Genomic DNA, 72,089 nt, shown 5'->3' with positions numbered 1-72,089 from the left:
TTCTGCATAGGCCTGAACCCCTCAGTGAGATCATTAACAAGACTGGCTACGGATACCGACTACGGAACGGAGCGGTTGTCAGCCACCTCCTGTACATGGATGACATCAAGCTGTATGCCAAGAGTGAGCGAGACATCGATTCACTGATACACACTACCAGGCTATACAGCAATGACATTGGAATGTCATTCGGGCTGGAGAAGTGTAGTCGGATGGTAACAAAGAGAGGGAAGGTAGTCAGAACTGAGGGGATTGAACTACCAGAAGGCAACATTGCAGACATAGAGGACAGTTACAAGTACCTGGGGATCCCACAGGCGAATGGGAACCATGAAGAGGCCGCTAGGAAAGCTGCAACCACCAAGTACCTGCAGAGGGTCAGGCAAGTCCTGAGGAGTCAGCTGAACGGTAAGAACAAGATCCGGGCCATCAACACACTACGCCCTGCCCGTGATCAGGTACCCTGCTGGGGTAATAGGCTGGCCAAAGGAGGAGATAGAAGCCACTGACATCAAGACAAGAAAGCTCCTTACCATGCATGGAGGGTTTCACCCCAAGTCCAGCACCCTGAGGTTGTACGCTAAGCGGAAGGAAGGGGGCCGGAGACTGGTGAGTGTAAGCACCACGGTCCAGGATGAGACAAGAAACATCCACGAATACATCACGAAGATGGCCCCAACTGACAGTGTGCTCAGTGAATACCTCAGGCAGCAGAAACCCAAGAAAGAGGAGGAAGGCGAGGAACCATCATGGAAGGACAGGCCCCTGCACGGTATGTACTACCGGCAGATAGAGGAGGTGGCTGATATACAGAAATCCTACCAGTGGCTCGACAAAGCTGGACTGAAAGACAGCACAGAGGCACTAATCATGGCAGCACAAGAACAAGCTCTGAGTACAAGATCCATAGAGGCTGGGGTCTATCACACCAGGCAAGACCCCAGGTGCAGGCTGTGTAAAGATGCCCCAGAGACAATCCAGCACATAACAGCAGGGTGCAAGATGCTAGCAGGCAAGGCATACATGGAACGCCATAACCAAGTGGCCGGCATAGTGTACAGGAACATCTGTGCCGAGTATAACCTGGAAGTCCCAAGGTCAAAATGGGAGATGCCCCAAGGGTGATGGAGAATGACCGAGCTAAGATCCTGTGGGACTTCCAGATGCAGACGGACAAAATGGTGGTGGCTAACCAACCGGACATAGTGGTGGTAGACAAACAGAAGAAGACGGCTGTAGTGATCGATGTAGCGGTTCGAATGACAGCAATATCAGGAAGAAGGAACACGAAGCTGGAGAAATACCAAGGGCTCAGAGAAGAGCTCGAGAGGATGTGGAGGGTGAAGGTAACGGTGGTCCCTGTGGTAATTGGAGCACTAGGTGCGGTGACTCCCAAGCTAGGCGAGTGGCTCCAGCAGATCCCGGGAACAACATCGGACATCTCTGTCCAGAAGAGCGCAGTCCTGGGAACAGCTAAGATACTGCACAGGACCCTCAAGCTCCCAGGCCTCTGGTAGAGGACCCGAGCTTGAAGGATAAACCGCCCGCAGGGGCGTGCTGGGTGTTTTTTTTTTTTTATATATACATATATATATATGTACACACATATATATATTCCACAAATACTATACTGGTATTACATTACATGACTTTTACATGCACATCCAGACTGAGCAATCAACTTCTTCTGTTATCTATCCCGATGAACAGCACAAGAATTTGAAGGCGAGGAAAATAGGGCTGTGTATTGGAAAAATTCAAAAACTGCATGGCTGCATCACCGATGACTAATCCTTGCACTCTTCTGAACAAACTTGTCCTGGACAACAAGTTGTTTATCTCCTGGCAATCCTTGGAATCAGTTCACCAATTGATTGTATCTATTGCTCCGCTTCTCAGTGTCCAGCTTTCACAGCATCCGTCCCCTCATCTTCCCAGAGGTGGAGTGGATCACCAAATCTTTGTCCTCTGGATCAATCATCCCAGCTGGCTAGCAACGCTGTGTTAGCTAGATTGGCACTGGTTGTATGTTAGATTGCTAGCAGATAAGACCTTTATTGAATGACTTCTTTACAACTCATCACTTGGATTTTCTTCTGGTGACAGAAACTTAGCTAAACTTGAGTGAGTTGATCCTGCTTTCTGAACTTGTCCCTCCAGACTGTAACTATTTCAACTTGCCTCAGACAACCGACCGGGGTGGAGGGTTGGCCACTGTTTATAAAAAACCCTTTCAACTATCAGCAGTTAGAGCCTAATGCTTACGCCAGCTTTGAACTGCAGTTGTTTGAAATCCAGCTGTCCACTGTGGTGCTGTGTGCGCTGGTATACCACCCACCAAAATATATCTTATCTCTTGGCTTGAACACTGTGTCAGAATCAGAGGGAATGCATTGGAATAGTTTAAATATTAACTGTCCAACAGAAGTTTTTCTGTTAGATTGGGGGATACATCATCCTCAAAAACTTCACTTTTTGTGGGGTCACCCAGGGGTCCATTCTTGGCCCAGTTCTTTTCTCAATTTACACACTCCCCATTATTTCAATTAAAAAAAACATTGCATTTCATTCCATTATTATGCAAATAAATATAGATCTACATAACAATGTCCCTTACCTATCCTTTACCTATTTACGTGCATAACATTTTTATGCAGATACATAGGTAAACCTGCATAACATTCAATTGTTATGCAGGTTTACCTACCACGGAAACATAAATCTGTGAGTTCTCTGAAGGGTTTGTTAGATTGTTTGGAGGATGTTATGGCACAGATGGATTTAAACCTTTTTAACTTAAATGGACAGAAAACAGAGGTCACTGTGTTTGGTCCCTGTCACCACTATGACTTTGGCCCTTTAAAAAGTTATAAAAATGTCATGTTCCTGGGTCTATTGACCCAGCGTTTTGAGTTTTAGTTTATTTGGATGTTTTAAGTTCTTTAGGGTATCTAAGTTCATTTGTTTATTAGTTTATCTTTGTGTTTTTCTACCCCTGTATTTAAGTTCCCTCACCCTTTGTGTTTCATGCTGCGTGTCTTATGTTATCAAGTTTGTATAATCATGTCTGTCTCATGTTTCCTGTTTTATTTTGAAGGAGTCGTGTGTTCTTTGTCCATTATATTTAGTTTCACTTCCCTTGTCCTGTCATTAGGCTCATGTCTGTCAGCTGTTCCTCCATGTGTTCCCACTTCCCCTAATCACTTCCTGTGTATTTAAGTCCTCTGTTTTCAGCATGTCATTGTCAGGTCGTCTGTTGTTCACGCCATGTTCTTTATACCAGGTTTCTAGGTTTCATGTCCAGGTTTTTTCATATTGTTTGTGTTAATTTTGCTTCAGTTTGCCTTTCCTTTTGTTTGTACCTTTTACTAGCCTCATTAAACGGTTCACTTTTTGTTAACATTCATGTTTTGTTCCCTGTTCCTTGGAGTCTGCATTTTGGGTCCTTCTCGTCAATTCATACAGTCTGCCCTCGCCAGACTGTGACAAAAAAAACCCATTGTCAAGAACCTAGGAGTGATTTTTAACAGTAATCAAACATTTCACTAGCAGGGACCACTCCCTTGGTAACGATGAGCAATGAGGGATGAGGAAGTGTGATTAGTGCTGCAGTTTGGGGAAGGTGTTGAAGGGGACTGGCGACAGCTCTCGGGCCGGGCAGAACCCCCCATACTAACGAGAAACGAAGAGAGGAGAGGACAGGAGAAGAGAAGAGAGAAAAAAGGGGGCAGGGGGGCATGAAAATGAGAACAGCGGGTAATGGAGAAGGGGGGCTTTTATAGGCTGAGGCCAGAGGGGGCGTGAAGGAAGAGTGGTCCCACTCCTGAAATTCAGATGGTATCTCCACTTGATAAACAGATTAATGCTGTTATTAAGACCAGTTTCTTTCATTTCAAACTACTTGCAAAAGTGAAGCCACTCCTCTGTTTTAGAGACTTTGAGAGACCTATCCATGCCTTCATTTCATCTCGCCTGGACTTTTGTAATAGCCTTTACTCAGGTGTCAGTCTGTCATCCGTTAGCCGACTGCAGCTGGTCCAAAACAGGCCAGGCAAGCAAGACCACACATCTCCCATACCAGCATCCTTACACTGGCTGCCAGTTAGTTTTCGAATTGATTTGAAGTTTGTATTTTTCGCTTTTAAGGCATTGCACAGGTTAGCACCCACATACCTTTCTGGTCTTTTAAATTGGTACACTCCTGCGAGATCACTGAGGTCTGCAGATCAAATGCTCCTAGCTGTCCTGAGGTCCAGATTAAAGCACAGAGGAGACCGGGCATTTGCTGTGTAACTGCTCCTAAATTATGGAACAAACTGCACCTTTACATTAGGACCTCCCAAACATTAGACACTTTCAAAACCCACTTTCATTCCTTGGCTTTTAAATCAGAATGAGTTTGTGCTACTTTTATTTGTCTTACTTCTTACTCAAATCTTCTTGTTTTATGTTTCTTTTTCTTAAATTTTTATGATGTCTTCCTATGTTTTTATTTCTTTTGATTACCTTAAATGTACAGCACCTTGGTCAACAGATGTTGTTTTAAATGTGCTATATAAATAAATTTGACTTTGAAGAATTCAGTTGTGTTATTTACTTTTCTTTTCAACTTCAAACTCTTTCCACAATAAATAAAGAGACATAAAAAGAAAGAAAGAAACCTGTGTGTTTCTGCCTGTAATGTAGTCCAGCCAGCAGCACAGCCACAGCCAAAATGAGAAAGATAGCTGGCAATAGGATGGAAAGCACCGTGGACATCAATAGAGAGCTCTCTTGTTCAGTTGCTTGACCATCTTGAGGTATTGTCTCTTGAGGTGTGGAAGCAATATATGTTTCTGATACATTAAATAGAAAATAAAGTATAGTATTTTGGTAATTTCTGTGAGTATTTCAAATAGACTGGATAACAATGTAATTTATAATACTTTGAGTGAGTGACTGCAGCGTTAGATTTCCTACGAGATCAACTAAATTAATAACTCTCAATTTATTTGCAATGACATTTTCTACAGTCATGGTCACCAGAAGATGAATCCTGATAATTCTGGAAATATATTGGACAGATTATTTTCGCACAGGCCTCCGTGGTATCCAGCAGTGAACTGTTGTAATTCATTTAGCACTAGTCTTGTGACTTCTAATAAAATAATAATAACATTATATTCTCACTAAGCATTAACTATGATGGTAAACATTATGCACTGTGTTTCTATGTGACATAGAAAAAGTCATTGTAAGCATGTTTGAAGGCTGACACTGATTTAGCTGAAAGTGTCAGTGTTTCTTACAAAAGGAGATCTTTAAAAATCCCCCAGTTTGACTTTATTCTTGAAGCTCAAACATTTCCTTAGTATCCTTGATATTTCAAATTCTGACAGGCAGAAAGAGATTATATTTGCTGAACATAAATCTGTTTTAAAACTTAGATTTTCTTCTGGCACCGCCGCACAAAGCTTTGAGTATTACAAAGAAACTAGTGCATGTCCATTTGTACATTACATTTGTATTTAAAAACATCATGCACTTATTGTGTTAAATGATTGTCATATACCTCTCACAGCCATCCAGCTCTCTGGTGATTTCCCTTGAGATTTAGAAAAGCTGCACTTGTACAGTCCTTCATTAGACTTGGAAACATTGTGCATCGTGATCTTTCCTCCATATCCAGTCTCCCTGTAGTGACCATCTTTATAAAAATCAGCTGGATGATTGGAAGGCATTCCTTTTTTTCTACATCCCAAAGTTATATTGCTTCCCTCCTTAACAGGAAAAGCAGGAATCTCAAGGACCACATCTCCAGCTCAAAAAAAAGAAAAACAAACAACAATTGAAACAACCACAGAAAAGCACAAATTTCACTCAAACGAGAATGACTGAAAGAGCCATATTAACCATATTTATAATTTCTCAGTGTTTTGTTTGTGCACTGATATGAGATTATCTCAAGCAACATTTTACATTTTCTCAAGCATGCTGAAATTTGTGAAACATACCAGTGATAGTGACATTCACCATTGTGCTTCTCCTTCCATCTTGGTTTTCACACCAGTATTCTCCACTGTGTGACTTAAAGGCAGGTTTAATGTACAAGGTTCTTGTTGATGTTTCCCACTGAGTAGAATTTAAACCAAGCTTTTTGATCACTCTCCATTCTGTTGGGCCATCAAACCCCGAGCAGTTTAATGAGATGGAGTCATATTCAAAGAACTGCAGTCTGTTTGGATGGACATGAAGAGAAGCGCCTCCCACACACAAAACAATAAGTAAATAGATAAAATTAGATGAAGAGATTGCTTCTGACATTTGATATCTACTCTTCAAAAACTGTAAACAGGGATCGTCCTCTTGCAGGTAAACCACAATGAAAGTACAAGACATTTAGTTTTAAATTATTTGCAGGAGAATGGAAAGGTAAGCCATGAAAGGAAATGTTTATACACACACATTTTGTCATATAGACAGCCTAAAGACAACTGACTAAATTTTTAATCATCCATCAGAATATGATCTATGAGACTTTAAATGTGTCACAGTGCCAGACGGGTTGGTCTGAGTCATAAACAAATTTAGATGGGTTTTTTTTAAAAGCACATCTTAATTTCATGTTAGCAACCCTAAAAATAACTATACAAATATTAGTAATAATATATTTTGGTATTATTTTCTGGCCTTGTTCTATAACATCATATAACATCTTAAAACATCATTTCCCAACTTGTCTAATGAAAACAATAAAGTCTGAAAACTGGTTTTAATGTCCAATGTCATGATGTTACAGAGCATCCATGCAGGGGTGTCACTGATTCACTGATTCAGCAACACGTTTGCCATTATATTTAACCTGTTACAAGCAAGGGGTACCTAATAAAGTGACCAGCAAGTGTATTCAATTAGCAAATGTCTGCTTTCATTTTTAGCATACATACAATATTTCTGGTCTTGACACATGAGCAGCAGCAGTACTTTCACCACTGTAGAGACAAAAAATGACAGATTGCAGATGGCTTTATGTGTAAGACAACTACATGTACCCAAAAATGTACAAACATAACCACATCTTACAGTATGTTTAAACAACTAATTTTAGTGATCTATTGGAAAATTATATTTATTTTTTAATGAAGAATAAACATTGGAAATATGAACTAAAAACAAAAAAAAATGTTTCTATCTATAACAGTTGTGCATTGATACTGATATACATGTATCAATACAGTTAATAACTGTACATTTATTACATATATGCTGTAAATGACATGTATGTAAAGGCACAGACAAGTGTCACTTTTTAAAATATTTAAGTAGATATCGGAAATACTAGTGTGGCTTTTATATTCATTTAGTTTAGAGTAATCTTTAGAAGCATTTTAAACTTTACCAATCTCTGTGCTACCCCTAAATGTGAGGTCACAGGAAACTAACTAAGTGTAGAGTCATATATACTTTATGAATAAATAAATCCGAGTTGTGAAAAGAGTACTTAATTGACACATATTTAATTTTCAAAAAAGGCTTAATAGACATACACATAAATGGATTTTATTTTAATGTTGATTTAGATGCAGGAGTAGAATCAGTACTCACTCAATTTGATGTAGAGCTCTGTAATTGCCATATTGTACCTTGCATGGGCCTCACTATTTGACTGAATAAAAGTAAGATACAATGAAAGGGACAGGGTACTACAGTACTTCCTTTTCCTGTGCAGCATAGACATCACAGCCACATGTGGGGGATTTTTTTTTTTCTTTAACTGTCACAAGAAAGAACCACTGTTACTGAGCACAAGATATACAGGGGAAAAATACAGGTGAAAACAATATAAATACGATATGGTTTATTTTATGTAGTTACTTAATTACGTTATATAAAAGTAAACATCATCCAAATTAATATGCGAGTTAATATTATGGCACTGCAATGCTAAAATAATATTGGTAAGTTTTTGTGGTGGCACAAATTTTGTGTTATGTAAACTTTGGCACTTTTTATTTAAATAATTAAATTCAATTTTATTTATACAGTGCCAAATCACAACAACAGTCACCTCAAGGCACTTTATATTGTAAGGTAGACCCTATAATAATACATGTAAAGAAAAACCGAACATTCACATCACCCCCAATGAGCAAGCACTTTGGCGACAGTGGGAAGGAAAAACTCCCTTTTAACAGGAAGAAACCTCCGGCAGAACCAGGCCCAGGGAGGGGCAGAGCCACCGGTTGGGGTGAGAGAAGGAAAACAGGATAAAGACATGCTGTGGAAGAGAGACAGAGATTAATAACAGATATGATTCAATGCAGAGAGGTCTATTAACATATAGTGAGTGAGAAAGGTGACTGAAAATGAAAAACTCAATGCATCATGGGAATCCCCGGCAGCCTACGTCTATTGCAGCATAACTAAGGGAGGATTCAGGGTCACCTGATCCAGCCCTAACTATATGCTTTATCGAAAGGAAAGTTTTAAGCCTAATCTTGAAAGTAGAGATAGTGTCTGTCTCCCGAATCCAAACTGGAAGCTGGTTCCACAGAAGAGGGGCCTGAAAACTGAAGGCTCTCCCTCCCATTCTACTTTTAAATACTCTAGGAACAACAAGTAGGCCTGCAGAGCGAGAGCGAAGTGCTCTAATAGGGTGATATGGTACTACAAGGTCATTAAGATAAGATGGGGCCTGATTATTTAAGACCTTGTATGTGAGGAACAGGATTTTGAATTCAATTCTGGATTTAACAGGAAGCCAATGAAGGGAAGCCAATACAGGAGAAATATGCTCTCTCTTTCTAGTCCCTGTCAGTACTCTTGCTGCAGTGTCACTCTGAGATAGGATATTTCTAATTTTAGAGATACTGCTCAAATGGAAGATAGCACTCCTACATATGTGTTCAATATGTGCATTGAAGGACATACCCTGATCATTACTCCAAGCTTCCTCATAGTGTTAGTGGAGGCCAAGGTAATGCCATCCAGAGTAAGAATCTGGTTAGATACCATATTTCTAAGATTTTCAGGTACAATAACCTCAGTTTTATCTGAATTACGAAGCAGAAAGTTAGCGGCCATCCAGGTCTTCCTGGTAATTCCTGCAGTTTAACTAATTGGTGTGTGTTATCTGGCTTCATGGATAGATAGAGTTGGGTTTTATCTGCACAGCAGTGAAAATTTATGCTATGTCTTCTTATGATGCTGCCTAAGGGAAGCATGTATAATGTAAATAGAATTGGTCCTAGCACTGAACCCTGTGGAACTCCATAATTAACCTCAGTGTGTGAAGAGGACTCTCCATTTACATGCACAAATTGGAGTCTATTAGATAGATATGATACAAACCACTGCAGCACAATGAGTCCACTGTCAGAGGCCATAAGAAGATCATTTGTAACCTTCACTAAAGCTGTTTCTGTGCTGTGATGAGCTCTGAAACCTGACTGAAACTCTTCAAATAAGCCATTCCTCTGCAGATGATCTGTTAGGTGTTTGACAACTACTCTATCAAGGATTTTTGATATAAAAGGAAGGTTAAAGATTGGACTATAATTAGCTAAGACTGCTGGGTCTAGAGGTTTAACTGCAGCCTGCTTCAAGGCCTGTGGCGCATAGCTGATTATTAGAGATTGAAGGATTAATTAATGGTATGATTTTTTTGAGCAGTCTTGTAGGAACTGGGTCTAAATATCATGTGTAAATGAACATTTATTTTTAGGAGGTTTGATATCTTAGCAGATATTTAGTCTGCAAGGACTCCAGTCGTTTTATTTTCCTCACTACAGTCAGACAAACAGACATAAAAAAGTACTGTTCTGCCCTCTGCTGTAAATCCCTCACTTATTACACATGCCATTCTTATAGTTTAGTTCACAGCATTATAGCAAAAAGGATAATGATGAAATTAAAAATAAATAAACAAAAATTAAAAACAAAAAAAAAAAGACTAAACTGCATTTGTCCATGTGTATGTGTTTGGGGTTATCTACCATCACCAAAATACATATTTTAAAAAACCCATGTAAACATAACTGTGTTCACTAAAAGTTTTGTTTGATTATGATGTTCGGTATTGCTTTTCAGTCTGCACACTTAAGGGATAAAAGCTTGGCTGATCTTATTTTCATTTTCAATTTAAAACAGCTTCCTGCTAATAGACCTCATTTTATCTATGGTGTGATGAAGCTTGAATGTTAGTAGAGCTACACAGATTTTTTTCATGATGGTTTTTATTCATAATCAGCAAAAATGCTGCCAGGTGTCCACCAAAAACTGCTGAAAGAAGTTTAACCAGAGTTATACATTAAAAGCCAGACTGTGTGACAGTTGTATAATCGATGCTGATGCAGCAGTATAAAAAAAGGAAGTGTGTGATCATCTATCCAATTTAGGAGCAGATGCTTGCAGCAACGAGCACAGAGCTGGTCAAAGTACATATTCAAAACAGCTGCAGATTCTGTGTACAGTGTTGAATTTAGGTAAAGACTCCTTATATACATTGGGACAGGTAACACTGACACAGACTTTGTCAGGTAATGTGAATAAATTGCACTTGAAATACAGTCACTGTCTGAACATACTTGACATTTTTTCCTGGGTAGACCACAATAATAAATATGTAAGTGAACAGTAGAAATATAGCCATAGAACTGCATTTACATGGCAGTTAATATTTATGTATTAATTTCATTTCTGCATTTCATTTGTTTTATTTTAAACCTTTAAGATATTTTAAGAAAACAAGTACATGGGATTTGATCAATGTGACTGCAAAAAATTTTCAGTCTCAGATATGTGCTTTATCTCAAACAACAATCACATGAGGATGTTATCTAACCATACCACCTCAATCCTACATCAGATGCTGTTTCAATAGCCCAAGTTTGTTCATGTGTAGTATGATTCTCAAAATGATTTAGTTACTCAAAACCGAATGTACAAAGGAAGGACAACGCTGTCCACTTACAAACTCAGGCAGGAAGACCAAACAACGTTGGCAAAGTCTGGAGAGGCTTTAGAACCATCTCGTGCCACAAAGGTCAGAACTCTGGGAGGGATTTGAGGTGAGCAAATGAACTGAATCATTTCTTTAACAGATTTGCTTCATCCATGAGGCAGTCTCCAACATCGGAGAGTAGAGGTATGGTATATGGCGTTATTTTTGTGCCACTATTCTGAGTGCACGTAAAATAAATTTGAGCGCACGTAAAAAAAAAAAAAAAAAATTGCAGGTGCAAGTGTTGCATTTTGAGGAGAAATTTATTTTGAGCAAAGAAAACCTAAATTTGAGTGAACAAAATTTATTGCTGTGTGCAAAAAATGTATTTCAGTGTTTGCTATTATACAAACATCAAATATCTGCTCGATTTATCAAGACATCACATATTTGCATAAGTGCTCTAACGTTTTCGGAGATGCCTGTTACCCACCAGCTGACCGCATAGCTGGACTGGCCATTGGGCATTGGGCATTTGCCCGGTATCCCCAATGGCCGTGAGAGTGACCTGGTGTAAGAACGAGACAGAGAGGCTTTCAGAGGTTTAGAGTTAGACAAGACAAGACAAGGACATAGAAGCCAAGCAGGGAAGATAAGGCAGGGAGAGGGAAAAAGATGCGACCGCCTCCGTCCATCATCAAAACTTTCTATTTTGATAAAACATATAGTTAGTCCCTGATCAGGTAAACCTGAACCCACTGCAATAGGCCTAGGAAGCCGTGGATTTTCTTATTACCTCACATCTTTTTTTGGTCTCTTTGAGTCTCTTTGTCCGGTCTTCCTCCCATAGTCGTAGTTTGTTTTGTTTGTTTGTTTGTTTATTCTCCATTGTATGTGTTTCTCCGGTCTTTATCTTACATACAATATGAAACAGCTTGAGGTTACTGTTGCTGTTATTTGGCACAAAAATAATGACCTGCAACATGGACAATGACTGTTCTAATGTCTGAGTTTTGTGTGTGTGTGGACATGAGCCATCATTGACCTTGGCAACTTTGTGCTGATCTATAAGAATGCAGAAACATAAGTACACTGTCTTCAACCCATCATACATATGAACCAGTCAACCAGAGAAATGGAATTAAATGATGGCTTTACTGAAGGTCAGTTATGCTCAGTTGCTTAATAATAATCAGATTATAATCCGGCATATAAAGTATGAATATTTTTAAATTAACCAGTGTAATGAAACAGAAAATACAGAAAATGATCTTGTTGTGGGTGTGTATGTGTGGGTGGTGCAGGACAGCGACACATGAGCACTGATCTTTGAATGTATGATGATTAAAATACATGATTTATTAAAAACATATTGTTTTGGGTAAATTTTGATTGACAAACACAGACTTTTAAGGAAAAATGTAAAATAAAGTATTCTATATAACTGGATTAAAGGAATTATGCTAAAATGAATGTTTGTACTAATAAAATCTAATTGTAGTAAGACTGCATGATCTAAATGAAACATGAAGTGTTTATAATCGTATGTGACTGACTGTTCAAATGTGATGGGATTTTCACTGTTACAGAAAAAAAGATAATGTAGTGAATTCATTTTAAAGTTTAAATTATATTTTAAATGCATGTATGTAGAAAAAAGTTAGAAAGAGGTCAGGTGTGGGGGGGACAGACTAAATGTCAACAACTTGATGTGATGGCAAAAATGTGAAGATGTGATGCTTAGTGGGAGAGGGAGGAGATACAGGATTCTTTACTTTAGTCTTCTGTGAGATGAGCAGTTTCAAATGTGAAGTTCATGTTAACACACAGGTTTTGTTTCTAGGAAGTTCCAAGAAAGCAGGCTCTGCGTGGAGCCAGGAGTTCAAAAAGATTTGACATGATGATTAAATTGATTTTATTCCTTAAACACAGGTTTGCAGGCCCGGAGCACATATACTCAAGAGGAGAATTGCTGAGGTGTCCTGAGAAATAATGTGATTACATTTTTCTTTTCTTTTAATTTCCTAATTGTGGTTTTGTTTGACACATGGAAATGTGTCAAAAGGGTGAGTTTGAGGCCTAATGTGGAACAATGGATTATATGATAATTTTATGACTTTTTGTGTGTTTGATAATTTAGGTACGGTAAGAAATCGTTATTTTCATGTTTAAGCCAAAGGATTAAAACAAACTGAATCCTGTTTAGAAGATAAAATGTCGGTGTTCATAAGAAGATACCATGTTGAAGGGGAAACTGTGAGGCAGCAGCTTGAATAAAACATATGCTTTGGTGAAAGGAGGGAAGATGTTAGGATTGAAAATGTTTGATTTTCATACACACATTGCAATTGTGCTGACAGGAGTTTCCACTAAGTCTTGTGAAGGTCATAACGTCATAAGGTTCAACGTGACTGTCTGGATTGGAATATCGTAGGAAAAGAATTTAGAGTGCTTAGGGGTGAATGCAAACATGCTTACACACATAAATAATAGGCTAATACTTTTGATTAGATAGTTCAAACTATCATGTTCTGGGCTAACTTTGAATAACTGAACAAACAGTTGATGAACACAGTAGAGTATTAAGGCGTAGCAGAGAGAGGTGTTTTTGTTTTCTGTCCTTTACAGAAGAAGGAACAGAACAACAGTAAAACTATAAAAGGGGTTGGGCCTAGGATGTTCATAATTCAAGGTTCAAGCAGAGACCCTGAAGGGATTGAATGCTGCTCAACCCATAAACCTGCAAATTGGTTATGTATTGTTTGGCTTTTTATTTGCTCAAGAATTAAGAAGAACTGGATTTCCACCTAGCACTATAAAATATGATTATACATTCATGTGGTTTCATGATAGTTGTGTAGCGGCACACAGCTTAGGATCAGATACTTGCACCAAAAAGCAATGTCAGATAAATCTGTTTTTTTTCTTGCAATGAAAACATGCTCTTACAATCTGAGAGGAAGCTTAGAGGCAGTCTTGTCACCTTATAATAATAATAATAATAATAATAATAATAAACTTTATTTATAAAGCACACTTAAAAACCAAGGGTATGCCAAGGTGCTTAACAAGTAACATAGAGAGTAGGAGGAAGATAATAGAAATAGGACCAAAGCAAGTACTAGGTATGCAAGCAGGTAGCTGTCACTGATACATAGGAAGGCAACAGGTACAGAGCAAACAAGAAATAAAATGAGCATAAAAGTGCATAATATAAAATCATAAAAGAAATATTAACTAGAGGGAAAGGCAAGATTGAATGAGTGGGTTTTTAGTCGTGATTTGAACAGTGCAGTGGAATCAGATGCATGGAGGTCGAGAGGAAGGGTATTCCACAGTACCGGGGCAGCCAGAGCAAACGCACAGTCACCCCAGGACTTCAGCCAAGATCTAGGTGGCATCATAAGTAGTTGAGTGGCAGATCTAAGTGTTCTAGTAGGAGTATGTGGCTTGAGAAGTTCACTAAGACAACTTGGCGCTAATTTATTAATAGTTTTGAATGTAAGGAGTAATATTTTAAATTGAATATGGTACTTTATGGGCAGCCAATGCAAGCTAGATAGAACAGGGGTAATAGGGGAAAATTTCCTGGTACCAGTCAGGAGGCGGGCTGCTGCATTTTGGACTGTTTGCAGTCTGAGAAGAAGAGAAGAGGGAAGACCGTAGAACAAGGAGTTACAATAATCCAACCTGGAGGTTCCATAAGCATGAATAAGCTTCTCCAGGTCCTCATGTGGAACATAATGCCTAGCCTTAGAGACAAGGCGCAGTTGGTGGAAGCTAGATCTCACTACAGCAGCCACTTGCTTATTGAGTTTGAGCGAGCTATCCAGCAGTACACCCAAGTTACTGACATAGTCACAGGAACCTTGTTATCCCTACTTTCTTCAATCCTTGATACTGTTGCCCCCATTAAAATGAAGCGCCCTAGAACCTATCCTCAGTGTTGGCTTAATGACACTACGCACGCTTTACGTCACGTGTGTCGGCGTGCTGAGAGAAGGTGGAAAAAGAGAAATTTGACACCACTTCAGCATTAATTACATGTAGCGGGCGAAGTAGAGCCGCAGGATGTAGTTCATTAGTGCATACGACAGTACCAAATATAACTGGGAAATGATCCGAGATCCCAGCGTCACTTATATCCTCGATACAAATGTCCAGACCATGTGAGAAAACCAAGTCCAAGCTATGTCCTTTAACATGGGTTGGGTCATTAACCCACTGAGCCAGGTTAAAAGAGTCCGTTAAAGCAAGGAAGTCTTTAGAAAATAGGTCATCCTTCCCTTCCCTTATTTATACCGTGGGTTTCCTAACATAGTTTCATACTACTTTCAGACACACAGCTAAGATACAAGGTCACATGGAGGTTTTCTTTCTTCACAGCATTCATATTTTATGCTGTGAGTTTGTTTTTTGTACTCTCCCACCTTCCAGTAAACTCTGTTCCTCTTCCTTGGCAGGGTGTGATAACTAAAACAGAGACACTTAAACAATAGTTTGAAAACACATGTTCAACACTGTACATAAAATCCTTGGCTGTGTTAAACATTAAAAATGTGGTCTAAATACACACATCTGTTAATGTTCAACACAGCCAAGAATTTTACAGTGTTGAACATAGGTGCAAATTTTCTCAAGAGGCATTTAACTGTGGTTCTATTTTAATTTTAATAATTTGGTGAACAGAAATTCAAAACTTGTTCTCTTGTCTTATACTCCTGTTCAACCTATGTGTGTTTGTTCGCTAAGCTTTCACGAAATGAAGAATAGTTTATTATAACGTTTTTCTTTTTCTCATGGTAAAAGCAGCTCTCAACCAGTACAGCTTTTGGTTTTTTGTTTGTTTTTTAATGAGAAGCAGTTTAGATCTTGTCCCGAATTCTAAATATGGAGGATAAGCACAAACCAACACTGGCCCAGAAGAGTGCAGTCAAACAATGATTTTATTGAACACAGTGTGTGTAACCACTGTGAGACTTCCTTCCTCACCATTCCTCATCATGTGATTTATCAAGCTCACCTGACTCAAAATGTTAGTGGTGGTTCAGGCACCTGGAAAGGGATCTCAAAAGGCATTTTAGATAACTGACAGTTGATGTCTGAGTCACCTCCTCTGCCCAAAGATGGTCATTCAAAGTGGATATAGATGGTTTCTTTCACTCCTTATTCAAACCGTCTCTCTCCGCTGACCAAATGTGAGCACTGGCATCCTTGAAAAAGTGGCCTTGATGCAGATGTACAGCTGAGTCTTGTCCTGTCGAGGTGGCTCCTCTATGTTGTGCAGAGCTTTTATGGAGTGATAGTGTCAATGTTAAATAAAAATGCTTACATAGAAATAAGTGGTTGTGTGAATGGGTTTTATTAGAAGAAAACCTTTAACCCCAATAATACAAATAATTAAGTCAGCATAATGAGTTATTATATCTGCTATTATATCTGAATTAAATATGTTTATGCAATTTTTTATTTCAATAAAAATTATTTCATCCCTTTTTTTATCTTCATGTATGGATTTTTGGAGAAACAGAAAAAATATACTCTTTCCTATTCATTTCTGGATCAAACTAGCATAGACATTGTGTGTTTAAGGTAAATATTTTTTAGTGGAAAGTGTCTATATGTGAGGAAATTTAAATGTTAGTGTTTCATCAAATTTGTCATGATGGTTCTTTTTCATAATGCTAAATGATGTCAGGTGTCCACCAACCACTGCTGTGTGATCTGTAACCCAAAGCTGTAATATACAGTTATACATTAAAAGACTGTATGATAGTTATATAGTAGATGCTGATGCAGCAGTGTAAAACAAATAGTAGTGTGATCATCTATCCAATTTAGGAGCCGATGCTACAACCAAAGAGCACACAGGAGTTTAAAGTCCTTTTTCACATTCAATACAGACGAGGATTTTGTGTATAGTGTTGAACAACGGTGAAAACTTACTCAGAGAACCAAATGGTACGTGCATAATGTTATTTAAAAAAAAAATATTTCTATCTTTACTTTCTTTTGTGTCGTTCTAAATTATTTAATGTAAATGACATAGTAGCTCTACTGTTTTGTACTAGTATTAGACTTACACATGTTTAAATGCAAGTTTTCTTCCTATATTTCTTCATAGCGAAGTACAATGTTTGCTGCAACCCCTGCTAATTTAAGGTTTAAAACAAAAGATGTCCTAGAATTTTGTCATTTTAACTACAATACTTTGCACATTAAAACACTTAAAATTTTAACCAGAATGGCAAAATGTAATTTGAAACATTATTTTGTGATTGAAATTTATGCGTCAGTACAGGCACTACAGTAGTATTATATATTAGTTGTTTTTTTTCCTACTTGATATAAAATGGCCATCATGATATAATTGTATCCTGAATCATAAGAGATATTTTTCAGACTTAAAATTATAAGTGCATTGAAAAATCACTGTTTAAATTTCTATTAGATTTTCTAATGCAGAGTTTGCATCATTATTTCATGTCACTGTAGAATACTGCAGTGAAACCTGATCAGTGTTACTTTGTTCAGCTGTCAGTATTGTCAGTGGATACGCTTGTATGTGCTTTTTACAGTAATTAAATAATAATCATACCCATATTTCTGGACTTAATTTTGCAGCAATCCAGGATGTTGCCCCAACTTTGCCGACTCATCTTTAAACCTCAGTTGTGTTCTTGTATTTTACACCACACTGTGATCCTACTCATTCTGACAGATAGTGCGACAGGTAACATTGTCTCATACTTTGTCAGCTAAGGTGAATAATTTATACTCATTATACAGTTACTGTAGGTCTGGAGATATTTTGCACTTTTTCATATTTTTTGTTGCGGTGTACCGAGGAAAGAGTTACAACTGGCTGTGTGCAGGCAGGAAAGGACCCAAAAACAAACTCACAGAAACGGGACTTAAACTCAAAATACAGCTTTATTTGCTGAAAGAGGGAAAAAATGCAATACAAAGCTAAATTGTAAAAACATAGTAATCTAAATACATGGGGAAACAGGGAGAGCCACGCAGCCATGAGGGAGATATATATGGGACTAAGGGAGAGACTGAGGAAATGAGCACACATGAGTAACACATATGACACGAATAACCATAATAAGACAGAGGAAGCAAACTAAACATAACACACGAGATGAGATACCTTCAAATAAGAGGAGCAACAGAACACATGGTGCACACAGACAGGAGACTGCCAAAGTAAAACAGGAAGTAACAGGAACACACACACACAGAGGCACAGACAGACACAGAGCCATGAGCCTCCACAGTAACATTTCAATAAAAACAAAAGAAAAAGTTGTTCTCCCAGCAAGAGGTAAACTATTGGCAGAAGTAAATTACTGTAAGAACACGACTGCTCTTAGACCATTTTGTGGTTGAGTTACCAAACATGTTAGAAAGTGAGGTATTGGACACAATAAATGAACAGTTGGAGTTTTTATCAAACTTGTCTCCATACTAATTGAAACATTTTATTGCTGAAATAATTGATTAAAAACACGATGCAGGAATGCATTAATACCTCTTCTTCATATATGAGCATCATTCCTAAAATCTCTGTAACAAAACCAAAACACTGACATGGTCAGAATCTCATAAACGTCACCCACTATAGGTATCACAGACCTTTACTGCTGTAAAAGTAGGATTTTTCGGCTTACTAAAGTAATCTCAGATTAAACCCTGGGTTTGATTCAACATAACAACTAACCTGCTCTGAAGGAGGTTGCGTTCAGGATGATATATCCATAAGTATAAAACCTATATCACCTAACCAGTCAGACCTCTGTAAGAATGTGCCACCTTTAATTTACTTTTTAAAGTTTAGTGTGTAGAAGTGTAGAAGTCTTCAGGTTTCAAATACTATATACAAACATTTATACTGATATCTTCATTTATTTTAAAAATGGTGCATGACAATGATAAGCGGATTAACTTGCAAAGTCAACTTTTTTTGCATTCTTTCTTCTCTTGTTTGGTTGCACATGTTGTGCTGATTTTAGCCTGTAAGAGTTAAATTATTAATATTTATATATACTAGCGCTAGTGTTTTGTACTACAAAATTTTGTACTATTAATATTTGATTGATCATCTGATGCCAACATCAGTGATTTTATGTGAGTTCATGGCAAAATTCAAAAAACAAAAAAATATTTGCATAGCTCTATGGACTTTGATTTTTAGTACTAGGTTTAGTGGAGGCAGGCCCATGATTCCAACAACAATAGAAGCAAGTATTCTTCGTTGTTTTTCAAATCTGGATGTCATCAAATTAATCAGAGATGCCAAAATTGTTTTAATAACAATTATGGTATTTTTTTCAGTCTGCATATTTTATGGATAAAACTTATTTTTCTTATATTTCTCTTCAAATTCAAGACTTCCTCCTGAAATACAGTGGTGCTGCTGATACAGCTGATTCTATCCAGTCAAGACAGCGCTTGAGTTTCCAGCACATGTATTGTAGTATGCTGCAAAAGCTTCCTAGAAGTGGCTCTCAACTCTGTTACAGAGAATAGCAACAGATTGATTTTTTTTTTCTTGTACTTTTTATGGAAAAAGGTGCACAAAGCATAGTAAAAGGCATATAGGGAGTGGGATATGGGTAAAACAGCAAAGAGAATTTGGTTCTTTTGAAATAGCTCAAGGATTACCTGCTAGCAGCAACAATCAAGCAGTAACAAATTCATTACACTTTTTGTGTCTTTTAAGCATTTTTACAGAAAGTATTAAGCATTTTAAGACATGTACTGCCAAATGCAAGATGTGTTTGTTTTCTAACATCTGAGAATTAGGGGTGATATATAAGGATGTCTTAAAAGGAAAACTATATAAAGTTATGACCATATTTAACATTATTTACACTGAACTCTCTCCCTTTTCAGTGACTAATGTCAAAAGTGGCATAGAGGATCCACCTGATGGAAGGAATGGTACATATTCTGTTTTGTCACAGACTTTTAGCATACATTATATATAATGCGTGATTTCATTCTTAATATACAATTTGTTTAGCCTGTTCTTTCATTCACTTCTTAATAGGAAGAGCTTAAATGCACACAAAGATAACGGTAGATTTTATGTTTAGTGCTGGTCTTTTTACTCATATTTTGATAGTCTGTCATCTTATGTGTTATTTTTCAAAAACATTATTTTATGTATTTTATCATTTCAGGTACAGACTTTGCTGAAAAATTTTACATCCTCAATGTGGCGGATGTTACTTTTAGTGGCTTTGTTGTTGTCGCTTTGTTTTCCGGAGGTATCGCTTTTTTCTGTAAATGCAAAAAGCCAAAACTCGGTAAGTATTAAATATTATGTTCAGTTTTCTTCAGCCACTTTGAGACTTTCCTCTATATTAACTGACATTTCCACATCCACTACATCATAATTTAAACAACTTCTATGTTATCAAGAGTTTCAATCTGTATTTATCTTTAATTAAATATTTCTTCTATCCTGACCTTTCATCTGTGTCATCTTTACGGCAATACATTTTCTCAGCTAAGCTGCAGGGACGAGCTCAGAAGAAACAGGAAGAGCTGAACGTATTGTCAGAGCTCAACACTCAACTGTTGGAACTGAAGAGGGGAAATCACCAAGTAAAGGAAGAATTCAGACTGTTAGACGAGACAATTAAAGAGCTGGCAGAGAACAAAGAGAAGCTTCAGCTGGTAGAGATCAAAATAGCACAGACAGAGAAAGAAAAAGAGACAGACAAAACAGAAAGATACTTAGAGGAAAAACAAAGTCTCCTGACTGCTCAGCGTAAACTGGAAAAGAGAAAGGAAGAACTGGAGAATCTACAACTGAATATGGAGAAACAGCTGCGGCAATTAGAGGATATAATAAGCACAATGAGAGAAAGGAAGACAAAAGCAGAATACGTTTTAGAGGTGATTGACTTGAAGCTGGAGGAGGTAGAATGTTAAAGTGATACAACTCGTCTTGTCCTAGAGCAGTGAGAAAGAAATAATTTACTGCTACTTTACTGTTTACTACTAATACCACTACAGTTGATTTTAAACCAAGCAACAAACATGTGATTAAAGTGCAGAATTTAACCTTGACTCAAATCTTTTAGCAAAACCTTTTCACTGTTATTCGTATATACAGTGTCTGATTTTCAGGTGCTCAAATGTGATTGGACTGTTGATAGTTGTAAATGCAGGATTGCTTCTAATAATTGGAAGAACTTCTTTTTATTAGAGCAATCTTTTAAAATTGTTTACAGGTTATCTAAACTATAAATAAACAGTACATAAAAAATAAAAACAAACAGTAAAGAATAAAGTAACAATAAAGTAAAGGTTGACAGTAAAGAAAAGACAAGAATTTGCTAAAAAAGGGAATTTTTTTTAGTGAAAGGCTTCCAATTTGATTGATGGTGTTTTTGTTTTTGGGTTATTCCTTAAAAATTATTATCCCAAGGATATTGTCATGAGAAGAATCATGCTTCTTTGAAGTTCATCTATTAACTGTCCGTGTAAACTCGAGAATCTACCACTGAACTTGGAGAAACAACAGCAGTAAACAGAGGATATAATGAGCATGATGACAGAAAGGAAGACAAAAGTAGCACCAAAAAAGTGATTAACTTGCAACTACAGGTGGTAGAAAGCCAAAGTGATATGATTCATCTTCACACAGACTATGGAGAAAGAAATAATACACAATCTGCACTGAACCTGTGTTACTTAATGATTAACTTTATTATGTGAACTATGTATCTTAAACAATGAGTTGAATATAAGTATCATCTACACAAAATTGATACATTTGATTCACTTTATTATAAATTGTATTCATTTTGTTTAGTAAGAAAGGAGAAAATGACTTATCGCAAATGTATTTACAGAGAGATTGACAGCAGGTTAAGGTAGATGGGAATGTACTAATGCATGAAAAGGCTGGGAGGCTGGGAGAAAATAACGGGTAATTTAAAAAGCCGAAGAATTAAAAAAATGAAAGTAAAAGATGGATGGAGGGAAGTTAATGAATCATGAAGTGCAGAGGATTAGTAAGGTGGACATGAGGGCAGACTGTTCCCTGAAGAGGATAGAGTAAAAGTTCAGTTATTCCAGATGACACACCCTGTGGAAAATTTATCAAATAAAAATTAGCCCATAGCAGTGACCCAATAATTATAAAATAAAAAGAAGAATGATGAAAACTATTTGGATGTAATTATGACGTCCATTTCTGTGTGCTGTCATTGTCACTGTGTCGAGTGACCCAGCGTTTTGTGTTGTCTTATTTTTTGATGGTTTATAATTTATGTTAAATTCATTTAGTTATCTTAAACACAGGCAGTGAAGACACAAGGAGTATCTAATAAACAATGAACTATAACAGAGCAAACTAGGCAAAACAGACTGAGCTTAAGTCTTCCTCGCCCTCCATTCTTTTCAGTAATGTCTCTAGCTGTGTCCCAATTTAGGGTCTGCCCCCTTGGAGGACCCGGCCTTCGTGATCTACGTTGGCCTCACCTCCAAAGACCGAGAAGGCCGGAAGTGCGAGGCTGTGAAATGGGACGGTCTAGCCTCTGTTGCATTGCTCAGGTTGCCTAACAACTATGAAACGTTTCATACAGCATTGTTTGACAGAAATGAAGGAGAGCATTTTTTTGTTCATCTGTTTGCTTTTATATGAGCTTTGTTTGATTTGATAAGTATCTGAGGCTGAGACCACAAGACTGTAAAAACATGAACAATAGATATTTATATTTCCTATCACCTTAAATCTTCACTCAAAGACAAGTATATTTTGTTCGTTTAATATGTTGGCATTACTAAATTTGGCTCAATGCTTACATATATGTGTAAAAAGCAAATGTACGAGCTGTGATAACTGTTTCTGATAGAATGAAGATCAGACTGATATATTAAATATTCCTTTATTGGGTGAGAAAATCAGAGCATGTCATAACTGCTTTAAGTCATACAGAATAGATATCAGAGCCTTAAACAGGCCGACTTCTGCTAAATGGGTCAAACTGGGCTGAAAGTATACAAACACATAACATCCTTATAGAATATGATGTAACACTATAGATCAACTTACCTCAGAATATATAAAGCATATAAACAATTACAGCAATATGATGCAACAAACACAGCAGTACTACTAATCCAAAATACTCAAAGCTTCATAGAACTGAAACAAACATTTATTTTTAGCTCCATTCTGCTGCTGATACATACTTTAGGTTTCTGAATATTAAACTTGTTGCTGCCTTTCATAGTGTGTAACTTGAAGGCCCTGAGTACTTTCTCCCACACTGAAAACACTGGAATGATCAAATTATCTGAACATTACCTAATAAGACTGATTCAGGACAGACAATTAGTTATTCTAAACTTTCCTAGCAGTCCTTCACAAACAGGGAACAGTCTGTCTATTCTCTCCATCTGTCAGCTGCTGCTGGCTCTTCCTCCTCCTCTTCCTCACACACTGCTGAGTTTGTCCTGGTGGATCATCAGGGGTGCAAAGCCTCACAGATGATGTGCAGCAGTGGGTCCCTCAGTCTGTCCTCACTCTGGACACTTGCAGTTGTCACACATGGAATTCAAATGTGTGATAAGCTGCAGGATTCAAACACAAGTGTAACTTATAAATACATGTTCATACTTTTATTCCACAATCAGAGAGAAAGAAACAGAGAGAGAGTGCAGGACAGACAGACAGGTGACAGTCTCAGGTGTATACACTGCTACAAAACAACTGAGGTCTGAATCTGAGGGCAGTTCCTGCAATCACAGAGGTTCGTTCTCTGCTGAGAGCTCGGAACAAAGGTTTTAAATCTGGCGAGGCAGCAGTTTACAGTCTAGCAAGGACAAACCTGTCACAGAGGTTAAAAGAAGCAAAGAGGCTGTACGCACAAAAAATGGACCAAACTTTCTTGAATCTTGAAAGTAATATTGAGTATAACGTTGTCTTTATATCTAAAGAACACTGTGCTAGTAATACTCTGTCTGTATCCCAGGGCCTGGAATTCTGTCTAAACTGAACACAGCCTGGTTTAATTACCAGAGACTCAATAAATACCCCTTTTGTCAAACTGTAGCTCAAAGAATTTCTTTGTTTCATGTGATCATTCCTAACTTTTATTTTGTCAATGAGAAGGATTACTGTTGCAAAATGGACATGTTTGAGACCAAACCACTGTGGTTACTGAAACCTAACCAAAATATTTTTTTTTAAATCAAGAGTGAAAGTAAAAAGTGCATAAGGTGATTTTACAAATATCTGAAGTTTTATTGAAGAAGTTGTAAACAAATAAATGCTGCTATGTTCATTTACCCAGTTTTATTATGATTAAAGGTTAATCCTGATAAAGAGAGAGTGAAACTGCAAGGAGAATGCTTTTGCTGCTGTATACTTGTTTTATATAATTTTCAGATTAAATATTATCCCTGACAGTTTGATGTGTTGTCTGACAGCCTTACTGGTTTACTCTTTATTAAATGTTTTTTGTCTTTGTGTCTTTTATTTTATTTTATTACTTTTCTTTTAATCATTCTTATTCACTTCTGGTGGGGGGAAAAGGGCACTGATAGAGGGTACGGATCCTAAATATATAGTACAACATATAGCATGTACACACTGTGTAAGTAAAGCAGCTACTCAGACATTACATGACTATAGAAACAAATCATTTGACATTTCTTTCTCAAATAAGGGCATTGTGATGATCTCTGTATTATTACATGAATTGTACTATTTTTAGAACGCAAGTATTAGCAAATATATCTTTTTCTGTCTTTTTCTTTGTATCCTGTTATATTCAGATTGTATTTAAGAGATCTTTGAGGATATTTAAAAGAATTATCAAGGGCTAATCGTATTAAATGGCCTGCATTTGTATAGCGCTTTACTTAGTCCCTAATGACCCCAACATGCTTTACACGTTCAGTCATCCACCCATTCAAACACACACACATTCACACTGGTGATGGCAAGCTACATTGTAACCACAGCCACCCTGGGGCACACTGACAGAGGCGAGGCTGCTGGACACTGGCAGCACCGGGCCCTCTGACCACCACCAGTAGGCAAACATGGGGTTAGTGTCTTGCCCAAGGATATTTGGCATGCAGCCAGGAGGCAGCCAACGGACTTTCTGATTAGTGGCTGACCTGCTCTGCCACCTGAGCTACAGGGTTAGGGTTATTAAAAACTCAGTAACAATATTAGTAGTATATCATATACCAAGACCTATGTAAAACTTAAAAGATTTTACTTAAAATTTCTGGATTCAAATGGACTCACGTGCACATCCAAATCACACGACCACTTTAAGATGGCAATTCAGACATCAAACTATATCTCAGTTATTAATCATAGCAGTGGTGTGGATTTGATTGACAGTTTGATACAAATAAGTCCTACACCTTAAAAAAATAGCACATATGATGACAGACCTCAGACGGCTCACCATTTGATAACTATGTTACCTAATTATGTGTTTACATACATATTAGCTTCTGCAATCCTGAGATTTTCCCACTACTACTGTGTCTATATAAGGACATCCTTATATATGAGCATCATTTCTGAGACTCCTGTACCCAAAAGAAAAACACTGACAATCCACTGACCTCACCCTATGTCATCACATATAATCACATACCTGTGAGTTAGTTGGTTAGTATCCACTAACCAAACAGTACAATTAATTTAATCCTGAAAGTTTAGCGTGTTGAATGTAATAAATTAAAGTTTTAGACTCTGTCTACAAGCTTTGCTATTTCAAACTCAGTTTTTCCTATATTTTCTCTCAATCTCCCATAACCTTGATACTGCCTTGTCTCCTTTGATCTCCTTTGAGATGTGAGAGATTTGGAATGTTTAGCATATTTGGAGTGTGTAGTTACTGTTTTGTGTTTTTAGTGTGTAGTGTTGTCATTAGTTTTGTTTTGTGTGTCAGAACAATGAGGCAACTGCTAATTGTCACAGTTGCTACCAATAAGCCACCAAAGACAGACTGCAGTGTAAACGCTGTTATCAGGTGGAAAAGAGGAGGAGTGATACAACTGTTGTCAGGCCAGCAGGTGCAGGTATCAGCTTGTTGTGTGCTCCTCTTTCTAATGGTGGACACAATTTTTTGGGGAGTGGCACAAATAATTTGTGTGGCATATTATTTGATGCAGAACACCTGATTGTTCTGGCAATAGTTTGAAATGGTTATAGAAAAAACACATAGGCTGCATTTTTAGCTAAATAGCTGCATGTAATTTTGAGTTTTGCAAAACTTGTGCATATATTTTTAAAATGCACAATTTATTTTAGCATTTCAAGTTATAGTTAAAATGATTCATTAAACATGTTTGTGGTTGTTACAGTAAGAAATATGACTTTAACTCGAACTTTTCTGTCTCATTTTAAGTCAGGTCTTTTAATACAGTATATCAAAATCAAAAAATAACTGTAAATTCAGACATGTGAGGTTCCAGTTTAGATTAGGGAGACAGACACTATATAGAGTAGACTTTAAATGTTTCTTTTTGCTAAAGCATATAGTTAGGTCTAGTGGTGCAACGGATCACGGTTGATCCGAAATCCGAACCAATCCCACTCCACGGTTCGGTACGCACGTGATCCGAAGATTCGAAAAAGAAAAAAAAAGTATTTGTATGGTGCGCGTGGTCAGTCTGTCAAGCGGTAGTTATGATCAGCGCTAGCGGTCCAAGTAGCGGAGCAGAGGAGTTTGCGGCATTTAAACAGCCCTTTGCTGCCCAGTCCGACCGGGCTAAAGCTATTACAAAAGCTAATGTGGTGTTTAGCTGCAGACGGGAGGCGTCGTCTGTTGTGCAAAACAAGGGGTTTAAACTGTGATGAACGTGCTTGAGCCACGCTATGATATCTCGTTGCGCGTCCACTTCAGTGACAAGATCGTTCCAAGCATGTATGAGCAGGAGAAGTTTAAAGTTATGGCTGAACTGTCCCAGGCATCTTCTGTTGCTCTAACTACAAATGGGTGGAGCTCCAGGGCAACGGAAAGCCACGTGACCGTGACCGCTCGTTATATCACAGCGGAGTGGTAGATACAAAGCCCTGCACTGCCCTATAGATTACATTAGATTAGATGAAACTTTATTTATCCCTCGGGTGGGTTCAAACTGAAATTCAGTTTCCAGTAGCACAGCACCGACAGAAGTTGCAGAATGTGAGCAGAAATGTACAAATACAGAATATACAAAATGGATAAATAGAATAAATACGAATAAGAATACAAGGGAACGGCACATTTTAAGTATTGTGAGTCTATTACACCGTTGGATATTAACAAAAACTACTGCACAGTGTAAAGGCACTACAGCTACTTGTTCCCCCATTCCCTCTGTCCCCGTTTCCCCTCCAGCGAGGAGTTAAACAGTTTGTTGGTGTGTGGGACAAAGGACTTTTTAAGTCTGCTGGTCCTTGACTTTGGGAGAAGCAACCTGTCACTGAACAGACTCCTCTGGTTGTTTATGGCCGTGTGCAGAGGATGCAGAGGCTGCCCAGCATGGTCCATAATGTCCATATTGCACCTTAATTTGTTTTTATATAAGTGCGTGGAATGAGTCTTCAGTTGAATGTTTTTTAATAGGCAAAAAATACTTAAATAAGTAAACGGCGAGTAGAATTTTTGTCTTTTTTTTCTATTTTTGCTGATCCGAAAATTGATCCGATCCGTGACTTTAAAACCGTGATCCGATCCGAACCGTGAGATTTTTGATCCGTTGCACCACTAGTTAGGTCTGTATCAAATGACTCTTAATGCAGCTGAAGACATCACGCAGCGAGTGTTTCTTCATCATTTACTATGCATTTATACATTACTCGTCATTTAATTGTTAGTTAATATTCATGTCTGTGTAAATGTGTTGTTGAACAACCGTTGTCAAATACAATTATACACGATAGCCTGTGATTTTATGATAGTTGGAGCAGATCCTTCCACTAAATGGTACGCAGGCGGTCAAAGTACACACTTGCCTTATTCACGTTCAGCACAGCCGAAGATTCTGTGCAGCGTGTTGAACGCAGGTTTCAAACTCACTCAGAAAATCAACCAGTAAGTGTGTGATGTTACTTAATTACAGTTTTATTTTAGTTTTAATGGTGGTTCTTTATTGTAGTTCTATTTTGATAAATTGCAAACTGGTTTTCTTGTTTTATAAACTGTGTTAACTCTATTTGTTAGCTAAGTTTTCATTATACATAGAATACTATACTTTAAGTTTTTCTTCTGTTAGCCATCATAAAAATAACGGCCAACCAGTAAAGCTTTCTTTTCTTAAACAGGAAGTAGTTTAATGTCAGAATCTAAACACTTTGTTCTTCCTTGTCTTAGTCTACCTTTATTTTTGGTGTTGGCTGTGCTGGACTTTGTGATCAAGCGTATAACTAACACAAAATGGCAGTCTTGGTAAGTTGTCTTTTGTTTTGTTTTTATGACTAACTTACCCTTTGTATCCAGTTTAAGGTATATTTGTTTTTGCTGATCAAAAACACAGATTGCCAAAGGAAGGTCTGTGGCAGAAAAAAAGGAAAACAAAATAAGCTTTGCAATAAAAGCATTTTTTATTGTATAGTTTACATCAGTATTCAAATTGGTATTTTGTTTCATGTCATTGGATAAATTTTACAAGATGATCAGTATTTTTTGTTCACCTGTTATTGGTGATCTCAGCTGATATTTTTACTTGTTTATGCTTTTTGCTGTCTTAAAGTCATGATATACTTTTAAGTAATTAAAATTTGGGGACTTTGTATTCTTTTTCCAGAACTCCAGGATAAATTCCCAATGTGGTCAGCTCGCTTTGAAACGTCATCTATGCACTTTGTTTTTTCACCACACTGTGATCCTACTCCTTCTGACAGATATAAGGACAGGTAACATCTAAACAAACGTTATCAGCTAAAGTAAATACTTTACACAAAATATATCCTTCTTGGAGGGCTGTGTATATTTTATAATTTGTTAGGTGTACAAAAATATAAATGAAACTGAGCAGTCAAGCTTAAGCTGCAGATAATCTAAGAACATAAACATAACTGTGAGATACAAACATTGTCCTGTCCTTTCAGGTCAGTCTGAGACAGTAACATCATCTCAAACAATAATCACAGTAGTTGGTGAGGATGTCATCTTACCATGCTACCTTGACTCTGCGTCAGACGCTGTTTCTAAGAGTCTGGAGTGGGGAAGACCTGACCTGGATCCCAGATTTGTCCATGTGTGGTTTGAGGGTCAAGACCATCTAGTTAATCAAAACCCATCTTACAGAGGAAGGACATCACTGTCCACTGAGAAACTAAAGCAGGGGGACCTTTCACTGAAACTCACTAGAGTCAAACACTCTGATAATGGCAGATACAGATGCTTTTTTCCCTCAGAGTCCAAAGAATCTACCGTTGAACTTCTTGTTGGTAAGTGGACATTTTTCATTACACTGTGAGATACAGATGGATGACAAATAATTATCCTGTAGTAAGGACATCCAGTGACTTTATTATGCTGTTACGAATGTTTGAATGCAAGGGTTTGAATCCAATTGTGCATTTACAGGGAAGCGTCACTGTTAATATAAAGCTGTTTTATATGTGATCACCTTTATTCAGTGACTACACATTTCTATCCTGAGACAAAAATGAACACCTATGGAAGATTTTTTTACCACTGAGTTAGACAGGGCTCCACAACCATCATCAAAACACCACATGACAGTATGTGTTATTTGGTGTAATAACTGAAGGTGTTTATTCCTCTAGCTTCGTCAGTGGAGTTCAGATGGTGCTTGGTGGCCGAACTCCTTGCTCATTTTTCTTTTATCACACCCCAGTATTGCTACCCTTTATCAACTACACTGGAACATGTTTTGTTTTCGTCTCCAGTAACAGCTGAAGTAACAAAGCCTGCTGGAGGTAAACTATTGGCAGGAGTAAATTATTGGAACCTCAAATGGCTGTTCTCACGTTGTGGTTGAGTTACCAAGTATGTTACAATTAGAGGAAGTGAAGTATTGGTCAGCACTGAAAAAAGCAGTCAAAGTTTTACCGGACTTTTTTCCGCACTGATTAAGACATGTTTTACTGCTGATATCATTAATCAAATACACTGTTCTGTGAATGCATTGACACTTCTTATCTTTGCCATCCTCAGGTTCACTTTCCTTACCTACAGTAGCAGAAGTCAACATAAACAGGAGTGCAGTCGCTTTACAGTGTAAGTCTGCAGGCTGGTATCCAGAGCCTGAGCTGTTGTGGATGGACAGTGATGGAAACAGCCACTCTGCTGGACCTACAGAGACCCTCAGAGGTCCTGATGACCTCTATACTGTCAGCAGCAGAGTGACTGTGGAGAAGAGACACAGAAATACTGTCAACTGTATAGTCCAACAAAGGGATATCAACCAGAGCAGAGAGACACAGATGCATGTTTCAGGTAATGTTTTCTTCTGAAATTTGATTCAGTCTTAAGATGTGTTATGTTACAACCTCTGATTAACAACTGATTAAAAAAATCTGAAGTGTAATATTTAAATGTTATAGTTAAATAAAGTCAGTTTTTCATAATTATTAAGACTTGCAAAGAAATTAAATGCAAATCTAAATTCATTTAAAATTTGATATAAGAAACATTTCTATTTTCTTAAACTGAAAGAACAATACTGGATAATTTATATAATGATAAATTCAAACTGTTATAAACTGACTTTGTCTGTATGGGGCATGAGAGGTGTAATACAAGGGCAATAGCACAAGCTGTTTATAAGCTCAGACTACAAACAATAAAGTGTGCGTCAAAATTTATTTAGCGGTTTTTTTAAATTCTTACAGTTTTACATGATTAAATTAAGTAGGAGTGGAAAAGGAAGCAAATTAATCTCCAGGGTCTCCAAGGCCAAAACAATGAACAAAAACTTCAAGGTTCACATAAAAAAGAAATGGCAGAGACCCTACCAAACTTCCACTAACTTCTAAATACCACGACTAAACCGTAAAATTGGCTTCCAAAGCACAAATCAAAGAAAGCAAAAACAGCACTAATGTTTCCCAGGACTCAGTAGCCAAAAGACAAAGAGAGTAACACACTTGCTGCTGGGGGGATTATGCTGCTCCACAAGTGATCTTGATGCTGCTCAGCTGTGTCAATCAGGTGTAGAAACCTGGAACAGAGAGCGAGGGAGAGAGCAACTCTCTTGCAGGAAGAGGCCTAAAGGTCAGTGGATGTAACACAAACCAATCCAACATCTGACAGTTGATGAAGTTACTTCATAATTCATGTTTGGTATTAAAGAAAACCACCCAGTGAGGCTGAGTCTTTCTGAACTGAAGAGGGATGAGTTTTCCAGTCTGTGAAACATTGACTGGCTGTGATCTTCAGACCATCTGGTGGCAGTGCCTTAAACACTGTCATGATTTTGAAGAGAAAATAATTTTTGTGGTCAGAAACAACTCTGAAAACCATTTTCAGTCAACACAGTTCATTTCTGCATCGAAATAACATCTGAGCTCATTAAACATAGATTGAAGAGAAGTGGGAAACTGTACTGCTGTTTTCAGCACACAGTCCAAAGTAATGTAAAGTGATGTATGTGGGGGCTTGGTAGCCTGGACATCTGTGAAAGCCAGCCAGTCGGTACATAATGATACATACTGGTTTTGGAGTAACATCGGCTGCCATCCAGAAGATGTCTCTGTCAGGGAAGGTCCTTCATGTTTCAACAGGTTGTCTTTGTGGTATTTCTTTTAAAGTATAGGCTCTAAGTGTCTCATAAAATGATTATCTGTTTTATTTACAATTTGAATGCATGTCTGAGCATTTTTGGAAGTTATTATGAATTAAATTATCTTGTCTTTTTAATTTCAGGTGACTGTGTTGCAGTTCCACCTTCTTCTGCCCTCCGTGTCAGTCTTATTTTGGCAGTTTTTCTCATTTGTACTTGTACAACAGTCATTGTTCTGTGGATATGGAGACAAAACAAAATCAAAGGTAATCATATTGGTCTATCTGCTAGGTGTCACCAAATCTGTACTAACTCGAGTTTTTAACAACTAAAATCACCTTGATTGACAACTTAATCAAGGTGTGTGTAACACCTTTTCATCAGACAACTTTTACATAACTAACTCTGTACTTATGCAGAGAAAAGGAGGCAAGCTAAGGATGAAGCTGAGGAGAAAGAGAAAGAGCAGCTGTTGGCAGAAAACAAGAAGTCTGAAGAACTACAGCGGAAAGAGGAAGAGCTGAAAGACCTGGAGGAGCTGGTTAATATACTGATTGAACAGGAAAACGAACTGAAGAAAGTAAAAAATGAACTCAAACAACAAAGGGATATGGTGGATGGTGAGGTGGAGGATATTGAAAACAAGCTTCGGTCAGTGGATAAGAACACAGAAAGTGACAGAGCAAAGGGATACATGGATCTGAAAGAAATAATAACAGAAAGCAAAAACAAATTACTAAAGAAAAAAGCAGCAAATTCAGTGCTGCAAACAAACATTGAAAACCGTCTGCTTAGAACACAGCACATACATGATAAAATGACCCAAAGAAAACCGGAAGTCGAGAAACAACTGGCAGAGTTACAGAAACAGACAGATGAGATTGAGAAGACACTTAATTTAGAGCAAAATCAGGAAACTTTAAACATTTAGAAAAAATCTCAAACCTCATGTAGAGAGGTTTGAAAAGTACTTCTTGTATCTGCTGATGGTACGTACCGCCAGCCTGTCCTTCCGTGATGGCTCATCTCATCCCCATCTTCCCTTCTTTCTCAGGTGTCTGCTACCTGAGGTATTCACTAAGCACATCATCTGTTGTGGCCATCTTCCTGATGTACTCATGGATGTTTGTTGTCCCATCCTGGACGGTGGTTCTGACACTCATTAATGCACGGTCACCTTTCTTTGGTTTAGCGCACAGACTCAGGGTGATGGATTTGGGGTGAATCAGAATTAGAATAAGAATAGTTTATTAAGCCTTAATTAAACTATGTGTGTACACCTTCTCCAAGATAATAAGAACAGTAACAGACTGAAATTAAATAATACAATATATAACAAAGTTACAAAATATAAGAAATAGCTCTAATATATGCAAATATACAGATTATAAATATCCAGAACATTACAGGGATTAAATATGTATGGTTTTACTCTAAACTGTAAAGTGTAACTGAAACCCCATGCATGGTAAAGAGCTTCCTTGTCTTGATGTCAGTGGCTTTTATCTCTGCCTTTGGCCAGCTTATTATCCCACCAGGGTGCCTGATCACGGGTCAGATACAGTGTGTTGATTGCCTGGATCTTGTTCTTCCTATTCAGCTGACTCTTCAGGTCTTACCTGACTCTCTGCAGGTATTTCACTGTTACAGCTTTCCTGGCAGCCTCTTTGAGGTTCCCATGTGTATGGGCTCAAATTGTGGTCATAAATATTTTGTACTTGTTAATCAGAATGTGTAGTTGTGAGTTTTGTAACCTTCAAATGAAAATATATGAAAATATGATGTTTTTGCATCTATAAATTAGAATTTGTGTGTGTGTGTGTGTGTGTGTAAAAACATTTGTGTTACAATATTTTTTTGGTAAGGTCTGCTTACAGATACAAAGCAAAAAAACTATGTGTAAAACTCACGTTTCCCGGCTGCGTGTGAATTTCAACTTACAAGTACGAATTTTTACCCGATTTTTCTTCTTTTCTTCAATTTAAACTCCAGTTTAAATTTATAAAGTCATTTCCACCTCATGTTCTGTCAAATATTTACATCGTCTCCAAGATCCAACTGTGATAAACATTTTTCAGTCAGTGTGATTGATAATAATAGGACAAATGATCACCGATCAGTGTGTAATATGCAGTCAATGGAACTGACAGTCTGACAGTTGTATTAATGCCCACAGACTGGCACAGTTAGAAACATGGAGACTAGATTTTACTCTGAGCTGACAATAAACCTGTGGTCCTGTGTAATATAAATATACACACACACACACACACACACACACACACATATCCCCAACTAGCCATCCTCTCTGAGACTGATTCAAGACTTATGTTATTATTGGGTGATAGCATCTCAAAATACGATCACCCTCAACATCTTCTCAGATCCATTTCATGCAAAAACGGAGCAAACTAAAAATCTGTGTCATTGTAACCCAGTGTTAAGTTAGTCTTTTGATATTATGTGACATTCAGTTACATCTATTGGTTGTTTTGTTAGAACATGCCCTACAGTAATTGCAAGTTTTACAATGTCACTGATTTATGCCTGTTTCACGACAGTCAACTGGGGAGTAAACTCTGGTGGGAGGGGCTGTGAACTCACATGGCCCGTGGCAGTTGCAGAATAAGCTTGTGTGAGCCAGCCATGATATCTGTACAAGCAGTAGCCTTAAGATATTCACTATTCATTCTCCTGCTAGTGGTGGAGGAGACTTTTCTTATGGGGAAGAGGCCGTGCGGTCCTGCCGTCTTACTGGTGCCACTGAGAGAGGCTACATATTCTTCTGGAACATCGAGTTTTGGACCCAAGTAATCACAGACACGTTTCACAATTTATTCAGGGTCTGACAGCAGTCCACCATCTCTTCCAATATGTAATACAAATTTCCGGATTGGAGCATGTATGTTCTTGAGAACTGACCGTGTCCTCCCCACACCAGGGGAAACCATAGGGTCCTGATGCATTGGAGATTTAAAAAAAAAAAAAAAACACTCCTGTGAGTTAGGCCAAATTCATCTGCCAAGACAGAAGCGTTTGCAAGAGACTCAACTTTTTGTTCATTTAAATAAAATACCACATGCTCTAGCGAAGATAGAAACGAAGATAGAAATGCCTTGAATCCGGATGCATGCATGTGTCCATGTCCGCTATCAGCAGTCCGTGATGGCATAGCTCCATCACACATAAGCTGCAACAAAACAAGCAGCAGTTGAATTCTTAAAAGTATGTTGATCTGATCAGCTTCCTGCAGCAGGTTCAAAATCGCTCTTTTCAATTCATCTCTGTTTGATAATTTCTCATCACTAGTATCAGAAATAAAGGTAAATCAACATGATCAGCAGCGAAAGCAAATGAATCTGTCCAAGCAAAATTAAACACTATTTTCCTAAAGTGTAAATTAATGTCAAGTGTTAACAAACCACTGGTGTATGATCTGTAATCAGAGCTGTGAAATGCAATTATACATGATAGCCTTTGACTTTATGATATTTGGAGCCAAAAAACTGTGAGGTGGCAGACCGTGGTTGAGTGGGACCCAAAATGCAAGACTCTTGCAATGAAAACATGTCTTTATTAACAGTGAAGGAAATAAAAGGCAAACAAAATTTCCCCTTGCGCTCCCGACTCCATCTTGTGTCTTCTTCCCGCATCCGTGCTCCGTGTCTCCGCTCCCTGTGTACTATTAGCTCGCTGCCTCCTCGTTTCCGCAATTCCTCCTGGGAAACACACACACAGGCAGACGTTAATACAATTCCAAAAACTGCGGCAGACTCACACTTACTAAGTTGCTGGGAAACTGATGGGTAGTCACACAATGATCCAGCGTCGGAGACAGCTCCACCACACTCCTAAGTAGCTCCTCCGACAAGGCTTAATCAGCTGCAGGTGTGAGTAATTTTCCTCTGCAGGTGTGGCCAGGCTCCTGGCTTACACACGCACGCACACCCACCTAGATACACAAACATTGAAACAGGAGACAGCAGCACCAAAAACACACATGTCCGTCACCCAGACCCAGGGCCCGTGACAAAAGGTTTAAATTAGTAAACGTGTCACACACAAACAAACAATACTCAATACTTCATCAATATGAACTTTACATGTAAATTAAATGACCACACACAGCATTATTATTGTGCCCTTAAAAGGAACGATGGTTTTAACATCACTGGAAAATGTGTATTTGTAAACAAGTTTTCACATTAGGAAGAGTTTCATGAAATTTTTCTCCTTGTTCTGAATTAGTGTAAACTGTCAGATGTCCATTAACTCCTACTGTATCATCTGTAATCAGAGAGCTGTAAAATACAATTGTATATCAAAGGCTGTGATTTTATGACAGTTGGAGCAGATCCTTGTACCAAAGATCACACAGACGGTCAAAGTACACACTCCCACTTTTCAAGTTCAGCACAGCCGAAGATCCTGTGCAGCATTTTGAACGTAGGTGCAAACTCACTCAGAGAAACAACTGGTAAGTGTATAAAGTTACGTAAATATGATTCTATTTTAATTTTAACTGTACTTCTTTTGTTGTAGTTCTAATTTGATGAAAGTAAATTTAAAACTAGTTCTCTTGATTTATACTGTTGTTCGAGTATTTGTTCACTAAACTTTCATTAAATATAGAATGATATATTGTGTTTCTTCTGTCAGCTATTGTAAAAACAACACTCTGAACCATTTTTTTCTTAATTGGGAAGCAGTTTGGATCTCTTTTTACTTGCTTGTCTTAATCTGCCTTTACCCTTTGCTGTTAATGTATCACCAGTGCTGGACTTTGTGATCAAGTGTATAATTATCACAAGACACCACACTCCCACACAGCAAGAAAAAAAGACCAAATGAAAAGGGGAAAAAAGATTGCACCAAGGGGAAGATCTGTGGTTGCAACATATTTTCCCACAAACCTCAAATAGGAATGGAAATAACACTGTTGGGAAATGTTGCAATTAAAATAATTAGTGTTTCCCTGCTGACTTTGAATTGCATTTGGCACTAACAACAGAATAAAAGGCCTAGACCTGTGACCCAAAAAAAAGCAATTAAAAGGGGAGCCGTAAGACAAGAAAAACCTGTGCATCTATGTGCCTTAGTTAGCACAATACCATGATAATATATTAGCTAGATACTGGATACTAAGGGTCTTATGATACAACATTTGCTGCCAACTGAGGATATTGCACAGAATATCACACATTGAGCAGTTTGCTTGTTTTTTTTTAGACTCTCTCCCGTTCGATCCTATCACTAAGTTATGTGGAATGATCTGTTTTATGTTGTAAATTGTTGCTGACTTGAGAGAAGTAATTACCAAATTCACATTTTTTTAAACAAGTGATCTCACAGACCTTATTTTAATTTTTATTGTTTTAATACTCTTTTCAATGCAGTACTTATTTATATTTACGCACTTACAGTAGTAACCAGAATAGCACAAATACATTTGACTAATTTGACTGTTGATTGTATTTTAGGGGAGCTGTCTCTACTGATATAATATGGTCTATGGATCTAGGAAGTGTATGCACAATTTAAATTATGATAATTCACTGAATTTTTAACTGATATTTGACAAAATGCTTACTACTGAATATACAAACTTGATATCGCAGTAATTTAATATTTAAGGTCAACTCACTCTGTGTAATCAGGTTTGAAGTATGTTCTTCTTACTGGTTCTTTTCTTTCTATTTCCAGAGCACCAGGATGTTTCCCCAGTATGGTCAGCTCATCTTGAAACCTCAGTTATGTTCTTTGTATTTTCACCACACTGTGATCCTGCTCCTTCTGATAGATCGGACAGGTAACTTCTACACAAACCTCCTCAACTAATTTGAATACTTTAAACTCAATATAAAGTTAAATGAGGTTTGAAGATATTTCATGATTTTGCACATGTACATCAGCACAATAGAAATAAAAAGACACAATCAAGAGTCAGCTGCAAAGAATCCACAAACATTAATGTGACTGTAAGATACAAACTTTGTCCTGTGCTTTTCAGGTCAGTCTGAGACAGTAACACCATCTCAAACAATAATCGCATTAGTTGGTGAGGACGTCATCTTACCATGCCACCTGGAACCTCCATCAGATGCTGTTTCTGAGACTCTGGAGTGGGGGAGACCTGACCTGGATCCCAGATTTGTCCATGTGTGGTACAAGGGCCAAAACCATCTGGTTAATCAAAACCCATCTTACAAAGGAAGAACATCTCTGTCCACTGAGAAACTGAAGCAGGGAGACCTTTCACTGAAACTCACTAGAGTCAAACCCTCTGATAATGGCAGATATAGATGCTTTTTTCCCTCACAGCACAAAGAATCTACCATTGAACTTCTTGTTGGTAAGTTGACATTTTTCTTCACACTGTGAGATACAGATAGATGATAAATTAAAGAAAAAACTTTAACACACAGTAAGGTGATCCTTATAAAGATGTCTCATCATATGCCGTGGGGAGCATTTGGCTGTATAGTTACATGAACCTGTTGCAGTTAATATAAAGCTGTTTTAAGTAAACAACTTTATCCAGTCTTTGCTGTTTTTTATATTATTTTATCACTCACCAGTCACTTTGTCCTTTACCAACTACAATGGTGCATGTATTGTTTGATTTTTGTATTATATGGCAGGAAATAAGAAAGTTAATCCTAGGCAGGTTTTGAATATTTTTGAAAATAATTTATCTTAGTTTTCCATCTTCATCCTAATAGAGCTGTGTACACTATGACTTTGTGTGAAACTGGCAATAGCACCATGGCAGTTTCTTGAACTGTGACATTTTCTAGTAACAGTTCAACCTTTATGTTCCAGCTGGAAATAAACAATTTGCAGAAGTAAATTATTGTTGGAACATATAACTCTGCACAGTACGCTTGGAATAAACCTTTATCCAAACTGATTAAAACATTTTTATTGCTGATATAATTGACCAGAAACACTGTACTAAGAACACATTCTTCTCTTTGGCATCCTCAGGCTCTCTTTCATTACCAACAATATCAGGAATCAACATAAACAACAGCAGGGTGGTGTTACAGTGTGAGTCTGCAGGCTGGTATCCAGAGCCTGAGCTGCTGTGGTTGGACGGTGAGGGAAACCTCCTCTCTGCTGGACCTACAGAGACCCTCAGAGGTCCTGATGACCTCTATACTGTCAGCAGCAGAGTGACTGTGGAGAAGAGACACAAAAACAGCTTCACATGCAGAGTTCAGCAAAGGGATATGAAACAGAGCAGAGAGACACACATACATGTTTCAGGTAAAATTTATTTCATTTAATCTTTAGAAATATAAACAAAAGCAAAATTTGATTTTTTTTAAAAAATGCTATAGTTAATTGATTGCACTAAAAAGATCATTATCAAATCGTAAAACTGAAAAAAGATGTTCCCAAATGGACACAAGCAACAATATTTAAAAATCTCTATAATTTAAAAAGAACCCAGTGGAACATCTGACAGTGGATGTTTGGACATATTTGGTTTTTTTTTAAATACCAAAATACCTCCCTATGGAAGGGGTGTTTTTTTGTTTTGTTTTGTTTTTTGTTTTGTTTTGTTTTTTCCACTCTATGTTATGTGTACCAGTTCAAGGATGACCCCAATCCAGAATGCTGAAGGCAGGAATCAAACTCGAACAGGTGCAGGGAAATCTGGAGAATATATAAAGTCCAAAACCAGAGAGTGAGTTAGGGAATACAGAACAAGAGAGCTCTGGGTAGGCCTGGAAACACTGGGAACACACAGCTAGCACGACACAACATTGAACAGATGGAGACAGACTGAACACTACAGACATATGGAGGTAGAGGGATGTGAAAAGAACACAACACACCGAATACAGCAGTTACCAAAATAAAACTAAATATAGCTAAATGTGCAGACAAACATACAAAGACAAGACTGGATGAACAGAATGGGAACACAAAAAAGAATTTACTAAGTAAGCCCAAGGCTCTCCAAAATTTAACTTAACATGAAATAACAAAACCATACAGAAATTATATAATGCATCAGGCAATAAACAAGACATGCAATACACGTAGGAAACTAGGAAAACCATCACTGCATTAAAAATTGTTGTTAATCTGTAGTGAAAAGGATCAAGAAAAAAACACTTTTCTAGTCTATTTCAGCACTCAGAGCTCCTTTTACTACAGGGCTCATTCACCAAAACACACTTTCATGCAAACACTTTTTTAAGATGCAACAAAGCACTTTGTTTCACACTTGCACACACGCTCACACTCCTAATGGGTGGAGGCAAAAAGGACACTTTGACATGTAGACTGGAGTAGCCAGGGATTGAGCAACCGACATTGTGATTGGTAGACGACCCTCCTAAGTCTCAGTTGCCCCAATTCGTATGTTCGTTAAGAATATGAAAAATATATATTTTAATTTCAAATCTACAGGAAACAACCTCCTCTGGTTCCATACACTTATACAATTGCTTCTGGCATCATTTTTATTAACTCAGATATGAAAGAAATGTTTTTTCTCTTATTTGATTTTTTAGACATTATTTATAGAGTCCCAGAATTTTGGGGAAACAGATTTTTGTATAAATGTAATTCCCTTGTCTTTTTCATTTCAGGTGATTGTGTTGCAGTTCCACATTTTCCTGCTGACCGTGTCAGCATTATCTTAGCAATTTGTTTCATATTAACTGCAGCAGCTATTTCTGTGTGGAAATGGAAACAAAACAGATCTAAAGGTATCTAACTCTGGTAACTCTTAACAATTTAATGTGAATAAGCATTAATGACCTTTCCAGTGTACTTACTGTATCATGATAGATGGAATTCATTTAAAAAGCCCCTGAAACTAGATGCATGGCCCAGAATCTATAGCAATGAAATGTCAAAAAAAAATCTGTTTTGTTGAAGGGTAATTTCTAATATTCTTTATTTAATGTCCATAATCTTCCTTCAAATCATATTAGAAATGTTTTAATTAAATTATGTGACACATTTTTTTCTGCCAATTTCAACAAAATAACTATTTATGCATTTACACAGAAAGAAAGAGACAGAAAGTAGAAGAGCTGCTAATGGCAGAAAGCAAGAAGTCTGAAGAATTACAGAAGAAAGATGAAGAACTGAAAGACGTGGGGGAGCTGATTAATATACTGATGAAACAACAGATTGACCTGAAAGAAGTGAAAGATAAACTCGAAGATCAAAGCAATACATTTGCATCTGAGGTGGAGAACCTGGGCGAGCAGTTTCTGGAAGTGGATAAGAACACAGAAAAGGGCAGAGCAAAGGGATACATGGATCTGAAAGAAATAATAATGAAAAGCAAAAAGAAATTACCACAGCAAAGAGCAGCATATGACGACATGGAAACAAACATTGAAAGACATCTGATTAGCACACAGCGAGCATGTAATAAAATGAGAAACATAAAAACAGAAGCAGAGAAACAGAAGGAAAACATAATTTTGCAACTGTCAGAGATACAGAAACAGAAAGAAACTATTCATAAGAAATCAAATTTAGAGTCAAACCAGGAAACCTTAAACATTTAAATACTATGTACAACAGGTGCGATCGCGGCAGGGGTGATCGTGGCTCAAGAGTTGGGAGTTCGCCTTGTAATCGGAAGGTTACCGGTTCAGAGCCCTGGCTTGGACAGTCTCGGTCGTTGTGTCCTTGGGCAAGACACTTCACCCGTTGCCTGCTGGTGGTGGTCAGAGGGCCCGGTGGCGCCAGTGTCCGGCAGCCTCGCCTCTGTCAGTGCGGCTGTGGCTGTGGCTACAATGTAGCTTACCATCACCAGTGTGTGAATGTGTGTGTGGATGACTGTGTAAAGCACTTTGGGGTCCTTGGGCACTAGTTAAATCTCTAGCAAGAGTCATTTGCTCTTTTGGTGAAAAGGCTTATCTGAATAAAAATTTTAATATCTTTTTGCATTTTTCTGATGGCATTTTCTGAAGGCAGTTATTTTTAAAAAACTGTGCTATAATAGAGAAGAAATCAAAGTTATCATCTTATGCAGATAAGATCTCATTTATATCTGTGCTGCAGTTCAGCCATTCAGTCATGATTCGACACATAATGCACATCACATTACATCAAAAGGTTCTTCAAAAAACAAAACTATACATTTCATAAACAAAACAAATAAAGTTACATACTGTAAAGTATTCTGGCAACCATCAGTGCTACCTCTGGGCCTTCTTGTTTGTAAACGAGTAAGCTGCTGATAAAATGAAGAATAACCTGTATCCCTTTATTGGGTGAGAAAATCATGACATATAATTTTCTTAGGTCAGATAGAAAAGATATCTGATCCATGAATGGCTGAATGGGCCTAACAGAACATGATACAGATGCAGATGAACTTATCTCAAAATATATAAAGCAGATAAACAGCAATATGAAACAAACGCATAGATAAAGCAGTAATATTACTCAAAAATATTTCATGTTTAACTGAAGAAACATAAAACTGAAGTTAATATGCTTGACATTTATTTTCAGGCATATTTTGTTGTGAGTGCTTACACACTTTAACTTTTTGAATGTATACCTTTTCACTGCCCAGTGCTAATTTATTTATTTGACCATTGCTAATTGTTTTAAACTTTTCTAACAGCCTTCATCAAGAAAGAGCAGTTTGTGTCTTCACCTCTGCTGTTCTATCCATCTCTGAGCTGGCACTTCTTCCTCCTCCTCTTCCTCACACTGTTGAATTTGTCCTGATGTATCATCAAGAGTAGAAAAACCTTGTGTCTGGGCACCTCTGGCCTTGATGAATTTCTCAGTCTCTCTTGACTCTGGACACATAATCCTAAGGCAAAGTAAACCAACCATGGCACTTAACAAAAAACAGCAAAAGTTACAGTGGCCCTGAGAGGCCATAAGGAGTGCAACTTAAGAAAACACCAGCAAATAAAAACACCACAAACACAACAGAAATCGATAAAAGATTACAAAGAAAGAAAACAAATAGAAAATGCAGCAAAAGCTAAAAGAATAAACAAATCAGTCAATAACTTGACAAACCTGATGCGGAAGTGGGGTGGTGGATAATTTTTTTTGCAAAAATGGCTGAATGCTCAAACAGCATGACAAAGAGTAATGTCAGGGTTCCTGAATTGTGACCCAGTGTTTTCAGTTCATTCATGTTCACTGTTTATTTTCCACATGTTCTACTTCCTATGTGTCCGATTATGTTCAGCTGTTTTCTCATTGTCAGTCCGTCAAATATAACTCACGTTCTACTTGCTTTAAAAGCCTCCACTTTAGAATGCACACCGTTCAAAGATTGGCTTACCTAAAGGAGAGATTATGATTTTGTAGATAATTAATGCCACAATATCCACAAATAGAACAATCTGAAAAACGTACACAGGATGTGAATGCTGTCTAAACACTGGCAGAAAGCTGTGGAGGGCCATGATGCTCAGCTGAATATCACTTTTACGGTCCTCCACAAACATCAGGATCGTTTACATTAATGATAATGTTAGTACTGATATTTTGCTACCTAAGCTGCTTCTATTGGTGGTGTCGAGCTAAATGGACGTTTGTTATGAGGAGAAATGAGCAGAAAAATAGTAGTTTATTCAGATTAAACCTGTGTTCTAATCCTGCATCTTATCACACATGTAATTTCCATGTGTGAAAACTGCACGTGTCCAGAGTCAAGACAGACTGAGAAATCCACTGCTGCAGATCATCTGTGGTGTCTTTGAAGGAGAGATGATGAGATGGAGGCTTTACATCCCTGATGATACATCAGGACAAACTCAGCAGTGTGTGAGGAAGAGAAGGAGGAAGAAGAGCAACAGCTGAGAGATGCAGAGAATAGATGGGCTATTCTCACTTAAAAGTTTCAAACAGCTATTTATCTGACCTGAATCCATCTTTATAGTTAATGTTAAAATAATTTTATCATTAAAGTGTTTTCAGTGTGGGAGAAAGTACTCAGGTCATTCACATAAAAAGTATAAAAGGCAGTTAGAGTTCTGTATTCAGAAACCTAAACTATGTATCAGCAGCAGAATGTAACTGATTATAAATGTCAGTATTTTTTTTTCAGGTAAATGAAACATGTTGTATTTTGGATTAGTAGTACAGTGGTCCCTCGTTTATCGCGGATGTTATATTCTAAAAATAACCTGCGATAGATGAAATCCATGAAGTAGCCATCTTTATTTTTTACAATTATTATAGATGTTTTAAGGCTGTAAAACCCCTCACTACATACTTTATACACTTTTCTCAGACAGGCATCAACATTTTCATACTTTTCTCTTGTTTAAACACTCTCAAAGTACAAACCTTCATAGAAAAATAAGTCCAGTATTATAGAATGAAACCAAAGATCATACCCTGTTTTCAGGTCCAGAACATGAGAATAGAGCAGCTGCGAGAGAATTCAACATTAATGAATCAATGGTACGGAAGTAGAGGAAACAAGAAGAATGAGTTGAGTAAAGTTTGACTTATCTGACTGTTTTGTTTTGCTTAATGCACCTTATGGTCCAAAAAATACGGTAACTTCTACCTTCCTTTAGCATGTCCAGAAGTCCAACTTTTTGTGTGAAGGGCAGCATCTTCCTCTGTCTTCTGGGTAATACCACAGGTGCCTTTGATGGTGCAAAACCTTTCATCATCATTGTTGTGTTTGTTGGAGAGAAAACATACAAACATACAGTACAACACTTCAGAGTCACACTGCTAGCGATCAAAGATTTATGTAAATTTGACAAGCTGACCCAAAACGCTGTTTACGTGTGTACGAAAGGCCCAAACACATAGGAAAAGCGGCATTTTCAAAAATACCTGTGCACGTGTGTACGTAGCCTCAGTGTCGTCCTCTGGGTGGAGCATTCATCTCTCCCTTAAAAGCCACACCTGATGCTGGTTATCGCAGCAGTATTTAGTCCAGCAACTGTTCTTCGTGGAAACATCTGCTGACAAGATTGCCTATACAGTAGTGGTGTGCAATACTACATATTTTTTTATTATTGTGGCCGGTCTGCGATGCCACAGTAGCTGAGATGGACTCATGTGCACGGTATCTACAATCACGCCCCCTCACTGGCTTAAAACCTGTGCTCTGCTTGTGTTGTTGCTTTTGGTGGTGATGTGGGGAGTAGGTTTGGCTGGATAGCTCCCCGGCCTTGGGGGCGAAGGGGGTATGTGGCGGGGTGTGTTCTGCGATGCGGCTGCAGGTGAGATGGACTCACATGCACGGTATCTACAATCACGCCTCGCCCGCTTAAAACTTGTGCTCTGTTCTGTGTTGTAGTTGGTGGTGATGTGTATAGCGGGCAGCAGAAGAGCTGCAGCATTTGAATGTACTGTTAAAGCAACTGTGTGATTATTGTAAGAATAAATGACGATGCGAAGCATGAAAATGCCATCGGGTCTGCCGTGGTGGTTTAGTTATTTTTTTTGTTTATTTATTTTTTTTATTAAAATCTTACAATAAAGTGTGCAAACCAGTGAACAAATTAAAACAAGTACTGTTGAGGAACTATAATACAAAATTTACAATTAAAATTCTCAACAACAAAAACAACTGGTAAATATATAAATATATGTAAAGAACTTAACAGCCCCCAAAGCGTCTAAGACACGTCATGTGACAGCGCAACATCTAAACAAATGGTGTGGGGGAAAGTGTGCCTGCTCTGCGCTGACACAGGAGTGGTGAGTCCGGCAACCTAGCCTAGCTGTTTCGTTTTTTGCAAAAAGTACAAACAAAGGCAGAAGTTAAAGTAAAGAATCAATCTCACCAGGCTAGTGTTGATCCGATACCGACTTGGTATTGATATAATCGATGCTTGGATCAATCCTCCCACCACTACTATACGGATCACTGCTTCACTTCACTATAGATATCATCACTTCCAACACATAATCATCCCAAAATGTAACATACGACGCCATGTGACAAATCGTTGGTATGTTATGCTTTTGGCCACCCAACCCGTCTGTATGTTACGCATGAGAAACATGAGAACCGTTTGGAATGAATCTACACATGTACATTTATTTTACTTTCTCATCATTAATCACTTTGAAAAACACAATCTAATCCGATTAAGACTTTAGTTAACCCTTTAAGACCTATCATAGAACCAAGTCCACCAGAGCTTATCTTTATATTTTTACATGTTGTATCATCTTGATGCATGCTCAATCATCCAGGTAAGTAAATCTCCAAAAGTTGATTCTGTTCATCTAGATGTAGCATTTTGTGGGAGAAACGTTTCGTCACTTATCCAAGTGACTTCTTCAGTCTCAGCTGACTGCAGGTTTCCCCAGTCAGAGCAGTTGAGACGGATTTTTTCTAAACACCGGGTCTCTGTGGCTTTTAAACCCCAAAACACGCTGCGTCAAAAATTGGTCCATCCCAAGGATCGGGTCCCCCGACACAAACAGAGCAACATAGTGTACGCTGTTAAGTGCCAGGAGGATTGCCAGGATTTATACATCGGGGAAACCAAACAACCTCTAGCGAAGCGGATGGCACAACACAGAAGAGCTACCTCGTCAGGCCAGGACTCTGCAGTCTATTTACACCTACAGGCCAGTGGACACTCTTTCAATGATGAGGATGTACACATCCTGGACAGGGAGGAACGCTGGTTTGAGTGCGGAGTCTAGGAGGCCATTTACATGAAAAGGGAAAGACCATCTCTGAATCGAGGAGGGGGCCTAAGGGTACATCTTTCGCCATCTTACAACGCTGTGATTGCAGCCATTCCCCAACTCTCTGTGAATGGTACTCATGGCCATTGATCAGTGTTCTTTGATCAGTGGGTTTTGATCAGTGGTTGTTGATCAGTGGTCATGAGAATTTGCATAATTAAGATTAAGGAACTGACCTCCCAGCCCATTTTTCCCTCACTGGGCTGGTTTCAGTCATTATGCAAATGTACTGTTTATAAGATTGGAAACCTGCAGTCAGCTGAGACTGAAGAAGTCACTTGGATGAGTGACGAAACGTTTCTCCCACAAAACGCTACGTCCAGATGAACAGAATCAACTTTTGGAGATTTCAATGCTGTAGTTCCATTTTTGGGAGTATTTCCAAACTCACCTGCCTGCCTCCCTTACAGTTGCCTTACAGGTTACTTAATCAGGATTTTGTCTTACACTTACCCGAAGTTTCACCTGTCAACCCCCCTCTCATGCTTGAATCTCCCTGCCAACAAGTAAGCCACACAGGACTCACACAGGAAGTAACACTGTAACCTGTTCCTCCTGCATTTGCTAATTCACCTCTCCTGTGTTACAGTCACCCTGTCTCCCGGATGGCTTATCCCAGTCCCTGGCCCGTTCCCAGATTTAGACTCTAGTTTCATCCACAGCATAAGCTATTCATAGTCATGACCTTCTCTTCACATAAGTAGAGCTCCCTAGTTCATGTGTATTTTCCCACAGTAAGATTCACAGTTATAGCTTGTGATTTATATGTCTTCATAGTGAATGTGCTTACTCCATGGATTTTTGTCTCTAGGATTCAGAGTCACAGCATCCTTAGCCCTTGTCATAGTTAAATCGTTCTCATAGTTAATAGTTTCACAGTGTCTAGTCCCCTGTATATATTCCCTGCCCATGCACCTGTGTTATAGTTATACACCTGTTTTAACTGTCACATGTATATAGCTTGCATTACCTCAACCACCACTGTATCTATTGCTTACATGTGTAAATAAACTCTTCTCATGCATCTCTGTGTTCTGGTTGAATCTGATCTTTGGGTACATTTCATGTCTGTTCACTGTAACATATTTTTTCTTTGAGATAAAAAAGATATAAAGTGATATGAAACAGAAATAATTGCACCTTGAATGTTTGCTGAAGCACAGTATTTGTTAAATTTCATATTGTGATTACTACTACTACTACTGTGATTTTCTAATTAAATACATTGAATTTATTAATACAATCAATGTAATGTTGAACATATTATATTTACATTATATTACCAAAGCTTGGTTGTCATTGGTCTCATGAAGCATATTAACCCAATGAGACACGTTCAAGAGAAGCAGAGGGTTCATTAATGTTGTGAGGGAAGAAAGATGCAAGGCAATCCGTGTTTTAATCACATACATGCTATTAACTCATTAACTATTTACTGTTAGCTTGTAATGTCTGGATATGGTCTATCAATTTCTCATGTTACATCTTTTTTCAGTTTCCTTTGTGTGCAGTCCATTTGGCCATTCAGGGCCACCATACACAAAATGGGGCAAGCAGTAGTCCTAATAAATAACATACAGGGAGTGCAGAATTATTAGGCAAGTTGTATTTTTGAGGAATAATCTTATTATTGAACAACAACCATGTTCTCAATGAACCCAAAAAACTCATTAATATCAAAGCTGAATGTTTTTGGAAGTAGTTTTTAGTTTGTTTTCAGTTTTAGCTATTTTAGGGGATATCTGTGTGTGCAGGTGACTATTACTGTGCATAATTATTAGGCAACTTAACAAAAACAAATATATACCCATTTCAATTATTTATTTTACCAGTGAAACCAATATAACATCTCCACATTCACAAATATACATTTCTGACATTCAAAAACAAAACAAAAACAAATCAGCGACCAATATAGCCACCTTTCTTTGCAAGGACACTCAAAAGCCTGCCATCCATGGATTCTGTCAGTGTTTTGATCTGTTCACCATCAACATTGCGTGCAGCAGCAACCACAGCCTCCCAGACACTGTTCAGAGAGGTGTACTGTTTTCCCTCCTTGTAAATCTCACATTTGATGATGGACCACAGGGGTTCTCAATGGGGTTCAGATCAGGTGAACAAGGAGGCCATGTCATTAGTTTTTCTTCTTTTATACCCTTTCTTGCCAGCCACGCTGTGGAGTACTTGGACGCGTGTGATGGAGCATTGTCCTGCATGAAAATCATGTTTTTCTTGAAGGATGCAGACTTCTTCCTGTACCACTGCTTGAAGAAGGTGTCTTCCAGAAACTGGCAGTAGGACTGGGAGTTGAGCTTGACTCCATCCTCAACCCGAAAAGGCCCCACAAGCTCATCTTTGATGATACCAGCCCAAACCAGTACTCCACCTCCACCTTGCTGGCGTCTGAGTCGGACTGGAGCTCTCTGCCCTTCACCAATCCAGCCACGGGCCCATCCATCTGGCCCATCAAGACTCACTCTCATTTCATCAGTCCATAAAACCTTAGAAAAATCAGTCTTGAGATATTTCTTGGCCCAGTCTTGACGTTTCAGCTTGTGTGTCTTGTTCAGTGGTGGTCGTCTTTCAGCCTTTCTTACCTTGGCCATGTCTCTGAGTATTGCACACCTTGTGCTTTTGGGCACTCCAGTGATGTTGCAGCTCTGAAATATGGCCAAACTGGTGGCAAGTGGCATCTTGGCAGCTGCACGCTTGACTTTTCTCAGTTCATGGGCAGTTATTTTGCGCCTTGGTTTTTCCACACGCTTCTTGCGACCCTGTTGACTATTTTGAATGAAACGCTTGATTGTTCGATGATCACGCTTCAGAAGCTTTGCAATTTTAAGACTGCTGCATCCCTCTGCAAGATATCTCACTATTTTTGACTTTTCTGAGCCTGTCAAGTCCTTCTTTTGACCCATTTTGCCAAAGGAAAGGAAGTTGCCTAATAATTATGCACACCTGATATAGGGTGTTGATGTCATTAGACCACACCCTTCTCATTACAGAGATGCACATCACCTAATATGCTTAATTGGTAGTAGGCTTTCGAGCCTATACAGCTTGGAGTAAGACAACATGCATGAAGAGGATGATGTGGACAAAATACTCATTTGCCTAATAATTCTGCACTCCCTGTATGTACAGAATAAAATATACAACAATATACAGTAATGAAATGTGCATTACGTTCAGAGATTAAAAAGAGAAATATATCGGTGCAAAAAGGTCAAGTACTGGTAGAAGACGGTCAAGGGCTTCTGCTTCAAGTTGAGGCTTCTGAGTAGAAAGTGGAGATGCTGCTGGGCCTTCCTTGTAACCTCTGAAGTGTACTTAACCTACAGAGAAAGTCAGAGAAGTGACTGTGGAGAACCAACAATGCAGCCCTCAGCCTGCCTCCAAAATCACCACTGCACACGCTCTTTTCTTAACATGATAGGAGGCATAAATGGTAAATGGCCTGTATTTGTATAGCACTTTACACTACATGCAGTCATCCACCCATTCACACACAGGTGATGGCAAGCTACATTGTAGCCACAGCTACCCTGGGGTGCACTGACAGAGGCAAGGCTGCCGGACGCTGGCACCACCGGGACCACCACCTGTAGGCAACAGGTGAAGTGTCTTGCCCAAGGACACAACAACCGAGACTGTCCGAGCCGGGGCTCGAACCGGCAACCTTCAAATTACAAGGCGAACTCCCAACTCTTGAGCCACGATAGCACAGAGTACTAAAACAGAACGACGCATGTCTTGGAGTATGCAAAAGTGTTCAAATAATTATTCACACATTATAAAATAGCTGTTAATGAACACACGTGGATACATGATGTTATCTTATAGATATATTTCTCTTTTTCTTTTATTATAAAAACAAGTTTTATTTTTATTTATTGCCTTTAGAGGGCAGGTGACCTCTAAAGGTCCTCTGAATTGGACCGCTAAATTGCATTCTATATATATTCTAATGTCTTAAGCCACAGTTATATCTGTCACATTGCATGTCTACTTCAGGTTAAGCGAACATCCAATGGTTATATTCACAATAACCACAGTATCTACCAGCATCTAAAGTAAAACTGCATTGTGGTATAACTGCTAAACTATAATAAACCACTACCTTAAAAAACAAAAATTGAAGCTCTAATAGGAAGGCATGTATAAGTTTGAAATGTTGAAACATTTTAAGAATAGTAATTCTAAATGTTTGTTGCATTTCAAGGTTTCTTTTTTGTTTGTTTTTGTCTTGATATGTCATAAATTCATAAATATATCTGACAAATATGCTGTTTTCCATATTCCATTGTATAAACTGAATCTGAATATCTATTTTTATTATGTTTCTAATTAATACATGTACATGTCTTCTAAATGTATAACTAATAGGTCCACATAATACAGGCACAAATAAAGAGACACATGGGCTAAAAAATAATTTTCATACAGGACAGTGTATTACATGCCCAATATAAGAAATCTGGCCATAGAAGTTACAAAAAGTTATGCAACTGCTCTTCCAGAAGTCACATGTATTGCAACTGAAGTCAAAGAGTCAAACATAAATGCAGCTGCCAGTATAATATATGAAGATAACACCTAATAACACCAATAGCAATTAACATCATAAAAATGACTCTTTGCTGTAGTTACATAGCACTTAAAGTTGACCTTTGCAAATTGAGTCTACTATAATATTCACTTATTATTTGTTGGACACTGTTAAGTGCATGCCCTGCCTTTTGTATGCAAGAGTCAGAAAGATTCTAAAATTAAAAACAAATGCCAAATAATTATCGAATACCTCTTAACTAAAACACACATGGCTTTGTTATGTTTTGCTACGGTGGAATTTTAGATAAACTTAATCTTTAATCACTTCTTTCTTCTTTCTTTTTTTTCATGTCAGACATCTGCCAGTAAACATGTTCAACTCAAACTCATCTGTATTGAGAGCTGCACTTGTAATAGCAGATGACGACAGTGTCCTTATTGAAAAATTCAAAGCTGATGGCTTAAGAGCAACGAATCTTGAATAGATGAAAGTAAATGCTAAAGCAACACGAAAAGCATCAAAATCAGCAATCAATTCAACCATCACTTGGATGGATCATTTCAGAATGGTTTAGAAGCGCATCATAGTACAGAATCAGCACTTTTAATCATGTTCAGTGATCTTTTATTAATTGTAGATTCATACTTCAAAGGTGATCTTGATCCTCTGAAAAACACCTTTGGTAATAAGCCTGGTGGGTTATTTTTGACAATATCTTTACGTTTAAGAAAGAAAATGCTGATGTCAGAGCTAGTTTTTACCCACTGAGGCTCTTAGGATAAAACATCATATCCAAATGCCTGTGCATTTTGGATTTGATTGTAATATTTTATTTGTTTCAGTCATTAAATTGCTTCTGGTTGTACCAAGAAGTTAAAGAAGAAAGTAATTTGGATCTTTGACCTAGCTTCCTGTAAACTTTGGAACAGCCTGGCCTCACATTAGGACCTCACCAACAATCAGTAACACCTTTCAAAACCTGTTTCAACACTAATTTTCATTCCTTGGCAAGCCTTCACATTTCTTTTTAGGTTGTTCTTGCGGTTATGTGTATTGTGTTGTTGTTATTGCTTTCATGATATAGTTGAACAGTATTTTGGTCAGAATTGTTTTGTGTGCTCATAAATGAACTGACTTGACTTGGCACTGGATATTTTAATTTAATGTATTTTTTTATTCATTGTCAATTGATAACAATCATCATCTGGAGGAGCTTTCTTACTAATTGCACTTCCCCAGCAAGTGGGGTACACCCTGAATAGCTTTGTGTCTATTTCAGCACTAATGTTTATAATGCGCTTTGTGTCCCATTGTCAGTGAACAATCAAGCAAATCAAAAATATAAAATGTCAAATGTCAAATACAGAACACTATAAATGATGATATCATGATTATGATCATATTTGAAGATATATATTTTTCTATAAGTTATAGAAAAATATAGTTTTCCTATATGGCTTTCCTAAATAAAGTAACAATAGTAATAATAATAATAAAATGTAAAATGAGTACCTCATTTCTTTTTCTGTTTTGTCTCATTGTTGTAAGTATCCATTTGTAGATGAGTTACCTGAGCATTTTTATACACTGAAACAGATAAAAAAAAGTTTTGACATAAGTAGTGTGTGGTGACAGAAAGATAACTTACTCACGTAAAAGCACTCTATCTTGGTGCTACTGTGTTACAGCCTCCTAATTTTACAATTAGTTCACTGAGACTCAAAACTATGCAGGAGAGATGAGTATAGTATTATTATAGTTTTACTTAAGTTCTATTTGAGTTCTATAAACACAAACACTCTTACAAACACCTTTACAATACTCACCAAAAAGACTCAAAAACAAGAAAAACATCCACAAATCTACTACAAACTGGACCTTGGAACAATATGCTTATTCGCACACCTCAGTCACATGGTCACTGAACACATCTACATTATGCTATATTTGCACATTTTACACCTTGCACATGTCTTCGGCTTATCTTGTCTACTAAAACCTGACCATAACCTGAACCTGGTATTCAATACCTACTGCACAATCATCTCACTTTACTGCAATTGCACATGACCATTTTGTATTGTCTGTTGTCCTGTCTGTGTTTATTGTACATAGTTAGTGGCAGTATCTTTTTATCGTTTTAATTTTACTTAAATTTAGCGAGTTGTTATTTATTAATCATTTCTAGTTTTTATATCTCTTGGAGATATATTTTCAGTGTCGAGAAGGTTACTTTTAAAATGTATTCCACTACAGATTACAGAATACATGCTCCAAAATGTACTTTGTAATATATTCCGTTACGTTACTCAATGAGAGTAACATATTCTGAAAACTTTGGATTACTTAATATATTATCATGCTTTTTACAACTACATGAGTGTACTATTGCTGTGTGATTTATTACTATTAGTGAAGGATACTCGCCATACCAATAACAACTAGATCTTTAAATCTTAATATAAAATGAGTAACAGTAGGGTGGACATTAGGTAAGGCTGCTCTTTTTGCAGCAATCTCGTATAGAAAACTATTCCGCGCATGTATAAAACAGGTCCACAGCTCCGAACCATAGTAAAGGGACCTCTGGCTAATACGGTGGGTTCCGTGTCGGGCTCATAGCCAAAAACTAGCTTTACTTTGTTGTCTGGGTCAACTTTGCTAGTGGGAGACAGAGAGAGGCTATGAAAAGGCTGCTCCAACAGAACTTATTGTTTCGGAGTAAAACACGAACACAGTGTACAGTCGAGTCTTAATAATTACTTACAACTGGGTTACACTGCCCATGAGGCTACATTCTTTAGTGCTATGCCTGTAACACTCTGCCTATTGCCTTCATATTGAATAATAAAAAAGTTTTAAAAAATTCTTCACATCATTATGCGGGCCGCAAATAGGGGTGACATGGGCCGCGAGATTGAGACATTAGGTATTAGAGCCTCTTAATTCGTGTTTTGTTTGGGTTTCCACCGGCGTGGAATTACCAAAACTAGAGAGGGGACAGCCTAACATGTGAAACAAGAAAAGACAGCCATGTAATCCCTTTATTTCAACAAAGTAACTGTATTCTGAATATCACCTTTTTAAACTGTAACTGTAACGGAATAGAGTTACATGTATTCCGTTACTCCCCAACACAGCCTATTTTTTATATTCTCATAAATGCATAATGGGGGGTTTGGGGTGAAACGGCATTTTGGTACACTGTATACTGTGTATATTGTTCTATTGACAATAAAGACCTTGAATCTTGAATTTATAAACTACTCACCTGTTACTGACATGACAGCAGAAGAGCTTGCTACTAGATGGAACAAAGTAAAATAAAAAGAAGAACAATACAATAAAAAATAAAAATAAAAATAAAAAGTTGAAGAACAAACAGGAAACTGGCATATCTTGCTGAATTTTAGCTTCAACAATTAGTAACCAGTAATCTTACTTCAATAAACATCCATTTAATAATTCCAAAAATTATTTCTCTTTCTGCTTTGTTTTGCTACTGAACATTTTAATCTATTATTATTATAAGAGCTCTACCTCGATGAACATCATATGAATTAAACTGTATTATTTAATTTTCTGTTCACCTTAAATTATTGGCACAATAAATAAGTAAATGTACAAATATAGAAAGAAAGAAACCTGTGTGTTTCTGGCAGTAATGTAGTCCCGCCACTATTATCACATCCACAGCCAAAATGATCAAAATAGCTGGCAATAGGATGGAGAGTCCAGTGGACCTGGATGGAGAGCTCTTCTGTTCAGTCTCTTCATCATCTTGAGGTATTGTCTTCTGAGGTGTGGGAGCAACATGTGCTGCTAACACAATAAATATACAATATAGTATTTTGTTAATTTTGGTTAAGTATTTCAAGATGATGAAATGGATAACAATCTAATCTATTTTGCCTTGACGTGAGTGAAGGCAGTGTTTCTTAATAGACCAACTAAATCAATAACTCAAAGAAAACTGCAATGACTTTTTGCACAGTCATGGTCAGCAGACGATTCATTCTAATAATTCTGGAGATAGGATTGTGACACTGAAAAACTAGTTCATGCATTTATTACTTCTATGCTGGAGTACTGTAATTCATTATTATCAATATGTCCTTAAAAACTCCTCATTAGACCATTTCACTCTCAGACTAAAGGCTTACTTGTTGTTCCTAGAGTATTTAAAAGTGGAATGTGAGGAAGAGCATTCAGTTTTCAGGCCCCTCTTCTAACCAGTTTCTGTGTAATAAACTTCCAGTTTAGGTTGGGGAGACTGCCTCTCTACATTTAAGATTAGATTTAAGATTAGGGCTGGATTAGTTGCTCCTGAATCCACCTTTATTTACACTACAATAGGTCTACGCTCCTGGGGGATTCCCATGATGCACTGAGTATTTCTTCTTTACTCACCTTTTCCACCCTCTATGTGCTAAATACACCTTTCTGCATTTAATCATTAGTTATTATTAATCTGGCTCTCTTCCACAGCGTGCCTTTGTCCTGTCTTCCTCCCCTCACTTCCAAACAGTTTTGCTGGAACCTTCTTCCTGTTAAAAGTGAGTTCTTCCTTCTTGTTGTTGTTGTGATTTTGTGCTATACAAATAAAACTGACATCAATTGAATTCAATTCAATTGAATTATTTGGGCACGGGCATCCATGGTATCCAGAGGTGAACTGCATTAACATTGTCCTAGTTACATTAGTTGTCTGACTTATATAAAAAAATAATAATAATGATGAAATATTATCTCCACTTACTCAATCATTATCTATGGTAAATCTGAACATTATACAGTGGGACATGAAATAGTGAAAATTATAATTATGTTTGAAGGCTGATGCTGATGTTGCGCAAAGCAACACTGTGCCTTACAAAACTAGAGCTTTACAAACCCCAAAGTGTGGCTTTATTTTTGAATAACATTCAGTTCAAGCATTTCCTTAGTATGCCTGATATTTTATATTCTTACATGCAAGCAGAGACCTGTTTTAAAACTTTAATTTTCTTCTAGCACCACCACACAAAGTTTAGAATATAGCAAAGAAACTATTGTGTGCATATTTGTGCATTGCATTTGCTCACATGCAGAACTGTATAGTTTCTTTGAAAATATTATACATCCATTGTGCTAAAAAAAATGTCATAGCTCACCTCTCACAGCCATCCAGCTCTCTGGTGATTTCCCTTGAGATTGAGAAAAGCTGCACTTGTACAGTCCTTCATTAGACTTGGAAACATTGGGAATGGTTATCTTTCCTGCATATCCAGTTTCCAAGTACTGACCATCCTTGTAAAAATCAGCTGGAAGATTGGAAGGCATTCCTTTTTTTCTACAGCCCAAAGTGACATTGTCTCCATCCATTAAAGGAAAAGCAGGAATCTCCAGGATCACATCTCCTCCTCAAAAAACAAGAACATTTATGATAAAATGAATACATTGACACCCCCCAAATTCTATGTAATACAAAGTCAATGTGTGAATCTGACTAAAGTTAAGATGGCTGTAAAAACACCTTTAACTGAAGTCCATCTTGATTTTTGAGTCTTAGTAGCATATTGAAATTTTGGAAAAATGTGAAGTTGGCGGTTACCAAACATACTAGTGATAGTGATGATGACAGTCTTGCTTTTCTCTCCATCTTCATTTTCACACCAGTATTCTCCACTGTGTGACTTAAAGGCAGGTTCAATGTACAAGGTTCTTGCTGATGTTTCCCACTGAGTAGAATTTAAGCCAAGCTTTTTGATCACTCTCCATTCTGCTGGTCCACGATACCCCGAGCAGTTAAATGAGATGGAGTCATATTCAAAGAACTGCAGTCTGTTTGGATGGACATGAAGATAAGCTCCTTCTGCTGCACACACACAAAAAAATAAGTAAATGGATAAAATTAAATCAAAAAAGGCTAGATGAAGAGATTACTTCTGACATATGATATCTACTCTTCAAAAAAAATGAATTTAATAGGGACCACCCCCTTGCAAGTACAGTACAATTAAAGTACAATATACATTATATTTTTACATAATATCTTTTTTTACATAATATTTTTTCCAAATCATTTTCTTAGGAAATTGAAAGATAAGCCATGTACGGTATTTGTAATTGTTATATACACTTACAGGTCATTTTATTAGGGACATATGTTCAACTAGTCTTTAACGAAACAGCTAATCATTCAAATCATCAATTCGAAGAGAAAACAAAAATGATCTGAGAGACTTTGAATGTGGCATGGTGCCAAATGGGTTGTTGTGCGTCACAGATTCATCATAGATAGACACTTTTTTCAAGCACCCCTTGATTTCATGATAGCACCCGTAAAGTAAGAACACAAGGAGTATAATAATATTTATTTTGGTTTTTTTTTTTTCTGACCTTGTTTTATAACGTTACATTTTCCCAACTTGAAGGCAGTAAAGGTTGTAATTTAAATCAGGTTTAATGTGCAATGTCATAATGTTACAGGGCAATAACACCAAGGCATCCCCGATTCAACAACAGGTTTGTCATTACATTCAACCAGGCACAAGCAAAGTGTACCTAATAAAGGGACCAGCAAGTGTATTCAGTTAACAAAAGTCTGTCGTACAGACATTTGTCTCTGTTAACAAATGAATGTCTTACATTCTTTAGCATACATACAATATTTCTGGTCTTCAGCTATGAGCAGCAACAGTATTTTCACCACTGTAGAGACAAAATAAAGACACATTACAAATGTCTTTATATGTAAGAACAGCAAAACATACTAATACTACTACTGATAATAATAATAATAATAATAATAATAATAATAATAATAATACCAATAATAATAATAATAATAATAATAACAATACTAGTCTGGCTTTTATATATTTTTAGTTCAGAGTGTCTAGCTGACACTCTAGAGCGATCAGCAGAAGCAATTTAAAGTTACCAAATGATCTGGTTTTTGCACCATATAAAAAATCTTATCAATCACTCAGTGTAAATTCACATAAACTGTACTTTATAAATAAATGTGACTTCTGGAAAAAGGCATTTAAGCAGAGACAAATATTTAATTTTCACAACTGCTTAACAGACACACACATAGATGCAAAGGAGGATCAGTACTCACTCAGTTTGATGCAGAGCTCCATCTTGTACCTCACACGGGCCTCACTATTTGACTGAATAAAAGCAAAACGTGACAGGGTAGTACTTCCCTTTTTCTGTGCAGCATAGAAGCCACAGCTACGTGTGGGGGATTTTTTTCTGTCAACCTATCTCTTGAACTGTAGGAAGCAAGAGCCACTGTTACTGCACACAAGACATACAGGACAACTAGTTACAGATGAAGACAACATAAATATGTTCTGATTTATTTTATGTGATTACTTCATTAAGCTATATTAAAGCAAACACTAAACATAGACAACTTAAAGCAGTTTGGGTGCCCAACCATATGTTTATGAATTCTTCCATCTTTGCTCTTTTAATATTCTTTATTGTTTTATTATTAGTATTTATATTATTGCGCTGCAATACTAAAATAATGGTGTGGCAAGCTTTTTACTGACACAAATTCTGTGTTGCATTCAATTTGCTGCTTCAGTTTTCCGTAGATAACGTTTTTTATATGTTTCTATGATATACTGTAGGAACATATAACATGCAAAATTAACATATGGCCACAAATACATGTTGTATTGAGGAAATAAAGTTTTAAATCCACTAGCTGATCAACTGAGTTTTTTAGGTGTAATAATAATAATAATCAGTTTTAATATACATAAATGAAAATCTATACAGGAGGTTTGATATTTTTGTAGATATTTACTACCTCACTTCTTCGATCACCCAATTATTTTCTGTTTGTCACTTATGTCAGGCACAATGACACAAAAAAGAATTCAGATATACCAATCTTATACTTTCCCTGTATTCCCATAAATAAGGAAATAAGGAAATAAAAAATAAAAAAAACATAACAGAAGACACTAAACTGCATTTGTGCATGTATAAGTTTTTCCTGTCATAAAAAATATTTTTAAAAAAGGCTTCTAGATAGGTTTTTAATGATTTTGCATAAATTAAAAATATCCTGTAAAACTGAGAAAAAAAAAACCCTGTACAACTTTGAAAAATTAGTCAATGCATTTATTACTTCCAGGCTGGACTGCTCTAATTCATTATTATCAGGATGTCCTAAAAACTCCCTCAAAAGCCTTCAGTTAATCCAAAATGCTGCAGCAAGAGTCCTGACAGGGACTAGAAAGAGAGAGCATATTTCTCCTGTTTTGGCTTCCCTTCATTGGCTTCCTGTTAAATCCAGAATTGAATTCAAAATCCTGCTCCTCACATACAAGGTCTTAAATAATCAGGCCCCATCTTATCTTAATGACCTTGTAGCATTCTGGGTTTTGTTTTTCTTTTCAGGTCAGTCTCAGACAGTTACTCCAATCTCAAACAAAAATCACATTAGTTGGTGAGGATGTTGTCTAACCCTGCCACCTGAATCTGCTTCAGATGCTTTTTCTGAGATTCTGGTGTGGAGTGAGACCTGACCTGAATCACAGATTTGTCCATGTTTGGTTTGAGGATCAAACCCATCTAGTTAATCAAACCCATCTTACAAAGGAAGGACATCACTGTCCACTGAGAAAGCAGAAAGACCTTTCACTGAAACTCTCTAGAGTAAAACATAACGACAGATATAGCTGCTGCTTTCCTTCAGAGTCCAAACAATCTTTTATTGATCTTATGTTTGGCAAGTGGACATTTTTCATAACAGGTTGATGACAAACTAAAGGAAAAACCGTAACAACATGAATGAATGGATGAAGTAAACAACATGCCACGAAAAAAGGAAACAAAACCTGTGATTGTTGTAACTAATTATTAAAGAATGACTAACATTAGAAAGAAAACTTTTATAATTTGGTGTATAGTAAATTTCAGTCCTAAAATGGTAACATGACACTGCTAATATCGTCAACCTTAACAATGTCAAAACTGCAATCAATCTTGTGATAGGATAATCATGTAATACTCAGTGCTTGTTGTAGTACTCTGAAAAGAGACAACTGAAAATTTGGGTAATATATGCAGTGCTGTGAAAAAAAAAGTACACCCCGTGATTTAAAAGCATGTTAACCCACCTTTAACACCAATAAAGCTTAGAACTTTGATATATAACTGGATTTCTAAAACAAACAAACAAACAAACAAACAAAACTATTAAAGGAATATGATTTATAATTTCAGTAGTTCAGTCGTAGCAATAGTTCAGTTTATTATAGTTATAATTTATTACATAGAATTTATTATTATTACATTTTCATTCAGCAAAGGCTCTTGATTCATCTTATATTCATTAAAATATAGGTTTTAGCCACTGCACATTAAAACACAGTCAAGAAATTTTAAAATACATTTTACATAGAAAATGATTAAACTACTGTTTAAGAATAAAGCTTAATGCCCTTAATTAAATTATGGCTCATCTATTACATCAGCCTGTACATTTGAACCATTACAAATTACTGTTGTGTAATACCTAGCTTCTTAGAGTAAAATAGTCCCACCAGTAGCACAAGCAGAGCCACCAGTAAAATAGTGAAGATAGTCCTCAACATCAGGTAACTATGACAAGAGTGATCTGATGAGGGATGGGGCTCTGGATGACCTTCTGCAACAATAATAGAGACAATCTGCTGTAATGTCATTATATACATGCAGTATATGATTACATTATTTGAAATTATGTAATTTTTTCAAGTACTTTCATAGTACTGTGATAAAACCAAAGCAATCACACTGAAATACAACTAATAAAAACAAGCAAACAAACAAAACCAAGTCAAACGCTTCCGTTAACTGTTTTACATACCATGTTGGAGCTCTTCTCTGACATGGACAGACAGCCAAGTCTCCTCTGATTCTCCTCGGGATCCAGCGATGCTGCATTTGTAGAATCCTTCATGAGACTTCATAACTCTTTGAATAGTCATCTCACCTTTATATCCAGTCTCAATAAAATCACCGTCTTTAAAGAAATTAGCTGTAAATTTGGAGAAAGTTCCTTTTTTTCTACAGTGGATTGTGACATTGTCTCCCTCCATCACTGGAAGACCAGGAAACTCCAGGAAAACATCACCACCTTAACAACAAGAAGCAAAGGTATAAGTGGGAATTAATATTAAACTCCTTAAGTAATTTGTAGAATGGGAGGATGGGAACAGAGTCATCTAATTATATTTCAAACCCAGTATTACTGTTACCGACATGAGTGAGGTGGAACAGAGGGCTGGCCTTTTATTGCAGACTGATAATGTTAACATAAATAAAAGGCAAAACGTCAAACCAAAACTAGACTATTTGACTAAAATGGGAAAACTAAAGCATAACAAAAACATGAGACACAGAGAAACTGGGACAAGGAATCTAGACCATGATACAAGAAACACAGAAACAATACAGACAACCTGACAAAGAACAGAGGAAAACAGACACAATATAAGCACACAAGAGTAAATAGGGAGAGTGGACACACACGGAGAACACAGCTGGAACTAGCTGACCTGACGACACAGAGATAAACTACACACAGTGAACAAAGGACGCAACACTGTCAAAGAAAAACAGGAAACACTGAGACGGAGACTAATACACACAACATGACACAGGGAACGGAAGGCTTGGGGAAACTAGATGGACTTGAAAGAAAACGAGAGGAGGCACACGTGACGGCCTGGGAGATGCACATGTAGCACAATACAGACAGGGGAGACATGGAACAATAACATGAGGGGAATATGTAAATCACAAGGGAGATGAGTCAGAGGGAGACATGGGCATAACTTAAGAGACATACACAAAGGACAAGGCAGACCTACACAGGAAACGGGGAGTGACACGTAAACAAGGAAAGACGGATGATGGGAAAAACTAAAATCTAACTAAAACATACTAACAGTAAACACTAGAACTTTAGATTTCTTCAAGACAGCAAAAGAGGAATCGAGGAATCAAAATGCAAAAAACCCTCAAAATGCTGGATCAATGACGCAGCACATTGAAAATTACAGCAAAAATTGTGATAGACACGCCGGTCAACTGTATACATTTCACGCTTTTCCTCTCCAAAGTGTTAAATGTCAATGTGAAAATAATAATAGAAAAGAAATTTATTTGCATCCATTTACCTTTTACCTTGATTTTTTTAAACAACAATTTCAAACTATTTACAGAACAATCAGCTGTTCTGCATTCATTCAGTCTCGGTCGTTGTGTCCTTGGGCAAGACACTTCACCTGCTGCCTACTGGTGATGGCCAGAGGGGCCAATGGCGCGATATGGCAGCCTCACTTCTGTCAGTCTGCCCCAGGGCAGCTGTGGCTACAACTGTAGCCTCCACCAGTGTGTGAATGTGAGAGTGAATGAATAGTGGAATTGTACAGCGCTTTGAAGGCCCTGAAAAGCGCTATATAAACTGCAATCCATTATTATTATTAATGCTGTAGACTCTCGCTCACACTTGCCTGGGAGAAAATAGATAACAGGGGACCATCTTCTAGTGGAAAGTTACTGAAAAACTGTTGTTTAGACTAGAGAGGGATCAGCAGGCACCAAGTCTTGAGAGACAAAGGTTGTTGATTTCGGTGTGTCACTCTGTGCTGCTGAGACTGCCCCAGTGGATTTTGATGTTGGATGCTGAGCTATGAAAATCCCCAAGTACATAAAATTAATTGATTTTTTGTTCTGAGAAAAAACAGGAATGGGTTATTACACTGTTTATGATGCATTATACTGCTGATTTAAAAGAAATACTGTTTGCAGGTAATTATGGCCTTGCTTTTCTGATTACAACGACAACAGAACATACTGCATGGAAGATTCTCTTTCATCTCACACAGGAGGAGAAAAGCAGGAAGCCAAGGTTGTAACTTAGGCTCACTGAGAGAGAGAAAGAATGTGGATGTTTAGGTTTTATGACTTTGGAGGGGGACTGAAGCTATAAGAATGTGAGAAACGGTGGGACACTTCGAGATTTTGCCGGACACCCTCCTGTGCACATCTCCCGTCTGGACGTTTGTAATGCTCAAAGTGTTGTATGGAATAAAGTGAATTGTATAGATTAAAGTAACTGTTGACTGAGCATTAAACACCAAGTGCTGTTCTTCCTTCAGCCCAAAGATCAAAGAATTTAGGTATTTAACATTAGTTTTAAGCATATATACATTTTCTTTTAGTATTTTGCATATATACGTTTTTTTTTTGTTTTTACTATGTGATATGATTTCTTGATCCAAATAGAGTGAGTATTTTGATTTTAAAGATGTCATTCATTTTCCAATTGCACATTTAACACTGCAAATGGCAGACTGGAAGAATGGCTATATCATCTGTACAACTGCCTGTAATTCCTTTGTTACTCATTAGCTGCATATATAGAACAATCATAATAGGATTACCTCTTACAGCCAGCCAGCTCTCTACTGATTCTCCACTTCCAGATATTCTGCACTTGTAGAGTCCTTCATCTGACTGGGATACACTGTTAATGGTCATCTCACCTTCATATATAGTATTGATTAACTGGCCATCTTTAAAGAAATGTGCTGAGCGTTTGAGAGAAGGTGTCTTCTCTTTACAGCGCAGAGTGACATTAGTGTGTTGTGTCACAGCTAGAGCAGGACTCTCCAAAATCACATCGCCATCTGAAAAAAATACGTTATCCACCATGAAACAATAATCCTAATAAGATCAAATAATATACGGCAGAAACATAATTTCCCCATGAAATGTGGCACTGTTTCTACAAGCTCATCTGCTTTGCAGCTAAGAGGCCTTCATTTGTTGGGAAGAACTACTATAAACACTAGAACAACCTGGAGGAGTCATTTTTGACGCTATTTTAAAGAAGTAAGATTTGACCAACCAAATATTTAAGATACATTTTTAAGGGATTTACTAGTTTTATGAATAACTTTGTTAATTTCTTTGTTAAGATCATAACGTTAAAATACACAGTAATGCATGAAAATAAACTAATAAACAAAGGTTACTGCCTGCTCTGAAACACCTGTTCAGCCCAGCAGTAATATGTAGTACAGAGTAAAGTACTCATCTTTTATCTAATTACAGTCTCCTGTATATTTAATTATCAGTTACATCCATCTAGCTCTCTGTTAGAGCAACCTTCACCTCAAATTTGGTATTGCCTAGGCAACCTCAAGTATTACAGTAATCGTTTTAAATTAATGTCTACAAGGTTAAAATTACATCCTCAGCAGCTCTAGGTAAAAGTGGTCATAATTTTATTTTTTTTTTTTACTTTTGAGCCTACACACCACAAAATTCAGTATTTAATCAATTTGCCCATTTTAGGAAACATCATGAAAAAATGATGATGAAGGGGTTTATTTTAACAGCGTTACACAGAGTTTTTAAATTGGCAAGGGGGACAAAAGCCCCCCCCCCATGATTTAACTTAGTTTTAACTTATAACAGCAGAAAAGATTTGGCACCAAAAACAAGGTATAAAACATTCTGCATTATTCGTGAAGGTCGTATTTTTGTGCTTAGCCACAAAGTCAAAAAACTAAAAAAAACAACAAAAAACAAAAGAAAAGAAACTTTAGTAATCCTAAGCAAAGTAAGTATGTTAGTTTAGCCCCACTTTTCGGTTTCTTCACATACCAGTGACAGTGATGTTGACAGTATTGCTCTTTTTCTCCTTTAGATTTTCACACCAATACTCTCCTCCATCTAATAGATATGCAGTCATAATGTTCAAGATTCCTGTTGATGATTTCCTTATGGTAGCCATTGAAGGAGTCTTTTTCATCACTCGCCATTCAGCTCCTCTGGAAAACCCCTCACACTTGAATGTGATTGATTCATATTCAAAGAACTGCAGTCTGTTGGGCTCAATATAAAGATAAGTTCCATCCAGTTCTGTGACAGACAAGAAAGAAACATACAGAAAAAAAGGCCTCTCTAAGAAAAACATTTGTTATACTTTGCTAGAAAGAGGTTTTTTATTAACTGCGTTCAGCATTATTGCATCGATTACATTTGCTACAAAAGTACATCTTTACCGTTTCCAGTATGTAAGAGGGTAAAGTAAGTATTGGGTGCAACTTATCAAATCCACTTTATTATTTATCATCAGAACATGTGACCATCTGGTCTGGAGCACTTAAAATTTTCTTCAAGTTATTACTGTTCAGGGTGGTTCTACAAGCTGCTGAATCATTGCTGGTACTTTTTTCTTCAACCGACTGCATATACTAATGTCAAAACTTTATTTTTTCCACATAACTGTACAAAGGTAAACAATATTTAATGGTGGAAGGAATAACCGGATGACTTATTCATCAAACCTCAACTTACCAGCTTTTTGAGAAAAATAGCTGTTCTTAACTTCAGCTGTGATCAACAAAAATGAATACCAAACTGCAGAAACAAAAAAGCAATGTGTTAGATACTATTGACTTTACTTGAAAAATTACCCATACATGATACAGATGTATCAACATTCGTTATATATACTGTATTTATACTTGGGGGAAAATAAATAAATGACAATGGAATAAAAAATATTTTAATTGAATCTCTTATAAATTAAATTTAACCAATATATGTTAAAAGCAATTATTTCGTGTCACCATTTCTGACTATCTACACTTATGTGACTTGGTGTTTTATGGCTTTTATAGAACTTTAGTATAAATCAGTTACAAAACTTTCCTCAATAACAAAAAGATACAGTAAGTACTATTTTATAGAGTTGGTTAGACCTAAGAGTATAAAGCTAAGGAAAACTCACCGAGTCTGATGCACAAAGATGTCACCTCCATGTTAGGGAGTTAACTTCCTCCTGACTGACTGAACATTAGACTGACTGTCATTTACAAATGCGTAGGTGGAGACCTTCCCTTTTCTGTGAGAAATGGCTGCGGCACTATGATCATTTCATATATGCCTTATATATGTAATTATGTAATTATCTGTAAATTTACAGGTAATATTAGTAATAACCAGAGAAGTAGCAACACTTAAGGCAAAAAGCAGTGTGGTATATCCTGTAGAAAATAATAATATACTACATTTTAAAAAACACATGCTTATCATGTTAAGTTGAAGCACGCTTAGGATGCCAATTGTCATTGCGAAACATTCTCAATATAATATAATATAATAAAACAACAAAAATACACTGCTCATAACCTTTCCCTATGCACCAATGAACTGTTGTGATATTAACTACTTTAAAACTTGGGTAAGAAATCTGCTTTTGTATATTTGCTGTAATTTATTACCTGAATATTTTAAAAGTAAAAAATCATTAAAGAAAATGTAATGAATAAAATGAAATCTTTAAGGATACATTTTATGTCACCTAAATACATAACATACATCAAAGGATTATCTTTAAAATAATGATTAAGACTGAGCATTACAATCAACAGCATTGCAACATAGCTGAAAGACACTGTTTAACCATAACATTGTAATGTATCTTAAAGATACGAAAACTAGAAAACAAAGTGACAAAAGGTATTTTATACAATAGTCACGGTTCTTTCATTAGTCAGATGTCTTTTTAGCACCCATTGACCTGGAAGACAAACATAAATGCAGAGTCAAAATTTGTTTAGCGCACTGTTGTAGCATTATGCCCTATTTTTTATAGAGAGAGAAAAAGAAAAAACGAGCAATAAAATGTCATATTTTATAAAATATCTTAGTCCTCCCTTTGTTTTGCATTTTTTTGTTTTGCATATTTTGGTTATGGTTTCTGTGGTTCATGTGCATGTTACGCCCCTCTGCAGCCCCTAATCTCTTTGCAGTGGCAGTGCAAGAGTGGTCAGCTGGTACTAATTCACCACACCTGGTCCGGTGTGGATATAGGCAGGCTTTCATAAAGGCTCACTAGTCTTAGTGTTACCAGCTATTTTAACTAACTTGCTATATAATTTAAAATAAAATCTCTTCTCTGTGAAATTCTGGTATTGGTCAACATATTTATGTTATGCTTTTGAGCCGAGTCATAACAGTGCATTGTTTAAATGTCCTATAAATGTCAAGCGGAGTTCTTGTCACAGAGTTTCTTGTTCAACTCAAACTGATGTGTACTAAAAGGGTAATATAGCAGTTCACACCACATCGAGTGTATGTAAACGTGACAACATGTCTGTTCACATATAAATAACAAGTCTATGAACAGAGACAGAGAATGGTTGGGTCACTTTTCTACCCTTAGAACCTCTTGAAAATAGATGCTGTGTAATACATGAAGCCCGTGCTTGAAAGCTAGTGAATGTAGGTGACAGGGACAGAGAACTTGAATCTTGAATGGACAGTAAATAAAGTTAAGGCTTATGTTCAACAAAAGAAATCTCTAAAGAAAGCTGTTACAACACACATGTTTTTGACATTTACCATACACAATTACTTTAAAGGCTGCCATCCTCAGCAAGAACCATATAATCAGAGACACAGGCTAACACACATTACCTGTATATTTCTAAGTTCAGATTTAAACCCACTGGACTATGCTGAGTCTCTAAGATAAGCCTGCAGTAACCACCTAAGCTATACAAGCAGAAAATAAAATTATTGTTAAATTAGCTGATGTATTATTTGTCATCCCAGGAGTGTACTACATGAAAGAAAATTCTATGAGATAAAACAAATGAAAATAAGAGCAAAGCGTACACAGGCAGTCAAAGCACACATTACCCTTTTTCATGTTCTGCACAGCCAAATATTCTGTGTACAGTGTTGACATAGGTGCAAACACAGTCAGAGAAACAACTGGTAAGTGTGTGATGGTACGTAAATATGGATCTATATATATTTTAATGGTAACTGTTAAAGTTCTGATTTGATCATTCAACTTCGAAACTAGCTCTCTTATTTTATATTACTCTTCGAGTTATTTTGGGGTTTTATTTATTATATAGGGGATAATATACTGTGTTTCTTCTGTTTCTTTTACTCAATTGCAGACTTTCACCAAGAGATGGTGCTTTCCTCAAAAAAACTTTGAGTAGGGTAGTTAACTATAGATGATTTTCTGTGTTATTGTAGGGTATTTTCCTTATAATATGAAGGTGTTCCTTTTCAGACCAGTAAGTCATAAACAAAAAAATTTAATAATTGTTTCGGCTGTTGCAGCTCAGTGATTGATTCACAGTGAAGTATAGGATAAAAATGCTCAGACTTGCTTGTTTCACAGTATCAAGAAAATCTTGGGACGTCAGTAATGCTCATTGCTAGAGGCTGGTTGGTCTTGTAGACATTAGCACCATGATACAGCAGTAGTACACAACAGTAAAGCCCAGCCAAAGCTGTCACTTATAGATGTGTTTTCTTAGGATCAGATTTGAATGCATTATATGCATTACCATATTTTTCAGACCATAAGGCACACCGGATTATAAGGCGCATTAAGCGAAACAAAACAGTCAGAAAAGTCAAACTTTACTCAACTCATTCTTCTTGCTTCCTCCACTTCCGTATCATTGATTCGTTAATGTTGAATTCTCTCGCAGCTGCTCTATTCCCATGTTGTTTAATGACTAACCTCTTATTGTGGATGGATTATCTCAGTTGTTCTCCTGACTGAAGTTTGGTCCATTTACAGCATCCTGCCATGTGATTGCATTAGTCAAAAACAATCAGAAACCCTCACGTTAACTTTTATCTAGTGGAAAAAAGTTAGCATTCATCCTCCAGCTTCACTGTGTTTATGTTATGCTAACATAGCTGTGTCGCTAGCACGTCATTATACACTAGTCCAACTTCATTAACCCTCCAAAAGTAACTGCTGTTTAGTTTTCTGTCTTCATTTATGTTGGAAGTGAGAGCAGAGCTGTACGTTTTAATTTTTTCAGATATCTCTCAGTCAGAACATGGTATATCATGTTTAGGTGGAAACTAGCGAGCTAACTTCCTGCTAACTTTTAACTCTGTTAAATTTAATAAATTCTGTTTTCATGGATGCCTGCATGTTAAACTTAATTGTTACACCTAGTAAAGCAGCCACAATGATCATTTTATTAAGGATGAAAGAATTTAGACAGTTTTTAACTCTCAGTGATGCTGCAGTGTAGTGCTGGGCGATATGGAAAAAATATTTATCACGATATGAATTATTTTATATCACGATAACGATATATATCACGATATACCACCTGACCTGTGGTCATCTGGAAAGTATGCAGTCTTTAAACAGCGAGTGGAGAGGGTGCAGTCTTTGTTTTGAGTTACTGTAAAGCATGTCGCAAATCCGGGTGCATGTAAAGCAGCACCATGTTGCAAAACAACAAGACAGAGTTTCTTTGTGAAAAATGTCATTTTTTTATACTTTATTTTCTCTTGCATAAAGTTAAGAGTATGTAAAGTGAGAAGACAACATTAATATATTTGCACAGGCTATTTAACCCTTTAAGACCTACCATAGAACCAAGTCCACCAGAGCTTATCTTAAAATTGATTTATTTTGAGTGTCTTCATAGTTTTATTTTGAGATACACAAATTTTTATATACTACAGGAAAATGAAAATAAATAAATGCAAATTTGCAAAAACACAGCATGTGCATCAAAATAAACGATTTACAGCAGTGTAATTTGACTTCTAAGCATCCCAGAAACGATACAGAAGAACATAAAGTCAAACATGACTTTTAAAAACACCAACATAGGCTTTGAAGCTTAAAAAACTACATTTTCCGCGAAAATGACATCACTTCCGGTTTCGGACATGTAATGGCGGACATGCGATAGTTCGCGCTGAGTTATATTCCAACGTAGGAAGTGTTATGAACAGCTGATCGGATCGGCAAAGCCTGTTTCTGGAATATTATGTTTTTGTTGCTGCAAGTCTGGAATATTATGTTTTTGTTGCTGGAAGTGCTTTTTATGCAATTTTTGCAAAGCTATGTGTGGAAGGAAACCGTGACCTAGGGCAAGCTAATGGAATAAGATGTAAGTACAACTCCTACCGTTTCATATGCAAAAAAAACCATTATTGCGCTACCTTACGTGGTTACAGTTCTACAGGGATTTAAAAATAGTTAGGGAAAACGGAGTTTGCCTGCTCCGACCGGTTTTAAAGGGTTAATGATATATTTTATGTAATAATTTGTAAAATTCGGGTTAGAAACGATAGAAACGATAGAAGACAAATGGCACGATAGAAACTTTTCTATCGTCCACACGATATATATCGTCATATCGCCCAGCACTACTGCAGTGTTCATTTGACTTTGTGACCTGAAACGGAGTTTGAACCCAGATTACTCCACAAGGCTTCTGACTACGCAATCCGACAATCCATCGAGCGGTGTGGCTTCGTAGCTTACCAAAGTTGTACTAAAACATTTTTTGACAGATTTTTGAGCGGCGTGTACCACATAAAATCGGTTCGAGGTCAGTAAGCAAGACCAGAGTTCAAACATAAGGCGCACCGGATTTTAAGGCGCACTGTCGATTTTTGAGAAAATTAAAGGATTTTAAGTGCACCGTACAGAGCAGAAAATACGGTAGGTCTTTTTTGAGTCTTAATGTTGTGGATGACCAGATTGTGTATTATTAACCCAAATATAATCTTTTTTTCTTAAACATCAAGCAGTAAAGTAAAATTAAAAGAAAAAAAAAAAAAGAGGCTGTTACGACTGTGATCGTAATCATATGTAAATTTGAGTGTGCAGGTGCTCCTCCATGGTTGGTGCATCCAGGGTGGATGGCGCACCGATTGGCTGAGGACCGGGAGGCAGCGGATAAGAAGAGACCGCCAGGGACTGCCATGTCATTCATCCTCGGCCCAACCCAACCGGCAGACCGTTCACTGTGTCACTATGTTGGTTAATGTAAGAGCATGTAGGGGTGGACCGCCTTTTTGTTTGATCAGTTTTCTCCTGTTTTTGTTAGGCAGGGAGGAAAGTGATTGTTGTTTGGTTTAGTTCTTTTGAGTAGGTAAGTTGTGTTTATTCCTGAGATAGGCTACCTTTTGTTTGTTGTTTTGGCCTTGGGTTCACCCTGAAGTTATGATATGCTCCCTTCCTTTGTTTAACTGCACGCATTGTAAATAAATCACTGTCACAAAATATGAAGTGTGTGACGTGCTGCTTGGGGTTGGACGGGGATGGATCACCCTTTATGTTGTGGTCTGGCCGCGCCTACACTCAGAAAAATAAAGGTGCCAACTGGAACCAAAAGTGGTTCTTTAGACTGATGCCATAGAAGAACCTTTTTTGGTTCCACAAAGAACCTTTCAAACAATGGTTCTTTGAAGAACCATTTCTTTCAGTGGTTCATTGAAGAACCTTTAAAGGTGCCCCAAAGAACCATCAAGAAATGGTTCTTTGGGGCACCTTTAATTGGTTTTTCAAAGAACCTTTTAAAAATGGTTCTTTAAGGTCCTTCAAATGGTTCTTTATAAAACCATTTTAAAGAACCTTTTTTGAAATGGTTCTTTAAAGAACCATTTTAAATCTTTCAAAATAAAATGTATCATAAATTGAATTTAAGTAGGGTAAAATAAATACGAGCACAGGATAGACATATATTAATGGTTTATTGCCATTTAGCAGTATACCAAAAGACAAAAAAGCACCACATCACTGCTAATACATGTCACATATCAGTCATTTCAACAGTAATAACATTTTTACTATACTATAAATAAATAAATATATAAATACTATATCTAAAGATAACACAACAATTAATACATGTATTGTTTAATTAATAAAACATCAAAAAGTGATAAACACATTAGAAATAGCAATAGCTTCATAACAGACCAATAAATCAAGACATTTTCATCAGCAGATGTTTGCATGATCAGTAAAAATATTTCAACAACAAGCTTTTGATTAAAATTATCAATGAACTTCAGCCTTACATTATGTAAGGTAAGTTTAATGTTGGACTTAGGGCTGCTCGATTATGGCAAAAATGATAATCACGATTATTTTCACTGAAATTGAGATCTCGATTATTTGACGATATTTATTTAACAATAACAATGTATTGAATAATGGCTTTAAAGATTGTCAAAAAATAATGTAAAATAGTGTGCAAATACTGATTACAGTGCAAATGTTTGCAATATAAAAAATAAATGAAAAATGTAAACATTAATGTTTAGTGAACTTCAAAATACTGCATAATATTTATGCATACAAATAACCAAACATCAAGG

General features: G+C 37.1%; 4 protein-coding genes and 1 long non-coding RNA gene across 5 annotated transcripts; 3 read left to right on the top strand and 2 right to left on the bottom strand.

The window, feature by feature from the left end:
* The first annotated feature begins 16,754 nt into the window (after positions 1-16,754).
* LOC120439022 lies at positions 16,755-22,701 on the top strand. Its single transcript, XM_039609674.1, has 5 exons — positions 16,755-16,882; positions 17,546-17,654; positions 19,823-19,870; positions 20,113-20,238; positions 20,442-22,701. Exons 1-5 carry the CDS (start codon positions 16,880-16,882, stop codon positions 20,867-20,869), a joined length of 714 nt encoding a protein of 237 aa, XP_039465608.1. The 5' UTR covers positions 16,755-16,879; the 3' UTR covers positions 20,870-22,701.
* Positions 22,702-27,915: 5,214 nt separating this feature from the next.
* Positions 27,916-34,094, top strand: LOC120435903 (butyrophilin subfamily 1 member A1-like). The gene is made up of 7 exons (XM_039606068.1): positions 27,916-27,996; positions 28,276-28,350; positions 28,709-28,817; positions 29,013-29,354; positions 30,088-30,369; positions 31,798-31,920; positions 32,074-34,094. The coding sequence occupies exons 2-7, from the start codon at positions 28,339-28,341 to the stop codon at positions 32,583-32,585; spliced, it is 1,380 nt and encodes a 459-aa protein (XP_039462002.1). The 5' UTR covers positions 27,916-27,996; positions 28,276-28,338; the 3' UTR covers positions 32,586-34,094.
* Positions 34,095-36,062: 1,968 nt separating this feature from the next.
* LOC116321527 (butyrophilin subfamily 3 member A2-like) lies at positions 36,063-41,349 on the top strand. The gene is made up of 6 exons (XM_039606072.1): positions 36,063-36,131; positions 37,358-37,463; positions 37,665-38,006; positions 38,642-38,923; positions 40,261-40,380; positions 40,685-41,349. Exons 2-6 carry the CDS (start codon positions 37,367-37,369, stop codon positions 41,194-41,196), a joined length of 1,353 nt encoding a protein of 450 aa, XP_039462006.1. The 5' UTR covers positions 36,063-36,131; positions 37,358-37,366; the 3' UTR covers positions 41,197-41,349.
* Positions 41,350-49,528: 8,179 nt separating this feature from the next.
* Positions 49,529-58,028, bottom strand: LOC120437658 (Fc receptor-like protein 3). Its single transcript, XM_039608185.1, has 8 exons — positions 58,003-58,028; positions 57,543-57,587; positions 56,497-56,751; positions 56,048-56,296; positions 54,540-54,716; positions 54,166-54,198; positions 52,407-52,481; positions 49,529-49,677 (listed from the first exon to the last, which is right to left on the bottom strand). Exons 1-7 carry the CDS (start codon positions 58,022-58,024, stop codon positions 52,408-52,410), a joined length of 855 nt encoding a protein of 284 aa, XP_039464119.1. The 5' UTR covers positions 58,025-58,028; the 3' UTR covers positions 49,529-49,677; position 52,407.
* A 6,645-nt stretch (positions 58,029-64,673) lies between these two features.
* On the bottom strand, positions 64,674-65,824 carry LOC120438221. Its single transcript, XR_005611733.1, has 3 exons — positions 65,701-65,824; positions 65,265-65,327; positions 64,674-64,826 (listed from the first exon to the last, which is right to left on the bottom strand). It is a non-coding gene; the product is annotated as an uncharacterized LOC120438221 (long non-coding RNA).
* Between the last annotated feature and the right edge of the window lie 6,265 nt (positions 65,825-72,089).

The sequence above is a fragment of the Oreochromis aureus genome, linkage group 3 (genome assembly GCF_013358895.1).
Source record: "Oreochromis aureus strain Israel breed Guangdong linkage group 3, ZZ_aureus, whole genome shotgun sequence".
NCBI lineage: Eukaryota > Metazoa > Chordata > Actinopteri > Cichliformes > Cichlidae > Oreochromis > Oreochromis aureus.
Note: the sequence above shows the minus strand (reverse complement) of the source record. Positions and strands in the feature narration are given on the sequence as shown.

Excerpts from the sequence above, each read along its gene's own strand:
- LOC120437658 (XM_039608185.1), bottom strand. The coding sequence starts at position 58,024 with ATGGAGCTCTGCATCAAACTGA. Across the intron at positions 57,588-58,002 it reads GGAGCTCTGCATCAAACTGA|TGGTGAAAATACTGTTGCTG; the intron begins GTGAGTACTGAT and ends TTGTCTCTACAG. Across the intron at positions 54,199-54,539 it reads TTACTGCCAGAAACACACAG|TAGCAAGCTCTTCTGCTGTC; the intron begins GTTTCTTTCTTT and ends TGTTCCATCTAG.
- LOC120435903 (XM_039606068.1), top strand. Across the intron at positions 29,355-30,087 it reads TACCGTTGAACTTCTTGTTG|GTTCACTTTCCTTACCTACA; the intron begins GTAAGTGGACAT and ends TGCCATCCTCAG. Across the intron at positions 30,370-31,797 it reads GACACAGATGCATGTTTCAG|GTGACTGTGTTGCAGTTCCA; the intron begins GTAATGTTTTCT and ends TTTTAATTTCAG.
- LOC116321527 (XM_039606072.1), top strand. The coding sequence starts at position 37,367 with ATGTTTCCCCAGTATGGTCAGCTCATCTTGAAACCTCAGTTATGTTCT. Across the intron at positions 37,464-37,664 it reads CCTTCTGATAGATCGGACAG|GTCAGTCTGAGACAGTAACA; the intron begins GTAACTTCTACA and ends TGTGCTTTTCAG. Across the intron at positions 38,924-40,260 it reads GACACACATACATGTTTCAG|GTGATTGTGTTGCAGTTCCA; the intron begins GTAAAATTTATT and ends TTTTCATTTCAG.
- LOC120439022 (XM_039609674.1), top strand. Across the intron at positions 19,871-20,112 it reads TCCACCTGATGGAAGGAATG|GTACAGACTTTGCTGAAAAA; the intron begins GTACATATTCTG and ends TTATCATTTCAG. Across the intron at positions 20,239-20,441 it reads ATGCAAAAAGCCAAAACTCG|CTAAGCTGCAGGGACGAGCT; the intron begins GTAAGTATTAAA and ends ACATTTTCTCAG.